Source organism: Leptonotus elevatus, chromosome 1 (assembly GCF_054856555.1).
Source record: "Leptonotus elevatus isolate MCC_2025b chromosome 1, RoL_Lele_1.0, whole genome shotgun sequence".
Lineage (NCBI taxonomy): Eukaryota > Metazoa > Chordata > Actinopteri > Syngnathiformes > Syngnathidae > Leptonotus > Leptonotus elevatus.
The window spans coordinates 54,387,880-54,459,968 of record NC_141239.1 but is presented as its reverse complement, the minus strand read 5'-3'; the positions used below and the strand labels follow the sequence as shown (position 1 = coordinate 54,459,968).

The 72,089-nt window shown below is 38.5% G+C and overlaps 4 protein-coding genes and 1 pseudogene across 8 annotated transcripts in view; 1 reads left to right on the top strand and 4 right to left on the bottom strand.

Annotated features, from left to right (window-relative positions):
* Nucleotides 1–7,714, bottom strand: part of rrn3 (RRN3 homolog, RNA polymerase I transcription factor) — a 13,875-nt gene extending 6,161 nt beyond the window's left edge. Inside the window, exons 1-6 of the mRNA XM_086081274.1 lie at nt 7,622–7,714; nt 1,073–1,232; nt 891–947; nt 718–807; nt 475–604; nt 254–313 (exon numbers count right to left, since the gene is read on the bottom strand). Of these exons, the coding sequence (XP_085937400.1) occupies nt 254–313; nt 475–604; nt 718–807; nt 891–947; nt 1,073–1,168 (433 nt within the window). The 5' untranslated portion in view covers nt 1,169–1,232; nt 7,622–7,714. The remainder of the gene's footprint in view (nt 1–253; nt 314–474; nt 605–717; nt 808–890; nt 948–1,072; nt 1,233–7,621) is intronic.
* LOC147184662 (uncharacterized) lies at nt 3,265–4,378 on the top strand (annotated as a pseudogene).
* Nucleotides 7,715–8,217: 503 nt separating the features above from the next.
* LOC147184660 (transmembrane protein 238) lies at nt 8,218–10,626 on the bottom strand. Its single transcript, XM_086081288.1, has 2 exons — nt 10,039–10,626; nt 8,218–8,337 (listed from the first exon to the last, which is right to left on the bottom strand). Exon 1 carries the CDS (start codon nt 10,592–10,594, stop codon nt 10,052–10,054), a length of 543 nt encoding a protein of 180 aa, XP_085937414.1. The 5' UTR covers nt 10,595–10,626; the 3' UTR covers nt 8,218–8,337; nt 10,039–10,051.
* A 3,984-nt stretch (nt 10,627–14,610) lies between these two features.
* gspt1l (G1 to S phase transition 1, like) lies at nt 14,611–31,877 on the bottom strand. Of its 4 annotated transcripts, XM_086070245.1 has the most exons (15): nt 31,428–31,877; nt 28,318–28,362; nt 27,601–27,852; nt 25,112–25,145; nt 24,932–25,009; nt 24,584–24,764; nt 22,455–22,609; nt 20,233–20,373; nt 20,044–20,137; nt 18,791–18,871; nt 18,515–18,688; nt 17,825–17,914; nt 16,621–16,789; nt 15,181–15,272; nt 14,611–15,091 (listed from the first exon to the last, which is right to left on the bottom strand). In XM_086070245.1, exons 1-14 carry the CDS (start codon nt 31,618–31,620, stop codon nt 15,220–15,222), a joined length of 1,740 nt encoding a protein of 579 aa, XP_085926371.1. In that variant the 5' UTR covers nt 31,621–31,877; the 3' UTR covers nt 14,611–15,091; nt 15,181–15,219. The 4 variants fall into 4 exon arrangements, with proteins under 4 accessions (XP_085926371.1, XP_085926362.1, XP_085926390.1 ...); XM_086070236.1 differs by having other exon boundaries at nt 14,611–15,272; XM_086070264.1 differs by lacking the exon at nt 31,428–31,877 and adding an exon at nt 31,121–31,347 and having other exon boundaries at nt 14,611–15,272.
* Nucleotides 31,878–34,140: 2,263 nt separating this feature from the next.
* On the bottom strand, nt 34,141–65,378 carry pdxdc1 (pyridoxal-dependent decarboxylase domain containing 1). 2 transcript variants are annotated; one of them, XM_086070218.1, is made up of 23 exons: nt 65,180–65,378; nt 63,708–63,815; nt 61,960–62,028; nt 60,788–60,871; nt 60,459–60,608; nt 60,011–60,200; nt 59,799–59,867; nt 59,645–59,723; nt 59,449–59,533; nt 59,230–59,278; nt 58,999–59,100; nt 58,379–58,504; nt 55,294–55,344; nt 46,317–46,377; nt 45,596–45,666; nt 43,690–43,795; nt 43,327–43,501; nt 42,355–42,473; nt 42,131–42,252; nt 40,111–40,203; nt 39,850–39,946; nt 38,275–38,373; nt 34,141–38,120 (listed from the first exon to the last, which is right to left on the bottom strand). In XM_086070218.1, exons 2-23 carry the CDS (start codon nt 63,779–63,781, stop codon nt 37,867–37,869), a joined length of 2,325 nt encoding a protein of 774 aa, XP_085926344.1. In that variant the 5' UTR covers nt 63,782–63,815; nt 65,180–65,378; the 3' UTR covers nt 34,141–37,866. The 2 variants fall into 2 exon arrangements, with proteins under 2 accessions (XP_085926344.1, XP_085926351.1); XM_086070225.1 differs by having other exon boundaries at nt 60,459–60,605.
* Nucleotides 65,379–72,089: the final 6,711 nt, after the last annotated feature.

Sequence of the window (72,089 nt, the reverse complement as noted above, 5' to 3'; positions counted from 1 at the left end):
AAAATAAAAGTAATAGATGCATTAATTATTAGAAAATCCTGTCCGGAAGCTGTGGCCTCTCAAATTGCATAATGCATATTAGAGATATCAGTGCCAGATGCTCTGGCCTCTTAAATCTGATTATCAGGGCACTGTCAACGCGCACACTACTACTCACACATTCACCTACACAACGGGTTTTTGTTTAAATCATCATTTTATACAACACTAAATGTATACATTTCAATGGAATTAAGGAAGGATGGGCACATACTTTCCTCGTCATCATCTGAATCTGAGATATCGACTCCTGCTTCACAGATGGCTACTCTTTCTGGAACAAACAAACAAACACACACACACACACACACACACACACACACACACACACACACACACACACACACACACACACACACACACACACACACACACACACATTATTCCTGAAAACACACTCCTTATATTGTGACATGGAAGAAAACTGTAACCTACTGGGCGTAAAGTGGGACACAACCATTTTGAGACATGCACACAGGAAGACAGTTTGTGCCGACACAAGGTTACTGAGGAAAGCCATGTACTCCTCAACCACTGCTTGGCTCCGACCCACCCAAGGAAGCCTCTGCAAAATCCACACAAACAGGACCAGTTACAACACACAAGCACAGACGTTTTATTGTTTAATCCGATATTAAGTCAATGACAATTAAATAAATGCAGTTGCACTATACTGACTAGGATAGTATAGATGAGTTGTTCATGGTCTTTGGTGAGCTGAGCGATACAATTTCGAAATTCTTGTAGCCATGTAATAATCTGTGCATCCTATGAGGACAGAGCACATAAAACAAATCACTGACAAGTTGCCATCACAGCAATGCTTCCAGTGCTTCTTGAATACGCTTTACCTTTATCTCAGGGTCAGACAGCTGATGCTTCAGCAGTTCATAGTCACTCAATTCTCCCTTCACACAACAAAAACAAAATGGATTCAGACCGATAGAATCAGAAATACAAGTAAATATTGACATTTCAAAAGCGCGTTTAATAGTTTCCGAACCCGCTAAGAAAACTTGAGATTACCACTCACCTGTTTATACTTGGCCAAAGTTTCCACAACACTTCCACCAAATCTGACCGTCTTTAAAGGAGGAGTGTTCAGAAAATCCCGATCTTCTATCTCCATGCTTTCACGATACACGAGCACTTGTTATTGCAGGGTTAGCTTCTCGAATGAAGTTTTACGACAGCTGGAGGAAATCATGGCATGGTTTCGTGAATAAATTTAAAATAAATGTCAGTTAGTCTGTGATTAACAATATTCATTGCTAATGGGAAATAATATACTACGTTTCGATGGTAAACGTCTTTCATGAAAGCAAACAACCACATGCGCAGATCCGCTTTAGCCCGAGGAAGCCTCTTCTTCTTCTAATACTTTTAGCGTTTCATAAGCGTAAATGCTGCTCATTTGGGTCATCTAGTGGTTGATAAAGAAAACTGGTTGTTTGATCGTTTGAATGTACTGTAAATATAATTTGGAAATCGGATGATTTAGTTTAAATGTGGATTTTTAAATTTACACCTAAATTAAATTTGTCATTGATTTGATATGATTTTAATTACAGGTTTACAACTACTGCTGTAGATGTGAAGTCTTACTTTCTTGACCCTTTCTACTAGTATTTAACATGTACATACTTTCACGTTCACTTCATTCCTTCATACATTTCTTTCAGCATTCAAACAGAAACAGCACTTCAACAAAAAAAAAACAGCATGTTCAAATCCCTTGTCTTCTTTAAACTTTGGGATACAGTACTGTAACCTATGTGGCTATGTGGATGGTGGCATGCAGCATTAAAACAGAGGGCACACAATAACAAATGTATTAGTGATATTTTATTTATGAAATAACACATTTTAATTCGTTTTTTTATAATGATCTTAAACTTCAGTCCAGTCCAAGGCGGTGGGAAGTGTTTTATTTATTTCTGGTCAAACCAAAATGCACACATTTGGTTAGAAGAGGCTACGTACAGTGGCCCCTTTTGTGCAAGGTGGCATTACACCCCCCACTCCCTGGGCGATTGAATTGACTTGCTGTTTAGTTTCCACTTTGATCAAGGAATGATTCTTATTTCTTGGGCCTGGGTTTAAAAAAAATCAAATAATCAATATCGAATCAATTTCCCTTTTCTAGCCTGATATTGATTCATAAACCCATGAATCATTTATTTTGATATCTCTTTTTCCCATAAATTCACAAGAAAATAGAAATTTAAAAAACTTTTTTTTTTTAAATAGATTTCTTGAAATTTTCTGTTCATATTAATTTAAGGGGCATAAGCCAGTGTTTTCTTGTGCCGGTCCCAAGCCCGGATAAATAGGGTTGTGTCAGCAAGGGCATCCGACGTAAAAACTTTGGCCAATCAAATATATGACTTCCATACCGGATCGGTCAACGACCGCCATCGGTGCTGTTGACCTACAGGGTGCCGGTGGAAACTGGACTACTGTTGGTCGAAGAAGGAGAGGAGGAAGGTGTGTTCGTTGGAAGAAATAGAAGAGGAACACCAAGAGTCTAGGCCTGAGAGTTGGGACTTTGACTGTTGGAACTATGACAGGAAAAGGTAGAGAGCTGGTTGACATGATGCAGAGGAGGAAGGTGGGCATACTGTGTGTTCAGGAGACCAGGTGGAAAGGCAGCCAAGCTGGAAGTTTCGGAGCACGGTTCAAGTTGTTCTATCATGGTGTAGATAGGAAGAGAAATGGAGTAGGAGTTATCGTGAAAGAGGAGTTTGTTAGGAACGTCCTAGAGGTAAAAAGAATGTCAGATAGAGTGATGAGCCTGAAGCTAGGAATCAAAGGTGTGATGATCAATGTTGTTAGTGGGTATGCGCCACAGGTAGGATGTGAGCTGGAGGAGAAGGAAAACTTTTGGTTGACCATGATGAAATGATGCAGAGCATCCCTAGAAGTAAGAGAGTTGTCATTGGTGCAGACTTCAATTGTGCAGGAAACAGAGGTGATGAGGAGGTGATGGGCAAGTTTGGTATCCAGGAGAGGAACGCAGAAGGACAGATGGTGGGTGACTTTGCAAAAGGAATGGAAATGGCTGTTGTGAATACTTTCTTCCAGAAGAGGCAGGAACATAGGGTGTCCTACAAGAGTGGAGGTAGGAGTACACAGGTAGACTACATCTTGTGTCGACGGTGTAATCTGAAGGAGATCAGCGACTGCAGAGTAGTGGTATGTGAGAGTGTAGCCAGACAGCATAGGATGGTAGTGTGTAGGATGACTCTGTCGGTGAGGAAGACAAAGACGGCAAAGGCAGAGTAGAGGACAGAATGGTGGAAACTAAAAAAGGAAGAGTGTTGTATGACTTTCAGGATGGAGTTGAGACAGGCTCTGGGTGGTCAGGAGGTGATCCAGATGACTGGACAACTACAGCAAATGTGATTAGGGAGACAGGTATGACAGTCCTTGGTGTGTCATCTGGAAGGAAAGGAGATAAGGATACTTGGTGGTGGAATGAGTAGGTGCAGAAATGGATCCAGAGAAAGCTGTTAGCTAAGAAGAAGTGGGACACTGAGAGGACTGAAGAAAATAGACAAGAGTACAGGGAAATGCAGCTGAAGGTGAAAGTAGAAGTGGCAAAGGCCAAACAAGGGGCTTACGATGACTTGCATGCGAGGTTGGACAGTAAGGAGGGAGAGACTGATCTATACAGGTTGGCAAGGCAAAGAGACAGAAATTGGAAGGGCGTGCAGCAGGTTAGGGTAATAAAGGATAGGGATGGAAGTGTGTTGACAGATGCCAGTAGTGTGATGGGAACATATAAAGAGCACTTTGAAGAGTTAATGAATGAGGAAGATGAAAGAGAACGAAGAGTAGAAGAGGTGACTGTTGTGGACCAGGAAGTAGCAAAGATTAGTATGAAGTGAGAAGGGCATTGAAGACGATGAAGTGTGGAAAGGCACTTGGTCCTGATGATATACCTGTGGAGGTATGGAAGTGTCAAGGAGAGGTAGCAGTAGAATTTCTGACTGGGTTGTTCAACAGGTGTGAGAAGATGCCTGAGGAATGGAGGAGAAGTGTGCTGGTGCCCATTTTTAAGACAAGGGAGACGTGCAAAGTTGTGGCAACTACAGAGGAATAAAGCTGATGAGCCACACAATGAAGCTATGGGAAAGAGTAGTTGAAGCTAGACTGAGGGCAGAGGTGAACATTTGTGAGCAGCAGTATGGTTTCATGCCAAACAAAGAGTGCCACAGATGCAGTATTTGCTTTGAGGATGTTGATAGAGAAGTACAGAGAAGGTCCGAAGGAGCTGCATTGTGTCTTTGTAGATCTGGAGAAAGCTTACGACAGGTTGCCCATAGAGGAACTGTGATTTTGTATGAGGAAGTCTGGAGTAGCAGAGAAGTATGTTCAAGTGGTGCAGGACATGTATTAGGACTGTAAGACAGTGGTGAGGTGTGCTGTCGGTGTGACGAAGGAGTTCAAAGTGGAAGTGGGACTACATCAAGGATCAGCTCTGAGCCCCTTCTTGTTCGCCATGGTAAAGGACAGGATGACAGACAAGGTTAGACAGGAATATCCATGGACTATGATGTTTGCAGATGACATTGTTATCTGTAGTGAGAGCAGGGAACAGATGGAGGAGAAGCTTGAGGTGTGGAGGTTTGCCCTGGAAAGGAGGGGAATGAAGGTTAGCCGTAGCATGCCGGAGTATCTGTATGTGAATGGGTAGGACCCAAGTGGAAAAGTGAGGTTACAGGGAGAAGAGACCAAGAAGGTGGAGGAGTTTAAGTATTTAGTGTCAACAGTCCAGAGCAATGCAGAGTGTGGAAAATAAGTGAAAAAGCATGTGCAGGCAGGCTGGAGCGGGTGGAGAAAAGTGTCAGGTGTGATGTGTGATAGAAGAGTTTCAGCTAAAATGAAAGGAAGGGTTTATAAAACTGTGGTGAGACCAGCAATGTTGTTTGGTGTGGAGACATTGTCACCGAGGAAAAGACAGGAGGCAGAGCTGGAGGTGGCAGAGATGAAGATGCTGAGGTTCTCTTTGGGAGTGACCAGGATGGATAGAATCAGGAATAAGTACATCAGAGGGATAGCACGTAAGAGGCCTTGGAGAAAAAGTCAGAGAAGTCAGACTGAGATGGTTTGGACATGTCCAGAGGAGAGATAGTGAGTATATTGGCAGAAGGGATGCTGAGTTTCCAAATGCCAGGCAGGAGGTCTCGAGGAAGACCAAAGAGGAGGTTTATGGATGTAGTTAAAGAGGACATGGAGGTCGTTGGTGTGAGAGCAGAGGATGCAGAGGACAGGGTGAGATGGAGGCAACTGATTCGCTGTGGCGACCCCTGAAGAGAAAAGCCAAAAGGAAAAGAAGAAGAAGACAAGATTTTTTTTTTTTTGCCAAAATGATCCAGAGCTCAGAATGAGCATGTTAGCCAATGCTGTTTCAGTCCAGAGAGAGGACTCAGTGTCTCAATTGATTGACCGCTCCTCATCTTGGAACAGCCTTTAGAGAGTGATGACTTGGGTCTTAAAATTCAAAGATGCACTTTTAAGCCTCTGGAAGACAAGGAAGAAAGTCAATGCACTGCTGTCACAATCAAACAAAGATGGAGAAAGGAGTACCTGCCACAACTTCAGGAGCACCAAAAATGGAACAGAATCAAACGCAATTTTGTTCCTGGAGACATTGTGCTTATTGTGTATGACTCTACACCCCTCAACACATGGATAAAGGGGAGAGTTGTCAAAGCTCTTCCAGATAATGAAGGACTTGTTCGACAAGTCGAGATCAAGACCAGGAAAAGCTATCTGGACAGGCCAGTCACAAAGATTTTTTCTGCTTCAGGAAGCTGAGGACACCTGATGGATGACTTGCTTTGACATGACTTTGACCTTGACATTTATGACAGACCACATTCTATCTAGGCTCCAAAAGTTAGCTAGAACCTCTGGCCTAGGGACACTAAGACACATGACGACACGTGGAAACCTCTTCATTCAAGGACATTCCAAAATAACTATTTTCATATTTGTAAAAAAATAAAAAGAAAAGAAAAAGAAAAAAGAAAAAAATATGCAAATTTTTTTTCATCTTGTTTGCGTGTATTCTATGTTGAATTGTTCCATGTAGCCGGTATGTAGAGGCCAGGGATATGTTGTCTTATATGCCACTAGGGGTCTGAGGTGTCTGTGTGTGGGCGGAGCTCTGTGTGTGGGTGTGTCACAAAGGTAGAGTGATTACTTAATCAATGTCACCTGTGTTCCTCAAAAGGTTTGTTTGATGGTACAGGGAGAGAGGAGGCAGGGTGCTGTTATTTTCTGTTGACCGCTCGATCAACCGCTAGATTTTACCTCTATATTGTCCTACTCTGCAAGTTTATATTCAGTAATTGTATATAGAAAGTATATATTATTGAAAGAGTCAAATAAACACCTACAAACTACAGTGAAGGCCTCAAGTTTCCATCTTGGAACCAGTGTGTCGGACGCAGCCCTGTCTTTCTATCTCAGTGACTGCATTTGGTTTGGATAGTCACAACACAATGTTTGTGTATCACTTAAGTGATTATAACACGTGTTACTTTCATGAATAAACTAAATCATTCTTACAGTATATTCATAGTTTCGTTGTTACTGTTATAAGACAAAAATGGCTGAGGGAGCTGACTGGATGACACAAGGAGCCGCGTTTACAAGCTCAGGTGAACAATCTAAAACTTACTTAACTTACTTAAGAAACAGACATAGACCAAAGTGACACGTGAAAAAATATGACAAGTTACCAAAATAGAACTAAAATCACACAAATCAAAACACAGATCAAAACATAACAGTTGCATCATTCAGCACTTCGGAAACCTGCTTGCATCTTAGGTTTATTATTGTGGTTGCCGTTTCCAGTTGCAATGTAGAAGTGCATCAGATTCGTAGTGAGAGCAGTTACTTGGAAGCAGCTCAATAGGGCAAACCCATTCCAAAGGTTACTCATTGATGTTTGTTATCACTCGGAGTGGGAACAAGGAAGCTGCTGCCAATTCGATATTTTCACTGCAGTATTCTATCCAGTACCTGTGTATCACCACCAGTGTATTTCAAGGATGGGAGTGTATAATTTGTCCAGTCTGTTGTCAGTTCTCATGCAAACAACTTGTAGTGATGCCTTGAGTGTTTGAGCAACTTGTACAGTGTAGCCATGACAGACTTGCAGGTTTCATTTCAGTAAAACACATTGTCACATGAACAGTGGACAGTAAAATCTGTTCTCTGCTTTTCACCCAACCAAAGGACACCTAGAAAGCTATGTGCTAAAAAGCAGCGCACCTTTTTTTAATAATTGCTTTTATTAGATAGATCTGGGGTGGCCAACTTAAATGCTGGAGGAGGCCACAATTTTTCATCAACACTACTGGGGGACCACATAATTCACACAATTCCTAAACAAATATATGACAAAAATGCTACTTTAAAATGGACAAAATAGTGCATATGTCTCTTTTTTTTATTGAACCAATGAACAGCATTTTAATGTATTCCATGTTTAATGCATATATAAAAGATCCAGCCTTCTATAATAAAGGCTTTGGACTAAGAAAAAACAAAACATATACAGTACCTGTATGCCTGTAAGATTTTCTCCCCAGTTGAAAAGGCCTTGTGCATAACAATTCCACACACACACACACACACAAAATAAAGACCCCATTTGTCAGTTACTTCCAAACCAAGCTTGCTTATCGTAAATTGTACAAAGGTCAGAATCAAATATCTAAAGATAAAGAGAAATGTTCGCCTGACCCTCCTTTTCGGTAGTGAAGCTTTGACCAAGAAAATGTAATATCAAATAAAGTTATATGATGATTTAATGGTATGAGATTACATGTGCAAATTTAATCTGTTAGTTAACTTTTACAAACTGACTTCATGTGTGCCAAAGCGGCCTGCAGCTTGTTTTCAGTCATTACTACTATAGTTGGTGTTGTGATGGGCATAATGTTTGCATATTTTACCTAATTCTGTAGATTGTGTAGAATGAATTGTTTTGTGAAGCAATTGAGGCAAAATTGAGTCCACTGTAGTACAGTACTTACAGTAAACTAATATTAACAACTACTACTAACTATACAATAACAGATGCACATTTTTATTAAACATGTAAATCATTCACCATCATTATGATTACAAATGCAAAACAATATCCATCAACCACATCTGCTTGCCAGTTTCTTGAATCAACATGGATATTGTAATAAAAAAATAAAAAAATAATAATGGAGTCAAGTTGAAGCATATGCAGACACTCCTCGGGTCAGCAATTAATTCACAGATTCTCTGCAAGTGAAACAAAAATAAAAAATATTGTGAGGGACTTGGAAAAGCCGTTTACACATGACTTTTGCACCAGAGTGTGTCTGATGACTATTGTAGGAAGTAGGTATCGGGTTTCTATTGTTTGAACTGGTGTGTTCTTTTAGTGGGTAAGGTTAATAATTAGCTAGTGATAATACTTAGTGGTTTGTGACTGAGAAACTACAAAGCATTTAGTTTTGCATTTGAGATCCTTTAAAATAGGGGGAAACTATACTCTGAAATATACTCTTGCAAGAAAAGGAAAAAATAAATGATTTGTAACAGATTGTAATACAGCCTTTACAATTATGTAATCTACTGTATTATTATTATTATTATTATTATTATTATTATTATTAATATTAATATTATTAAGACATTTAGAATGTAATACTTTGGTGTTGTCAAGAATCAATTAGTGATGCTGATGTATATAAACAAGAATGTTCCAGGAGCTTTCTTCACTTTATCGAGTGAGAGTAGCAACAAAGTTATTGGTGTTGTAAGCTCAAGACCAATCTTGGTCTCGAGACCACATTTTCAAGTTATTGGTCTTTTCTCGGACTCAACTCCTAAAAGTTTTGGTCATGTCTCTGTCTCTGACTGGCCGGACTCTGGATTTTCTACTGGTCGAGACCAGCATTGTTCTGCTGTTCATTGTTAAAAAAAATTACAAATTAAAAAAAAAAATTACAAATTTAAAAATTAAAAAATTTAAAATAACCTGTAACGGAATTTACTTTTTATTTTTTTCTGTATTTTAAAAATATCATTTCATTTACAAAAATAAACTGATTTTACATGTCAAATGTAAAATGAAATATGAAATCACTGTACCTGTATAAACACACAATATTTCTGTTATTTTTACAACAACAAAAACCTCCATTAGAAATACATATATTGATTGTTAAGATATGTTCACAAATACACAAATGTATTTAATGGGGGAAAAAAGTAAAGATTCAACTAAAAACCATAACAATTTTTTTTTTAACAGTTAACAATTAACAGTAAAAATTTGTAATTTTACCATAATTTCTTTGTGAAATTACTTCTTTTCTTTTTTTTTTTACAAAGTGAAAATAATTATAATTTCTCTAATGTCCTAGATGGTAGCATTCATTGATCTAATGAGATAAAGGGAAAGCTTGAGAGGGTGAACAATAGGGTTGCAATTTTAAACCCAATATCTAGTTTTTCAACAGTTATTGGCCCTGTTTTGAAAGATAAATCACATTATTTTTTGTCATATACTGTTATATTATATACAATCTTGTTAAAATTACAGTTATTACAATTATGAAGTAAAACATTTTTTTACAAGAAAGTAATTTTCTGTTATTTCACAGTATTTTTCTGGCGCCCCAGCTGCAGGAAAATTACCGTTTTTTATTAAGATTTTTTTTTTACAGTGTTGTCCTTCATTAATGTAATCATAAAGAGAAAGAGTGTTGGTTAAAAAGCAACAACAACAAAAAACACATTAAAAAACACAATAAATTATTGTGTCACTCGTCCCCCCCAACACAATGGCCGCCATCTTCGCAGTGTTGTGACTATATGACAATTTGGTGCAAGGGTCTATATATTGACATGATTTAATTAGCCTTATTTTTTTTATTTTTATATCTTATAGCCTCCTATGTGGAAATGTGTCGTTACCTGCAGCCTTGATCTCACCTGTGATCTTCCGTTATGTGGGTGAGGTCTCAGTTGCCGTGGCAGGCATCTCCGCATCATAGCACTCCACTGAAGAGACAGAAGTTCGTAAAGTTGGCTCATTTGGGGTCAGGGTTGCCATGGCAACGACCACCTGCTCCGAGAGCGGGCCCCCTGTCGAATTCGCAGTGGACCTCGGCGCGCCTCCATGCCGGCTGCCGCTGGGTGCCGCCGGGCCTCCGTTCCTGCGCAACGAATTCCTGATGCCGCTGGACACGCGGTTGGACAGCCGCCGGACCGCACCGCCGATGGCGCCTAAAGCGCCCTTGTCCTTCTTTGTTAGGCCCACGTCATCCTCAAGTTCCGCGGATAGCACCTCGATATTTCCCGAGTACCAAAACACCCACCACACGAGGCTGAGGAAGATGATTATGGCGCCGGCGTAGATGAGCAGGTCGTAGAAAAAAACGTTCACAAACACTCCAATGAGAAGGACGAGCAGTCCTAAGACGTCGAAGGCCACTGCCAACCAGAAACAACAAACACAGCGACCCAGACCCCGAAACGCTGGTTCCATGTCAGCGTCAGTGGGCCGTGCTCCGCAGGTGTCATGTGTCGATAGGCGGCTGTAAGGTGAGCTAGGTGAGAAGCATGGGGGCGAGGGCGGGGCTCAGTGGAGGAGGGCACGAAAGGACACCACCTGCAAGGTGTTCTATTTTTTAGTTCCTGCTATAAAACGTCAGTAACAGAGGTAAGCTTATTGCTTCCTCACGGGTCAAGCATGGTGACGAAGTACAAAAATAGGCTACTAGTATGGCCTATCTGTAACATAGCTATAGCCTACTACAATTTTTATTATTATTTTTTTTTACAGAGAGCATGAGTTAAGATAGGGCCTGATGATTGACGGTTGCAAAGGAATCAAATATGAATGAGCGAAGATAAAAGCGCAGCAAACTGCTCGAGCGCGAGTCTGCGTGGGAAGTGTCTGCGGGGCTCGTATGGAGGTAAATTTGGTGCAAAACTAACTTGTGCAAAAAATTTGTACCTGTAGAAAAAAGTCTAAATTTGTATCTGTAAAAGTCGTGATTTGTATCTGTAAAAAAAATGTGTGCCTGTAAAAAAAAAAATTGTGTCTGTAAAATAAATTTGTACCTGTAAAAAAAAAATGTGTATGTGTAAAACAAATTTGTATCTGTAAAAACAAATTTGTACCTGTAAAAGTCATGATTTGTATCTGTACAAAAAAAATTTGTACCTGTACAAAAAGTATAAATTTGTATCTGTAAAAGTTGCGATTTGTACCTGTAGAAATGACAACTTGTAGTCAAAGAAGTCGCCACTAGGAGTCACAAGTGGGTTTTCTGCTGCTGTTCTGTGACGTGAGTTTTGCCCCATTTGTTGCGGTACAAATGGAGCAAAACTAATTTGTACTTGTAGAGCGCCTGATTTGTACTTGTAAAGAAGGGGGCGGGCTCTGGTGTAATGAAGGGTTGTTTTGACCAATCAAGTGAGAAGGATTTGAGCGGATTGGAGCGCAACCTCATTGGTTTAGCGAACGACGGTGGCGGGACTCGCGGAAGGATACAAGCAGGACACATCGTCGCCAACCAACATACATATTAAGAATACTTCAGTCGACTGAAGTATTCTTCCTCAACATACATATTAAGAATACTGAAGTATTCTTCCTCAACATACATATTAAGAAGTATTCTTAATATGTATGTTGGTTGGCGACGATGTGTCCTGCTTGTATCCTTCCGCGAGTCCCGCCACCGTCGTTCGCTAAACCAATGAGGTTGCGCTCCAATCCGCTCAAATCCTTCTCACTTGATTGGTCAAAACAACCCTTCATTACACCAGAGCCCGCCCCCTTCTTTACAAGTACAAATCAGGCGCTCTACAAGTACAAATTAGTTTTGCTCCATTTGTACCGCAACAAATGGGGCAAAACTCACGTCACAGAACAGCAGCAGAAAACCCACTTGTGACTCCTAGTGGCGACTTCTTTGACTACAAGTTGTCATTTCTACAGGTACAAATCACAACTTTTACAGATACAAATTTATAGTTTTTGTACAGGTACAAATTTTTTTTTGTACAGATACAAATCATGACTTTTACAGGTACAAATTTGTTTTTACAGATACAAATTTGTTTTACACATACACATTTTTTTTTTACAGGTACAAATTTATTTTACAGACAAATTTTTTTTTTACAGGTACAAATTTATTTTACAGACACAAAAATTTTTTTTACAGGTACAAATTTATTTTACAGACACAAATTTGTTTTTTTACAGGTACACATTTCTTTTACAGACACAAATTTTTTTTTTACAGGCACACATTTTTTTTACAGATACAAATCACGACTTTTACAGATACAAATTTAGACTTTTTTCTACAGGTACACATTTTTTGCACAAGTTAGTTTTGCACCAAATTTACCTCCATAGCTCGGGTTGTAGCGGATAGCAGTTCTGGAAAGAATGGACATTCTGTTACCACTCGTGGGAATAAAGCGACTGAAGTGCATTGCATCAATGAAGTCCATTGTAAAATAATAACTTTATTCAATGGGGTGTGGGATCTAAGCAGTTAATTCATAATCTTTTCTTCCATATTATTGAACGCATGTGGTAATTGTAATCAAACCTGGGTTCTATTATTAAGCAACGGTATAATGTGGTTGTGAGATGCTCCCTGGACATTTCATTATGTGCACTTAAACACCTTAGCATCAGTTGGCAACAAGGTTATTTTAGTGAACGAAAACTAACAAAATAAAACAAAAATTAAAAAAAATATTTTCAAAATGCTATAAAAAAAAACTGAAGCTATATTAGAAGTTTACAAAACTGTAATTATAGCGAGAATGTCCTTCGTTTCCGTCTTTGGTAATTAGGCTAATTTAATATATACATGAGTGTTTGGGGTTGAACTTAAATGTGAGTTTAAGTAGGCTATTTTTTATTTTCGACATTAACCGGAAAAAGGACGTTTGAAAGTGTTGCACAGAGCGACATCATGCAGCAGTCAAATAGAAAATCACCTTCAGATGACGTCGCTCCTAGTCACAATTTTGCATTTTGCGAGTTTGAATTTTGGCTCCATATCTTGTTCACAATACACTTAAAAAAACAACTAATACTAAAACAAAAAAAACTAAACTAAGCATTAAAAAAAATAATAATCAAAACTAACAGAGCCACCAGCTGAAAACTAATGAAAATTAACCAAATTTAAAAACAACAAAACAAAATAAAAACTATAATGGAAATTCCAAAACTAGAGTCTAATAACCCTGGAACTTGGCAACATACTAACAAAATAATCACAATGAATGTTTATATTTTTATCATAAATTTAAGCATGCAAGTCTGGCAAAGATTTGTGTTTACAAATATTTTTTACTGCAGGAACCATGCTGGTCTAGCGGTAAGCAAGCAGTTTGATGTTTGACTCTCCGCACACTGGTGTGAGTTTGTAACTTTGCATGTTTTCCCATGGTTGCGAAGGTTTTCCCCGGAGACTCCAGCTTCCTCCAACATTACAAAAACAGAAGGTGGAGACAGTGAAAGCACAAAACAAAACCTCCAGGTTTCTGCTAGAACACGAAAAAGGCTACTAGGACAACTGAAATGTATTTTGGAGGCTGATCAAGGGCACTTTAAATGGTGGTCTGTGTTGACTCCCATTTAAGGCGAGTTTGAATGTGATTTGAACACAGCCACAGCCCAATTATGAGAGCGTGTGGGGACTGGGCAGTGAATACAGCATATTTACCTGCTCTTTTATCTCACAAAGGAGCAATGGTTCATCTTTCAGTTGGATAATGATAAGCTTTCAAAGGAGTGGCTTCAGGACAACCAAGAATGACCTTGAGTAGCCCAGCCAGAGCCTAGACTTGGTACCAAATTGTGCACAAACACTCCGTCTCTCAGCACATCTCCATCCTACTGCCATTGTAGGCCATATCCTGTAAGTGCACCTTTTTTTCTTTTTTTTTGCTACATAAAAAAAATAAAATCAATTCATTACTGGATGTGTGCAGAATTTTGATGGGAAAATTTTTTAACGTTTCACTTTGGAATATGGCTTTGATACAAACTGGGGGAAAGCATTAAGCGCTGATTCATTTCTAAATGAATTTATTACACCGGTAACTCTAGGATAACTGCAACCTATTTGTCAAAAAAAGAAAACATCTTTATTTTGGAGTGTGCAGAAGGAGTCGAGAGGAGAAATTCTTTGTCATGGTCCTCAGATCATGTATTGTCAGGCACACCCAAATGCGATTGAAGGGCATCGAAGAGGGTTAAAGTTCCATCTATCAGACATTACTCGTGCAGTAACTCAACACAGGCGCACTTATGCAAATATAAATACATTATAAATGTATTCCTTACCTTAACTGTGCTCAACATTAAACATTTCAGCATAGTATTATTATAAACCATGGCTCCAAGACCACTGATGTTGATAATCATTTGTCACAATGTTACCGCTGTCGTCGTATTTCTGCTGAATACTGTAAGCTCCACAAGAAAATAACAGCATGATAAATCGACTTTTAAAGGAGAAGCGTTTTTCCAAATATTTTATTGTCATAGTTGTTTGCTTTAATATTTGAGCACGCTCAAGCAGACAGCCAGAACGCCACACAAGAAACCAAGAACTGGGTAAAAGCAAAGGGAGTCATGAACACCCAAATAAACATTTTGGTTTTTCATTGTTGAAATTCTTTCAGACTATTTGTATTTGCAGCACTTTTTCTGAAATCACTTTACATTCCAAGCAAAAAATCTTGGTCCACATTTGTTCACAGATATAACTGTCATTTGTCATTTACGAAAGCAAGAAAATAAAATGGAATCGGGAGAGAGAGAAAAAAAAATCACTTTCCTGATGAATTGACCAGACAAGGGAGGTTGAGGTTGAGGTTGGGGGTGGGGGGGCTAACCCAGAAATGGCATAGCTGAGCTCTCAATATGAGAAAGCTGACTTGAGTGGAATTCATCTTGGAACCGGTATCTCTTGATCACCTTTTTTTTCTCCTTCTGAAACTGATCATCGACACACAGAAGGTAGGCAGGCGTCAGAGGGAGGTGTCTTTGCCGCTGACAACACTGGGCGGGTTATGACCGAGCTCCACCTGTTTCTTCCAAACTGGATTTTTCCAGCAGCCGCGTCTTCAGTCTCGCTCTGCAACCAGCTTCAGAACCTTACCAATAGCGATGGTTTTACCTGAGAAACACGCATAATAATTTGTCGGTTTCATTTTATTTGGCAAGTGTTGCTTTTGGCAGCCACTCAAGTTTTAGTCTTAGGCTTTTGGATGAAAATGCACAGTAGTTTAGTCATTTCTGTAGGAGATAGTTTTAGATGACGAAAACCCCCCAAATGTTTTAGTCTAAATCTTCATGCTACCGTATTTTGTTAGATTTGTGCCACAATTACAAGTATGCAAGAGGAAATTTGGAGGACAAATACATATTTTGAATGCCCAAAGACCATTTTGTGAACTTTGTCCGCCAAACCAGTTAAGAAGAGGTGCGCATAGGCACACTGAATGAAAGTGTGACTTAATTTTGTTCAAATAAATGACTAACACAATCAAACACCTTCAGATAGATATGTTGTGTAGAAGTAAAGGGCGTGATAGCTCCGGTGTTAGCCAAGGCTGTCTCTTGGCATCGCACTTCAAAGGCAAGTAAAAGAATAAATGTTATATGATAATAATGAGCCAGCTAAAAAGACAGTAGACCTAAGGCAGTCCATCAACTGGAATTCATGCATTCCAAAGGAGTATTAGTTTGTTACACTTGCAGTGTATAAACAACGAATTAAGGTTAATGTAGTTATCAACAATGAGATATAGCGTCTTCGGCAAATAAGCATTTACTGCTCAAGGAGAGTGGATGTCAACATTATACATGCAACGCATACAAGGTACATTCCTTGAAAATGGGCTTTTCTACCAGATGGTATGGTGTTTTTCCTTTTTATGTAATTTAATATTTGATCGATTTAACTGTTTTTCTAATTTTAAAATAGTTTTATATAGTATTGATAGTTTTTTTTTTTTTTAACCTGCCATAAAATAACATACCGTACATTGTGATTCGTCCAGCCCTTCTAAGCACATTATGGTTAAAAAGGTATTTATTTAATGTTTATATTGATCAGTTTAAGTTTTCATAGTTGTGTTGACCTCTTATTAAAAATATTAACTACAGGAGTTTTAAAATAAAATCACCTCAATTCAGCCTTTTTTCCCCGATGCATACTTATTAGAATTTTTAAAAAGAAAACATAAAAAAAACAAAAAACAATTTTCCATGTCTACAGATAATGAAATATTTATATCGTGAAACGATTTTCTGTCATATCGCCCAGCCCTACTATAAAATACAAGCTATTCATGCAATGTTTTGAAGGCATTGTGCAAACAAAAATAAAATGACACATGGACAATCTTCTTTATCTTACAAATACGTCATGAGAAACCTAAACTATACTGTTCTACTTAGTACTACTACGACAACTGACTAAATTGTGAGATGCTTTACTGGACTGTGCGGAGTTGCTTTACCTTCATCCCGTAAGGTAAACCGTCCCATCTGAGCAAAGTCTTTAAAGGTCTCGAGGCAAATTGTCCCTGTCGTGCGCAGGCGAGCAATGCAGACCTGGTCTTGTTTAACAAATCGTGGCCGTGTCTTACTCTTCTCACCTGACTTTTTGTCTACCAGACAGATTAAGGCCTGAAGAGGGAAGAGAAGCACACACAACATTGGTATTCATGGCATTACAAAGCAGAACTTTTATTTTTTTTAAATAAATCTGCATCCTTTTCTTTCTTTTTTTTTCCCCCACACAATTTTCTTCCATCAACTTTAATCTCATCGATCAGCTGACTAGTGACCAAAAAGGCTTGCTTAATTGAGACTCATCAGATACAAGTAATAATGCTATCAGGCATCAGTAAAACAGCTCCATCCTCTGAATCTGCTCAGCCACAACTTGTCTCTTAAAAGGGAAATCGAAATGTTAAGTTTTCCCTATATGATAGAACCACTTTCAGATTTATAAATAAAGTACATACTATCGAAATCTGTATACATTTCGGTAACTAACACTATATAGTCGCAGTTCGGCATTTGGAATTCCCCTCAACATTTTTTGGAACCTCCCCTCCCCTCTTTGCAAAACTCACCTATTCGCTGCACTCGTCAGTTTGAATAGTAGGGGATCCATGTAAAAGTAGTATGTACAATACAGTATAAGGATGTCTTTGTGCTGAGTTGGAAATGAAGTAAATACAAAAAAGAAATGATTGCTTCTTGAGCAACGCTGTGTGCGTCTGTTTTTTTCTTTTCTGTACATGGATGGAACCGAAATAAAAACTATTCATTCATACAAATCACACCAAACTTGGCTTGTTGGCGGTCAAATCTCGCTAGCTTCCACACAAACCCGGAAATGCAGCATGAATGAAATCCAGCGCGAGTGAGTGACGTCAGTACACTGGTGGTGCGTACACTGCTGCGTTCAAGTGCGCCATAGAAAATTACCAACACATCCACTCCTGCTCAGTCACAACTTAAGATGCGCTTTGGAATATGGCACCGTCTGATTTAACGTGAATCGTGCCGTCATCTGTACCGATTTTGCCCGGAGTTCAGTGATACACTGAATCTTTGGTCATCTATACCATTGGTGACCTATTTTGGTTTCAAATCTGCGATTTTCATGCCTGTAGTACTCTTATGAACTGTCCACAAACTTTTTGTACTTACCGTAATCTGCACCTCTTCAATGCATGTGTGAATGTGTAGGACAGCGTTATAACCGGGACAGATGATGGATTTGTGTTCAATGATGACAATCTAAAAGGAAAAGATGTACAGCTATGAGTTTGTTTATAGGTGCTTTTCCACCGCCGGAACTTTTGGAGAACTATTCAATTTACCTAGGTAAAATTCAGTTTGCGCGTTTTTCCACCAACAACAATTTCCTTGGTAATTAAATTCCCCAGGAGGCATCCGAACACTCTTTTGCGCTGACCAAGGCTGATTGGTTGTTTTTACATGGGCTGGGCTCCCGCCGTTTACTTGACTCGATACAGAAAATGGAACACAAACGCTATGATAAATGGACAGATGAAGAGGTGTAGGCTCTTTTGAGCATTTATGCGGAGGACTTCAAATCTGCCACACGAAATGACAGAGTTTGATCACCTTTTAAAGATGTCATTTCATTTAGTGCCGCCACTTGCTGGATAGGTGGGGTAATGTAGTTTGTTTTTCACTACCGCATACATCATCACTCATTTGAATTAATGACCGAGAACTACAAGACGCTATGGAAACACAAATCGCACATTCCCTGCGGAACTTTTACAACCAAGAACTCAAAGATCCTGGGCTTGTTGGTGGAAAAGCAGCATGTGTTTTTTGTTTGTTTATGGTTTGTTGTTCTTAACTGACCTGGGCATCAAAGGTGCGCCCAGAATGGCAGAGGTTCTCTGCATTACACAGGATGAAGCCAGGAAGGATCTCCTCCTCTTCAATGCCCTTCAGCCGCAACTTGAGATTTTCTCCAGGTCCTGCATCGTCTGTCTCCACGTCATCAGACAAGAGGCTCAGCACCTCCACCACATGCTGTTAAGACATTATAATGACATTCACATTACAAGAGGGGAGTAAAGGGGAATTCAAGTGTTGAACACTTTATTATCCGTATTAGAGAAACACAGGTCTTACCCTATTTGGCATCATAACAAGCTGTTGTGCTTTACTTATTGAGCCAGACTCAAGTTTGCCTAGAATCACAGTGCCCATGTCCTGTAGGAGAGACATCATTACAAGTAATGTTATTGCTTCCGTTTGAAATACAAGATCAAGCTTGAGACTTGAGGATTTTTTACAAAAAAATCATACAAGACCAAAATCTTGTTAGGATATCCCAACATTACTTTCACCAAGCAGAACAATCTTTCAATACCTGCCTTTCCATGACAGTTTTTCCACTAAATCTAAACGATATTTCTACTATTTTGATAAAATAAAATTTCGACTTGTAGGTGTTTCCATCGAAGAGTGTTTCGCTTCTGAGGCATTCTCATAATGTCCTGTCTTGCGAGATCTTGTAATTCTGTAGGAGGTGCTCATGTATATTTACGGAAGACGGACGCCCGGAACTGTTACGATTACTTTAATAACATCTCTTACAACTCGCGAATGCTTCGGAGGGATAGAAAATGGATTTTAACACGTCGTTTTCTATCCCTCCGAAGCATACCACAATAATAAATTGTCTGCATGCATGGAGTGGCGGTCTTGGCTCTATAGCTAAATTGATTTGTGCTTAAAAATACTTGCTATCACAAGCAAGTGACCTGTACTTCCTACTTCCTTTACTCCATGACCGGGCAAGGGTCACATGACCACAGGGAATGTGGGGAAAAAAAGTGACAAAAAATATCTTATGAGAGCGTAAAAACTTTTTTTGCTGTAGTTTTTTAAAAACCCTGTGTTTCCATTACCAGTTTGGTTTTGCGCAACTTGCATTTTGCACAAATCTGAGGGTAATGGAAACGCACCTAATGGCTGAAATCACGCAGCAAAGTTTGTTCAGACCAAGTCTTGTCACAATGACCGAGGACGCAGAGTCCATTCAGTAGGCAGTATAAATGATCTAAGTTCAGCCTATTGCACTGTACCCACAATAGCAATCAAGCATAGAGACCACAGATGGGAGTTGGTTCAAACCAAACAAAAAAAAAAGTGGCATGCCATTGAATTAAAAATGTTTTCATTTAAAAAGTCCAAACTAGTTGCAGATGGTCGGAAATTCATGAAAACAAGTTGCAGAACGCCACACATTTGCGATCATGTGACTCAACTGTTGGGTAGAGTTCGGCCACGAACGCATAGTGTGCCAGCTGCCTTTAATGGTAGGCTTCTGTTTCTTGAGGTGGGTATGAAATATAAGTGTGAAAAAAGTTTAATGTTACCTTGTATTTGTCTACAATGGGCAATCTGATAGGGCCATCACTTGATCTGTTAAAATTTGGCAAACTGTCCAGGTGTGGAATGAATGGTAAACCTCTGCAAAAAGAAAATATGGATACATGTTGGAGTTGGAGGAATGTGGGGGAAAAAGAAAAGAAAGGCTTTATATCTGATCATATTTAGGAACTTACGTGTACCAGGAGCACATATCAGTCGGCTCCTTCAGGTTCGCTCCTGTTAGCCCTGAACATGGCATGAAATGAATGTCTTTCTTTGGGTTGAAGCCCACCTTCTTCAAAAATGGCACTAGTTTCTCCTTACACTCTTCATACCTGAGCATTGAGACAGAAAGGGGGACGTGTAGAGTGTATGGAGGAAATAAAATAAAATACTGTGATACTGCGGTCAAGTGGAACCTTGGTTTACCAAGTTTATTCACTCCATGGGTCACGCTCCAATGACAGCTACTTGTGAGCAAACACAAAGATACAGAGCTGTGTGACAATTGTGTGCAAGAAAGCACAACACATTCCGCGTGGATGCGGTGACTGTTCACAACGTGACACTTACAGACCCATTCCACAAAAAAAAGACAATAACTTGGAAAAGTTTAATAATTTTCATAATTCCATTCAAAAAGTTAAACTTTCATTGATTGTTGATTCAGGGCCCACAATTTAAATTTAAAGTATTCATTTATTTATTTTTACCGCTACATAATTTGGGCTTCCAACTTGTAAAACCCACGAAAATAGGGTTTCAAAAAATTGTGCTGTGAAGAAATCACCATGTATACTTCTCAGTGCTTTGCAGGGGGTGGGGGTGGGGGGGAAAGAAGACAGAAATTAGAACCACATCAAATGAATGAAAATATTGTATTTTCAAAACGATATGTCAAGCTTCAGTACTTGATTTATTTGATGTGATCCTGCATGCAGATTTTATCTTCCAGCAGAACCTGGCCCCCGGCCCATACCGCCGGTAGCACCAAAACCTAGTTTGAAGCCCATGCTTTCACACAGTGCTTGAATGGCCAGCCTTCTCGACCGACCTAGACCCCATTGACAAACTATGGGGTAATATCAAGAGGAAAATGAAAGCCAAAACTATGTACAAATAAACAAAATAATACTTTAAATTGTTAAAATTGTCAGCCCTGAATCTATAAGCAACAAAAGTTTAACTTTTTGAACAGAATTATGAAAATGATTAAACTCATATTCTTTTTTTTTTTTTAATGGGTCTGTACTTGGTGAACCAAAGCAGTACGTCAGAATTTTTTTAAAAACATAAAACAATGTGTTTGTTAACAGGGACATTCGTGACCTGAAGTTCTGTAATGATCTTTAGTTTATGCTGTGCACTAAATCGTGAAATATTGACGTGATTCAAGGCAAGAGCAAACACTTTTCATTTATGAGCAAATCAATAATCAGACCTCTATCTTATAGATAAGACTCAAGCAGTACCATATCAACTTTTCAAAATAAAAATGGCGCAGCTTGATTTCTCAATTGTTGACCCTTGCACAAAGTCGGCACTGAGTCCTCAGTATTCAAAATACTCCAATTGATTCTCACTGATTTAATCCAGCCACCAACACAAAACTAAAAGGTATGTCATGCCCCACATATTAGAATGCCCAAGTGATGTACTGTAAATGGATTATGATGAAATATAACTAAAACCAACGCTATCAATAACTAATTTTAATTAAATATAATCCATCTATCCATAACATTTTGAAATCAACTGAAAATAAAGTTTTGTTCAAAGTAAAACTATTGTTTCTTGTGAAGAGTTGTGAAACATCACACCAAAAAACAGTAACTATTCACACACAATTTACTTGTGTGTGTGCTTATGCTTATTAAATGCTTATTTAATTATTGCAAAAAGTATGATCCGCGAAAAATTAAATGTCATTTGAAACTCATTTTACATTACCAGTAAAATATATCTGTTACAGATTCTGATGTTAAAAGATGCACCAAACGATAGATGTTAGTATCTCAACTGACTAATAATAACTTCAACATACTTCCTTGACACCACTACTTCCCTATCAGCCAGGGCTTTCCCAAAAAGGCAAACCACTAATGGGCAGAAGGGGGCTGTAATGCTTTTTTTTTTATATTTTTTTTTACAGAAAACACAAATATATCCACATTTGATTTAGAACACACCCCTAAAAACTTTCACTTGCTTTTATCCCATCACATATTTAATAAAATGAAAATGTGAGTCCAATGACTAAAAGTACAAATCTTAATTTTGTTCTTCGCTTGAGACAATTCTTTAAATGCGATTACAATTCAGCAAAGGAAGCCGTTTCTGTCATGTCCAAATGAGGCACAATATTGCAAGACTAACACTCCATTTACAGTGTGATCATTCAGATGCATCTACCCACCTTTCTAGGCTCCAGTTGACTGTAGGGTCATCCATTTTATTCACCAAAACAATCAGGTGCTTGACACCTGCTGTTTTAGCCAACATGGCATGCTCCCGTGTTTGTCCGCCCTTTTCAAAACCTGTTTCAAACTCGCCTTTCCTGGCAGAGATCACCTGGAGGACAACATTTGTTGTGTTACAATTTAACTGTAAATGACATGAAATATAACATAAGAGATGCAAGGAACATGTCACCAAGCATTTTGATTGACATACAGTGCTAAATCCAGACCATTATACTGCAGTTGAATTAACACAATTTGTAACTGACTGATCGGGTTATGATATACAATTTTCAATCTGAAACCGATTTTGCATTGTACGCAAACAGTATGCAGCACAATGTACCAGCATCCTTGGCCTTTTCTTCTCTTGCTGTCCATAGGCCTACATTTGGAATTCATGACTTTGGCCATCCTAATTTATCATCGCCGTAGGCACGCAGCTCAAATCTCAAGTTATATCTGTGCAATGATGTTATGAGCAATAATGAATGGTGTAATGCAGGGGTGGCCAAGTTCGGTCCTCGAGAGCCCTTATCCAGCCTGTTTTCCATGTTTCTTTCCACTAACACACCTGGTTCATGATCAGGATCGTTATCAGGCTTCTGCAAAGCTTGCTGATGAGCTGTTTATTAGATTCAGCTGTGCTGAAGGAGGGAGACATGGAAAACAGGCTGGATAGTGGCTCTCGAGGACCGAACTTGGCCACACCTGGTGTAATGAGTAGCATAGCGCAACGTGTGATTTATCATGGGAAAGCTGAGATCATTCTCTTTCTGATTAAGCCAAAACTTCATTTCGGAAATATGGGCCAATGACGTGACTGATTTTGCTGTGGTGGGTCACATATAGGGATGGGTACCTTTCACATTTGAACCGGTACTGTTCCAATACGCTGTACCTGGGAATCGATACCGGTACTCAACGGTACCAATTTTCGGTACTTTTGTACTCTCTCTTTTTTTATGTATTTATTTTTTTGTTAAATTTGATTTATTAATTTGTTTGGGCGGTAGCAAATGTTCATCATTGTTTATTTAATAGTAAAATCTTTTTAAAACTCAATTTAACTATTACCTTTCAATATATAAATAATATATTATATATAATAATAAAATTTCATTCAAATGAGCAAGAGAGGAATAGTAAAAATAAAGGTTTAACATTTTACAATTACTGAAGTATAATTAATAAACATAAGTTAATATTACAAAAACCAAAAACAAAGTGTGAATCTAAGTTCTGTGTAATGAACAGCAGTAAATATATAAATTTATAATAATTGATGCAGTTGTTTTTCAAGGATGTAAAGCCTGTCGCACGATAAGCTCGAGTTTGAACCCACGACTCAAATATTAAAAAATGACAGTTGGAAGAGGACATGACCTAAACAAAGAGAATAATTTGATTCAAATTAATTATTTGAATGTACCCGACATGGTCTGTAATGCTCGCTACATTTTGGCAGCAATCTTTTTCTATTTAACGATGGTGAAGCCGTGTACATTGATTGTGCTACACTTTATATACTTAATACTAGATTTGTTTTGGCTTGGCGGCGCAAAAATCTCGCTAGTTTCCAAACCCGGAAATGTAGGCGTCCCCACGCTGTTTGCGGCCGGGCCAAGACCAGGTTGCTTGGACGCTGCAGGGCAGACCGGGGCAGTGGCGGCTTCTCAGCCGAGCCGCCCGTCACCTCCGCCGGCCGGGCTCCCGCGAGCCCCGACCACGCCCTCGTTCTTCGCACGTGAAATCCTGTGCGAGTGGGTGACATCAGTGCGCTGGTGCACAGTGCGTTTAAGTGCGCCATGGAAAATCGTCAACTCTTCCACAACAACTTTTAAAAGACATGCTTCAGAACCGAAACATGGCACCGTTTGATTTTACGTGAATTGATGCTCGAAAGTACCCTAGTCACATATGACCCATACATGCAGACAGAATTGGTGTATGAAGATAAATGTATATAACTTGAAATTGGCTTAATGCATTACATCTAACACGGATAATATGCTTTCACCACTGCGAGTGTCTGATCACGTATGCAATTAATTTTGAAGAAACATGAGCCTTTTCCTCTACCCACCAGCACAGCCAAATCAGCTTGTGATGCACCTCCAATCATGTTCGGCACAAAGCTCTTGTGGCCTGGTGCATCTAAGATGGTAAAGTGCTTTTTGTCTGTCTCAAAGTATGCTCGGCCCACTTCCACCGTCTTGCCTTTGTCTCTCTCCTCTTGATTGGTGTCCAAGGCCCAAGACAGGTACCTGAGAGAGAGAATTGAGAGGAATCGTCCATATTTTTGAGGAACACCGGGGATTTATTTTTGTATTCTTTAGTTTCTTTTTAACAATAATTCATTTTAAATAGTTCACCAGTGAGCACATTTCCATTTTGTAGCTTGAAAAACAGACAGGACAATAAACCCACTTACCAGGTTTCTCGGTTCTTCTCCTTTGCCTCTCTCTCATACTTCTCTAAGGTTCTCTTATCTACCATGCCTGTAAGATACCTGATGTGAGGAAGTGAACAAGAGAACATATAAGATGAGTAATTGTGTAATTTCACCCACAGTATTTTTGGAGCTGACTAAAACAAAGACAGTGCAACTTACATGATTTGTCCGCCAATAGTGGATTTTCCAGCATCTAAAGAGGAAAGAAATGTTAGTGTTGCACAGTCACTTTATTCCTTTACATTAAGTAGACGCAAGGTGGGAAAACAACAAAAAGGAATTACTTGTTTCATCCAACTTTAACTATAAATGATTATCTTCATATCTGACATTTTTTAAAGTATAAAAATACTGTATTATTTGTTTGGTTCATCTTATTTGACAGTTGGTTAAACTCAGACAGTTAAATGCTGTTGTAAATTATTTCCTCTAATTTGTGTGATTATACATCCATCTGTATATGGCATTTTCAAAAAAAAGGTTTGTGTTTTAGAACAATATTTGACTAAAAATATGTTTTCTTCACAACTGCAAGACATATTGACGTATTCAAGTATTGCTGCTTGCTACCGCTCAGTACTCAAATTGAAGAACTTCATTCTGGGAAAGCGTAAAGACGAGTTAAGTGTCATGCTTGGGTTGCTTTTGCATATTTTCCCTCCACTCATACTTTCCTGTTTGTATATGACATCGTCAGCAAGGTGTATGCAGTATAGATGCTATTCACTGACGTCACAGGATGACATAATGTCACGAGTCAGCGACATATGGTGGCTAGTTTAAAGCACTCTCAGCCATGCTCCCATTGTGTGAACAGCAAATGTTATTTTGTAATAGATAATGTCCTCTTCAGCTTCCTCTAACGTTACTTGTGTAAAGATGACGTGCGGTACAAGTTGAAACGTTCTTGGATAAATGGAATCAATTGCATTATTTTGAGACCAAGTTAACTTTTCCCCCGACCGCACTAGCATGTTTACTACAACAACATTGTTGACTCATAACTTATTTTCATACATTTTGACTTTTAGGCTGCAGGAAAGGAAAACAGAGACCTTAAGGAGGGTATTTGGATAAATCGAAACTTTTTACCACTAATATCTATTTTTAGCCAGAGCGGGTCACATATATTACGATCACATTACATTACAGTAAAATGCATTTTAACTAGTGCTGTCAGGCGATTTAAAAATGTATCTAATTAATTACATGGTTAGTAATTAATCTAATTAATTTATTTTAATTTCATATCTGCTCACTGTCCCCAAATAAAGAATTTGAATTCTAAGAAATTACGGAAAATTATTTTTACACAGGGTACAAATCACTGCGTTCTTGTTAATAATCCCACCTTTGTTCTTAAAATTGCCATTCAAAGGTCCAAGTAAGCTTGCCTCGCTCTCCTGTGTCATACTCGCATCCATGTCTGTTGTCACCCTGCTTTTGACTATGCGCATGTAGCAAGTGACGCGCCACCGCAGCCTACGGGTCACTCAATGGGCCAAATTTCAAATGCTTGCGAAGATTTCACTTCACATTTATGGAACCTGACTAAATGAATCCACAGGCGTCATTAGCATCCATTAGGCAAGGGTCATTGTCGAGTTGGCCAAAAGGGCAGCCACCTGCAACCATTGGTATTGAAATTAGAAAAGCCAAATGTTAGCACTAATCACACCTGTGTTTCGATGTTAATCCAAAACTAACTAAATCACTAGGAGGAGTTATTGCCTGATTTGCAAATAAATGGTTAGACTAATCCAGCCACTGGGCTGCCGTTTGGGTATTCTATGTAGAAAAGCAAAATGACAATGCTCTGGGACTTCTAACATTAATTGCGTTTAATTTTTGTTACGCATTAATTTGCAGCGTAATTAATTAATCTAATTAATGCAATAAAATAACAGCCCTAATTTTAACTATTTTCGATTTATCCTTGCAATTCTTTTGGTGCCCTTTGTTAGTTCACATTCGACATTCCGTGCACCCGTTAACGGCACACAATGTGTGGCAAATGCCGTCATGTGAATACCATCTATACCAAGTATAATTTGCGATAGCCTGCTCAGATTTGTTCATGACATCATTATATGTTGCCTCAATATGAAAAGGGCTTCTAACCACAGAGCTCGAAGAGCTGCTACCATTTTTCTGTGCTATGTCAGGGATTTGTAATTAGTTTGGATATTAAAGGAAGTAGGACAATGACAGCATCTCTTTATTGTTCTAAGATCTCAGGTGGAGCCAAGTTTAGGCAGGCTTGTTTTGCTAAAGTGCCTAACATGCCGGGTGAGTATCGCTAGGTCGTTCATCGAACTGCGAATAGCTCAAACTTTGCCCATGATGACAAGAGAATTGTTTGATAAGGTCTCATAGAATGCTGGGTCGATACACATTTAAATACATATGCATGTTAGTTCGTAACAGAGTGCTGAATTTGAGTTTTATGGAGGTGCGTGAAGGGATTGCTTTTATAGAATGAAATAATTTGTTAGCCCATATCGCCCAGCACTGTCGTCAAGTGCATGTACGGACACTAACGTTGCATTGAATGAACAAGGCAATGTATTGAAGACTCATGTTTTTACAAACAACTGCATTCAGTACATTTGTCACAATTTATGAGCCATACATTTATTTGCACTGACCTACATGTCCGATGAACACGACATTGATGTGTTCCTTCTTGGGTGCGTCTGGTTGAGTAGGGGGAACCTTGGGTGCAGCCATTTCCTCTTCCTCTTCAACCATCTCTGACCCCGTCTCCTCAGTTGTTGCTACTGTCATTGGTCCACGGTCACCACAGCACCCACCTCCTGGCTCTTCCTCATTTGGTTCAGCTTCTTTCTGGTCCCATGGTTCCTCTGGGGTCATTTCCGTGTCACCATTCTCCCTTGGAACTGCAAAAATATTTCAGATTGACTTTCTTCAAATAACCATTTTAGAAAAGTATATATAGTTACTTGTCAAAAAAAGAATGCAGAGTTCAACAGCCAATCAAGCACATGCTCGACCGCTTACAGTCTTAGTTTTTTCAGTATCTCAGTAACACATATTGTTATATGTTATCTATGACCAAAACAATTCCAAGTTATTGAGGAATTGCTTTTTTGAAAGTGACTGGGTATACGAGTGTGAAATAATCTCCAAGAAGCTCACGCTCACCTACAATTTACGGCAAGAACACATTTAAAGAGAGGGGCCATTCACATAAAATTGAAATTTCTTTAAGAGCATTACAGTAATTTGTTACAAGACTTGCTGTAACACTCTCTGTACAGTACAGGACAACAAATGTCAAGAAAATAGATCTCACTGATGAAATGCTCGCTGACACACACCTAAGACATTGAAGCCATACATACCAGCACTTTCCGTCACCTCCATGGTGGCTGTTTTTTCAACAGCAACTGAAAAACAACATATCTGTTATGCAAAATGATGACTGTCAAGCATTATTTCATGTCCAGTAATGAAACATTATTAGTATGCTATATGCACAACTATTTGGTTCCCAATCAGAGGGGTTAGTTGCAAGTTATTTTTTGATCAAAGAGGCACACAATAAATAGCAATTTGATTTTGGTTCAGGTTTGTTGAAATGCAGTGATGTACGCTTTGTTATCATTAGATTTAGTAAAATATGTAAAATCTCCATAAAGTCCCATGAATAATACTCCCCCTCAAAATCATAAAAAGCAGGGGGGGGGGGGGGTCTCTGTATTTGTACAATCCCTCAATTTGCTGGTATCATTTATTAACAGAGTGAATAATATAAATCAATAAAAGATTCAAAACATCCCATTTCGATAAAGTGCAGATGCTTTTAAATCCAGGTTTAAAAAAATAAGCTATTTTCCCATACCTATGATTAAGGTGTTTCAAAGTTGTTGTTTTTTAAATATTTTCCAAAGATCTTGTTCATGCACTGTGCACTAAATTTTTTATAAAACAATGTTTTATTTTACTTCACATTTAAATCTAACTGCTTTTAAATGTTGCATTTTTAGTATGTGAAGCATATTTAAGAGCTACATTATGTATGAAATGCACCATGAATCACTGATTTCGTTTTATTCTTTTTTACAACCCCTAACTACTGCCTAATAAACAATGTGAATACCCCGATCAATTTGGGATCTTTTGATTTTTTGGGGCAGTCGATATTTTCCTGGCAACTCTCCTGCTAGCACTATTTTGCCATTAACGGTCTGATTGGCCAATTGCCGGGCCGAGTCATGAACTGGGCGTGGTTGCTGCTCGTTTCACCTTCTGTGTTTTTTTAATGTCAGTTTAATTTTGTTTTGCCATCAAAGATAGGCTGCCATCAGCATTACCAGGCTAACAATTACAGAGCATTGGCTTTTTTCAGCATTAATTGCCTAACCCAACCTATAACACTCAGAGCATATAGGCCAGGGTGCAAACTCGATCCAAAGTATGGTGGTGATTATTAATTTAAAATTGTTAGACAAAGGGAGATCTTCTCAGGTGATTAGCATACTAAATAAAAAGAACATACCTGATGCTATGAAAGACATAAGATGGCTGATGGCAGTAGGTTAGCGTCCCACAAGGGCAACAGTAATGATACTGAGGAGCTGCTATGTAAAAACGAAAGAATGTCCCATGATAGATTGCTCAAAAGATGAGACAAGAACGCTAGAATCCAGCAAGTCTGGGCTGAGATGAAAAATATTGGACAGATTGTTGATGTTAGTTATACTACTATTATGTATGGCTTGATAGAAAATAATATCTTCTTAAGAAAAATAACAACTTTCAAACTATTATAATGGTTGGTTGTATGAAACTGGAATACCAGGTGTGTAACGAGTACGACATTTTTTGTCGTGGATACAACACTGTGGTTAGGCAGATCCTATGCCATTTGAGAAAAGAAAAAAATAAGGACAAAAAGAACATGTACCCTTGGCACATCTTACAATTGTAAAATTTTGGGACTTTTAGATATTTGTATGGTTCTAAATGACTGTAACACCTTTCTTGTAAAACTGTCTTTGCTTGTTCCTTTTATTGGTACTTTGTATTTTGTTTGTATTTTTTATGTGTAAGCAAATAAAGTTCTGTAAAACCCGCAAAATTATTTTATTTCGTTAACCACAATTGCTTGATAACAGCCTTATATCAGGGGTGGGCAAACACTGTCCTCAAGGGCCGGAGTCCTGCAGGTTTTGGATGTTTCCCTGCTCAAACGCAGCTCATTCCAATCAACAGGTCCCTTATCAGGCTTATGCAGAGCATGCTGATGAGCTGATCATATATCAGCTGTGTTGGAGAAAGGAAACATCCCAAGCCTGAAGGATTCCGGCCCTTGAGGACAGAGTTTGCCCACCCCTGATATAAGGCTGTTATCAAGCAATTGTGGTTAAAGAAATAAAATAATTTTAAAAAATGTATTAAGCAGGATTTCAATTTATGACCCAGCGCTTACAAGGTGACCGCCTTAACTGTTATGCCACGAGCTAGTACAAATTCACTGGTGCAGAATTTGTATTTCTGGAACAATTCACAGCAACATAGCAATAAGTAGCAAGTTGCCGGTCACAGCAAAATATCCACCTCTTTTTCTTTTCAAGGAGTTTTTTCTTTTTTTGTGTGTTATTCACGGGACTTTACAGTAGAGTGCATTATATTTTTAAGCTTGGGCCCAATGCAACACATGCCTAATTTGGTTCTTGTGCTCACAGTTTATGAAACCCTGTTCAACATATTTGCTAATAAAAATTACAACAATAATAATAGCAGTAACAACAACAAAACATTATTATTATTGTTTGTCCTCCTAAATAAAAACAGTGACATGTAGCTTTCCTTTACGTCACCAGTTTTGTCCACCATTGCGTAATTAGCGCTTTCACACTTATTTACGTCTGGAAACTGTCCCTTAACGAATAACTCAATGAATCTTCATGCGTCACAGTATCCACGTCACACCATACTAAGGTCAACACGTAACAGAGTCCAAAAAGGTTAGCTTTACCCGAGTGATTCACTGAGCTCGTATATGTTAAACATGACAACTGTTCCAAGTTTCATTCAATTTCCTCTACCACTGACGTGTACCGTTAGGCGAAGTAACGGTTGGCACGCCACGAAACAAACAGGGCGGAGAGTTCAGCACTATCATGAAACCACACCAGTTACCTTAGCACTCGCAGCTAACAGGCTAATGCCGGTTGGATCCACTAGATAATGAACACATCTAAAACCTAATAAAAAGTGATACCATTCCACAACAGGTGTATACAAACGCAACATGAACAAAACACTTAGCGCTGTTTTAATTACAGTGCACCACACGTCAAATCATAATTAAAGTAGACCGCACAGTTGTTACAATATACGAACGCGTGTCTGTAGAGTAGCTCGAGGGTTAGCACCTGCACAGTCGTGCTCATGTTAACGACTAGCTTGTTGCTAACGTTGCTACCCAACGTGACAGTCGGCTTACCCATTGAATCGAGATTTTCCGAGTGTGCTTTCATGGCAAATGTCGGGACAAATTCGGCGGCGTTCACATTGGGAACAAATGGTTTAGCATTCACATTAAAGCTCGTAAAAGCAGATTCAAGCTGTCCGTCGATTGTGGCCTCCACATCGTCCTCTTGTTCCCAAGAATCAGGGGCAGTGTCTCTCGGGTCCATTGTGGGTTTTCAATTTTCACTAGTGAGATTTGAGCTACGCAATACTTAGGCTACGTCAAATGTCCACCCAAATCCCGGTGTCCAGACCACACCTTTGATTGAAATAAAGCGTCCCAACTCGAGGAGGAATGTTTTCAACCCGACCTAGGTGGAAAATAGCGGCCGGTTTCTATCGGTTGAGACGCCAAAGAGGATATTCGACTCAGCACTCCCAGACACAGTCCGCGTGAGCTCATGCGTCCCTTCAACTGGACGTACTGCCCGCAATGACACATGGGATATGAAGTCTGGAAATGTAGGGGAAAAAACTCGCATTTCACGACTCGTGAAACTTAAAAGACTACATCTCCCATTTACTCCGGTGATTCTTCTCACAAGAAATTGCGCCTGTCCTTTAAATAACCAGTCTTTCTATTCTTTTGAGCTTAAAATTGTTTGAAATGTTGTAAAATATTTTCTAAATGTAAAATGTAGTAACTGTGTTTGAAACACCGTAATGTAAATTAATATACAGTACCATTTTTAACAAAGTATAAAATATTTTTCTAAGTAACATTTTGGAATACATTATGCATACACAATATTTGACTTTGATTTTCAAATGCGTCTATGATTAATAACGTAACCTTTTATTTGCTTGCTTACTTCATATCTGTCATGTGGTTGGACACTAGATGAAAAGTTTTATTGCGAAGAAACCACGACAAGTTATGTTTCATTTTGGTATTTGGTACTCCTCAACAAAGCTCTATCCAAAGTAAGACGCTACTCACACTGGACCACGGACTTCCTAACCAGATGCATAACAAAACAATATTTTTGTATGGACAAAATATGGGCTCTTAATACTATTCCTTTTTTTTCTTAATAGATAACTCAATGCTTGTATAAAAGTACCATTATCCTTGCCCACAACAATGGGCTTGAAGGAAACAACAAAATCACCACATAAGTGTGATCCCCCCCCCCCCCCCCCCCAGTGCAAAGGATTCTCTTGCATAAAAATTATCATTCAAGGACAGCATAAAACTACTGCACAGCAATCCGGCATTTAAAGTTAAAAGTACCACTGACTGTCACACCCACCTAAGTGGGGAAAAATTATTTCTCTGCATTTGACCCATCACCTGTGGGAGCGGCGAGCAGCAGCAGGAGCCGTTTAAAAAAAACGAAAATTAACTGAAACTACATTTTATGTTTAGAAAACTAACTAAAACTAACTAGTTATAGGAAAAACGTCCTTCGTTTTAGTCTTTGGTAATCAACTTAATGCATGAGCCTTTGGGGATGATTTATTTTAATTTTAACCGGAATAAGGACATTTGATAGTGTGTCACACGAAAGTGACGTCATCTAGCAGCAGCCAATAGAAAAGCACCTTCAGATGACGTTGCTCCCATGGTGTTTTTTAAATATTGCGCACAAGTAATACACACTTAAAAAAATAACAAACTAACACTGAAACTAACTAAAACTAAGCATTTATGAAATAACAAAAACTAATAAAACTAACAGAACCACCCTGAAAACGAATTAAAACTAACTAAATTTAAAAAACAAAACTCAAAACAAAATAAAAACTAACTAAAATGAAACATTTCAACACGACAATAACCCTGCCTCCCAGTCTCAGGGAGGACACTCTACCACTAGGCTACTGAGCTCATTATTTAATGCAACAACTAATTTTGAGCATTTTCCATAAAAAAAAAATCACAAATTATTATTATTGAGGTACTATATGTGTCCCACATATCACTCCAAATATGCAAAAAAAAAAAAGTTAGGCCTACTCATTGGAAATCTAATACCTGTCAAATTTCCTAACCTTCATGTCACATTTTCTTTAACCATTGTTGGATTAAGTCAGTGGGTCAAGGAGAGATGAAAAGGTGCTTCCTTTATGAAAGGACAGCACTGGTGCAAATTAATTTGACTCAATTTTTCCTCGTGATATGGCCAGTATTGCTGACGTTTAAGTCCCTAGTTTACGGACTTTACCTCCAAAATGCTGGCTTATTAATAAAATGAAAAATACATACACAATAATTTTTTGTGAAGGGTCACTGATTGTGTTTACCATTATTTTTTGGAATTGTCCATTCTCTAATGAAATAATGGAAAGATGTTTATCATTTTATTTCTGTTTGTGCGGACCGACACTTTTCATTTTGTTTTGATTGTATTTTTTCTTGGCCTCATTGAATATCTATTTGTTATATATGTAAAAAAAAAAGTTTAAATATTATTTTAAATTAGTTGAGCTTGATCATTAATCAATGGGCCACTCACAGTGTGGTTATTGGCAACCCGCCAGTTGCCCATCCCTGGTTTATACTTTACAGTAGTTCAACAGTAGGGATATTTTACATTTGTATCATTGCATCCAATGCAAGTGGGCTGCACACTAGGACATTTCAACAAAATGTGCATACAAATAAAATGTACAATACTGTAAGAAGCATTTGAGAAGGGGAATTTTCATTTACATAATATGCAATAAGACAACATAACAACAGATTGGTCTACAAGAGATTTCATTAAATCAAGGTTGAAAGCTTGGAAGGTTACAAAGTTAGTGACAGAACTTTACATTATCATCATCATCTGACATGTAATCATTAAGCGTGAAATTAATGTACATCATGTAAGAAAGTATTTACAAATGGAATTAAGGTGAATTGTTTATTAATCCATTTTCATTCTCACCACAATAACTTAATTCACCAACTCTGTGCCTTTCTATCCACTATTGTACTTCAATACCATATCTAAATATCCCAAAAGGACTAGGCTCAAAGTAATTAAATAAGGGTTGATTACTTCTAACTATCACCTGGTTCAAGTGGTAATGACATTGTCAGTGCTCAATGACCAATTTAAACAAGTTTACCTTGCAACTGCACAAAATTGCCTTCCCCCCCATTGAAACTATTGCTATAAAATAAACATGTAAAAAAAAAAAAAGATTACAAAAAGGTAAGAATTCTTGCGACCAGCTTCCCTACCCCCAATTGGTTTAATTTGCAAATGTACACTACATAAAAATGTTTTGGCTCATCGTCTGCCATATGAGAGAATACAAAGGTTGTCACAAATGTTCCAGGACTGGTGTCACAACAAATGTTATGTTTCAAACCCAAATGACAAGTTCCCTTCAACGTTGGCCAGAAGATCAACCAGCACATCTACAAAGAGATCTTGTAGCGTTGGCTTTGTTCAGTGTACGAGAAGAGGTGAGAGGTGTGGCAGGACAACTTGTGGCTACTTTCACCATGACAACTCACAGTTCCAAGCTGAGAAGACACATCGCTGTGCTGAAGTAACCAACCTACTAAGAATTGAGAATTCCAGATTTTATTTCATGAGATTCAAATCCAGATGTGTTAAACAACTCAAGAAAGAGCACCTTTTGTTTGTGCCCAGTTTTCAATTGAGCAAAAGTACATGTGACTGAAGTGTGTTTCTAGTTGTTCTGGTGTTAGCTTTTAGATCGATTGCTTTAACATTAGAAATTAAATTAAACATTAAAGAGGGAAAATCAGAGCTAATGCACAAACAATACAACAATTTCAAACTTTTAAACTAATGTACTGAGCAACAGACATCGAACATGTTATCCAAAGGTATTAACAGGAGTTGATGACAAAAAATTTGAGATCTGTGAAGAAACAAAGACAACAGGAAGTGACCTCACTGCTAACCTCCACAGGGCAGAGGTGGAGGTATCACAATCTAATCTTCAATCGAATTCCAAGAATACTTTGAGAGAATATACAGGCCACACCAAAAGCTGCAAACCACCCATCATCAACAACAAAAATCGAAAAGGCCAGATTGGATTTTGCAAAGTACAGCGAAACACAAAAGCTTTGGAACAAAGTTTTATAGAAAAACTGAAGAGACCAAGAGTATCCTCTACCAAAGTGATGGGCGCATGGGGAAAGGATCTGCTTATGATCCAAAACACACAAACTCATTTGTAAAGCATGGTGGAAGTAATGTCAGTGTTCGGCCTTACATGCCTTTATTGACTATCTACAAGACCAATTTGTTTGGCTGGCAATTTACAGGAAAATGCATCCAAAGTAATCGGGAGAAGCTTCATCATGTAACAAGACAATGACCCCAAATAAAAATGTGCTCTGTCTGTATTTGTTTAAAATTCTGAACTTTTATCTCAGTCATCTTTTGGATCTGAAACCCAAATGTCTTCAATATACAACAAAAACAAAGTAATGGACCTTGCTGTTCCAATACTTTTGCAAGGGAATGTATTTACAATTCTCTGCTATTCTTATGAGTCTCTGTAGAATTGGCTCACACCCCACATTTTGACATTAGTCGGGTTTTTAAATGCAAATGTTTGAACAAATTGTCATGTGTCAATCATATATTTTTTTCCCAGGTAACACTTTTTTCCTTCTAACGATCGGTCAACCATTCCACTGTAATTGCTACATCATTGCATGTGGTTTCCCTTATGGAGACTATAGTATATTCGCATTTCTACTAACGTCCTGGAACTTTTAACGCACCTTATTTTAGTTCCAATATCATAAGCCATAACAATGGCACTTGGAAAATGTCATAAATGATATTTCTCAAAGTAACTACTTTGAGCCAGGTCAAGTGGGATATTTTTGGCAACCAAAAAACTGTAAATGCAAAGAATTTATTCACTCTGTGACAGAAGGCCGTGATGAACACAAAATAAAGTTTTTAGTGTCCATGTACTAATTTAAAGGTTAGTTTCAATGTGGCTATGGCTTCAATGTGGTCCAATATTGTATATTTTATATAAGTCATCTTCGCGAAATAACTTAATCCTACTTTACAATTACAATTAAGGACCCAAGGAAGACTAGCAACCACTTTGTGGAAGCTAATGGGGATCTTAAAAAAGAATAATAAAGAATACTCTTCCCCAAATACCGTGTTCAGGTAAAATTACAAAATACACATAATTTTTAGAGTTTTCTATCCTTGTACATTTGCAGCTGTAGCATTATCATTTATTTCAATTTGCATAGATCAAGTAAAGGTAGATTATTTTAAATGTCTTACGTGGATAACATTTCCACAATGTTGTGCAATCAAATGTGTCCAAAATCATTCTGTATGCTTTCAGGCTTTTCTGCATTACAATCACAGCTATGCAGAGATGTTCTAATACGCCATTCCCCAATTATATAGCAATTTCTTCATGAAAATTATTTAGCATCCCTCCCTCTCCAAAGCCTTTATGGCCCTTGAATCTTCCACAGAGCTCAAAGAACAGGCATCTAACAAGGGAGGGCTTTCAAGGGGCATTAAGCAGTGTAACACTTCATCAATGCTTATCGAATGCACTTTAAAACATTTGCATTTGTTATCGCTAATGAATAAATGGTTACTTGTGTGATTCTAGTGCAATTAATGCTTATTCTAATCATCCCAAAATAAGCAACTATCATTCAACCAGTTGTATCCACAACAGCACGTTTTACCAGCATGTGTTTTTGTGCATGCCACTATATGCTTGAATATAATGCAAGCTGTCTGTCTCGTCACTGAGGGTGTCAAGTTTCAATTAAGACAGTACCCATTGAGTGATGGTTTAAATCTAAGTGTGATTAGTTATTTTGCTTATAATAGTTCTTTGTTGTATGTATCTTGTGATTCACTTATGACCAGTCCAGAATCCAAGTTGCCTTTCGCCCAAAGTTGGCGGGGACATTTCTTTTGTAGCGTCCCACCAGGGTTGGAATCCAAGTCTAGAAAGTATAAACCCTGAAGCACTTTGGCTTTAGCCACATGTGCTTCTACCCAATAACTGGAGACAAGCTTGTTTACTTGCCAGTTGAATAGAAACACTTGTGGCTAAAAGCCAAACTGTGGCAGGGTTTTTACTTTATGGACCTGAATTCTCCCCTAACCTGCTCCCCACATCCCTGAACAGGATACACGGAATGGATGTATGAATGGATGTATGGACGGACAGACGGACATCTTGGTCCATCCTGATAGGTTAACCAAAACTGTGTTTTAATCAAATGCAAACTTCAGCCATTGGTAAAAGTGAAAGTGATTAGAAAAGAGCATCACAGTGTTACAATATCCGCTGATCACCTTTCCGACCTTGTTGGACAGAGACTCTTGAGAGAGACAATTACACCAAACTAATTCAGCTACTTTACTCTTTCATAGCAGTTAAATGCATGATTTACGTATAAAACGTCTTGTGAATCAGTTAGGCTGGTACCATTATGGTGATGTCTGGCCCTCTTGGCCTTCAAGCTTCCTCTCCTCCAACAATGTGCTGTCCTCCACCTGATCATGCTGTTTCTGCTGACAAGAATCCGGAATTTCTTCGGGAATGCATTGACATGCAGTGTCCTCCTCTGGTATACATATAGAGGTGGATGATTGAATGCCGGTTGGCCCCTCGGCTTGTCCAACTGAGCTGGATTCACTGCAGGAGTCAGAACCTGCACCTGAGCGACGAAACAACTTCTGACCTGTGATGGAAAATCAAGAGCACAAGGGGGCTGAGATGCATTGGGAAGAACAAAACCTATCAAACACCTGCTCATGAAGCAAGTGTTGTTCTCCTTCCTCAAACATATCACTAAGCAGTGTCTGTCAACAGTAGTCACACTCATACAGTGCTACCTTGCAGTCTCTCTGGTGACAGGGTGTAAGAGTCTTTCAAGGGAGGTCTGCCTGACTGGGCCTTGGTAGAGTATGTCACCTCTGTGGAGTCCAAGGAACCTAAGTCATACAATAAATATAAATAATATATTATACTATATTAAGGATACATCAACTAATTTAAACTTGCATTTCCTTTTCGAGTAATCAATGTGAATAAAAAAAAAAATTCAGTTAACACACGAGACATGGCGACAGTTAATTTTGACCCACTCCCAGTGACCAAACTGCTCTTGCTGTTTCAGGTTTGAGGAGCGCCAGACTGCATGCAGGACTTCATTATGCCCTGCTGAGATTCAAGACACCTTGAGCTGGATGCAGAAAAGTGTTGTTGCGTTCTCTCATCTGGCCAAAGGACATTCAATACAGAAGCGATGAGGCTTGTCAATATAGATTTTGCAAAAGTCCTTCTTTCCATTCTATTTTTATTATCATTGTGCGTTTTTCTTTCTTTACCGAAGGCTAACAATTTTTCCCCCCTGTGTTGTATGTAAACAAATACTTCATATGTGCCTATTTATTGGTAATGTAAGGCAGGACCGACCCAAGGCATAAGCGGAACTAAGCGGATGCTTTGGGCCCCATGACCATCAAGGGGCCCCGAGAGCGCCAGAGATAGAGAGTGAGAGTGAGAGATAGAGAGAGGAAGACAGACAGAGAGACACGGATCTTCATACTGTCTAATGCTTGTTTCTGTAGAATTTTTTTTTTACAGTGTAGTTTCCTATTGCCGCACTCGTGTGTATATATAAATGTATTCAATTGCTGTGGATTGTTCAGATTTACCCATTTTAATTTAAGCTTTTGTACATTTTTTATATACATAATTTCTGACAGAATTATTCATTTTTTTACTCAACTATTTTATTTATATAACATTATTTTCTTGTTTCAGGTATTTCTGTTCATTAACATATTTTAGGATGTGTTTGATATTTCTTTATGCATTTTATTTAATACTGTCTTTTTTTTTGCTGTTGTATTTCATTCGAAACAAAAATAATAAATCAAATAATGTTTACAGTAAATGACTGGTTTATGTTGGTACTTACGGTCGGCCTGGATGTCCCACTTAGTACTGTATCAATGTAAATCAGTCCCAGGCTGATCGTGTTGCTGAATTTGCTAACATTTCAGATTAAAACATGACAGGCTTTTCTTTGTGGCCAGTAGGGGGATTTGCTGAACTTGCCAAATATTGCAGTAATTCAAAGATTTGCCTGCAAATTTGCAAAACATTTGTCTACTTTGATGGCCTTAATCATTGTGGGTTGCTATCTAACAAGTCTCACATATAGCTTTACAAGGGTATTAATAATGAAAGAGTGGAACATGTAATCACTTCATAGCAGTATGAATGAACAATAATTACTATTATTGGCGGTGATAGGTGGCCCCAAAATCAAATTTTGCTTTGGGCCCCTTGGAGGCTTGGGCCCGCACTGTTGTAAGGAGGTTGTTTTCAGTATATGAGGACTTAAAAAAACTTACAAGAACAAAAATAAAGAAATAAATAATACGCATGCACAGACAAACCTGCCGTCAGGTTGAAGGTCCTCCCTTTAATCGAAGTTTGAACGGGAGAAAGCCAGTTTAAAACAGAGCCAACCAAAGGAAGTTGTCTCAGCATGCCCTAAAAAAAAAGACAATTGTTTTTCATCACACCAGTAAGTGATTATAATTTCCCACAAACGTATTTACCAACACTATACTCATCTTGGTTCTTAAGTCAATAAAAGTTCTGGTTGTCAGGATGAGGTTCGGTCAACAGGACATCATGCAGCACAACTCACTTACCTCTTCCATGAGTTTCTCATCATTGGCTTTTAGAAGCTCCAGTTCTGCCTCCTGAATGCCTTTCCTCACCACCTCCGTCATGTTCTCCAGTAGCTACATTGGAAACAAATCCATTTTACAAAGGTAACGGTTCAACAACAACAACAACAACAACAACAGATAGACATGTTGAATCTCTTACAATTTAAAGATGTTATAACCTGCAATATTGAAGATTATTAGACTAAATAGCACATTAATATACTTTTGTATTAATATACCTTAGTTTAACTTACTTACTTTTCAACATTTTACAATACCACATTCACTAGGTTTCATTGTAACAACCTATTTCAGCAATATCGTAATTCAGTAAAATCATAAGGACTTCAATGTTACATTTATTCAGTATTTAATACAACTTAATTGTATTTACTTAATTGAGGATCAACATGAGTTTAGCTAAAGTTTGTATAGCAAATGCCATCATTCCAAATTTTAAATTATGACGACACCATTTTAATACACAATGTTCCAAAAGGAGTCAATCATTATATCATTGTTAATGGACTGATTGTTGATGGGTTTGCAGACTGGGAACCTACAAATGAATTGCCCCTAGTGGGATAAATACAATTGTCTGAATCTGACTCTGAATTGTATTCTCAAGCTATTTTTGACTTGCATGACAATCTGATTTATGTTTAAAAATGATTTAAGAACTTCAAATGTTAACCTCTGAACTTTCCTGTAACAATATTCATCCATTTCTAACGTGGGTCAGGAATTTAAACTGCACAGAGCAAAGCTGGCGGTTTAAGTTGAGTTTTTTTCCCGCTAATATAGAAGCAAAAAGTATGTGAACCATTTGGAATTCCTTAAATTTCTGTATAAATTGGTCATAAAATTTAGCCTGATAATTTATCAAAATCACAATAATATAGTTTGATTAAACCAATACCACACAATTATGTTTTCATATTTTATATATGTAAACTTTCATAGAAAAGGAGGAAAAATAATAGAATCATTGTGTTTTGTGTGTGTTCTTTTGGCAACAATAACCTTAAGCAAACATTTCCTGTCGTTGCAGATCAGATGTGCAAAACCATCAGGGTCATTATTGGACACTCTTCCTTAACAGATTTCTGGGATGACTGGTGTGAATAGCCACAGCTTCTCAATTGGGATGATGTCAAGGTCAGGATTTTGACTGTGTTGCTCAAGAACATGCATTTAAACTTAACTTGGGTTTCATTTTGCTAACTTCACAAATGTGTTTATTTTTTTGTTTTTTAGACAGCAGCAGTTTCCTCCTTGGTATTATCACACAAACCCCAGTCTTGTTTAATGTTTTATGTATGGTAGCTTTATCAACAGATGTTGGCCAGTGTTTTCTACAAGTTTTCAGCTACTGACACGCTAGTATTCTTTTTTGCCTCATTGTCCATTTATAGAACATTTGTTTAACCGTGGACTGGTAAACATCAAGACTTTGAGATACATTTGTAACTTTTCCAGCTTTAAACAAGTTTCCATACAAAGTTCCGAAATCAAACCTGATCAAGATGCTGCAGCAGATGCTAAGAGAGCTATTCACGCCACACATCTACGGGATTTTGCTGATCTGCAACAGTTTTGTAAAGATAAAATTCATCCAGATCATTGTGGACATCTAATATACAACTAAAATAAACATTTATAATTAAAGTTATTGCTGCCAAAGAAGGGTCAACCAGTTATTGAATCCAAGGGTTCCCTTACTTTTTCCTCAGGTTATTTTCACCAAAAAGAAAACCTAAGAAACATACTTTTCCCTTTCCACTAATACTATAAAATGCACATTATGCATTACTAATATCAATATAGAATTTTTTTTAAGGGAATTGTGTAATTTGGAGTGCAAGTGTAACCGCCCTGTTTCTTCAGTTCCAAAAGATGAATTTCAAGATCCAGAAAATTCTAATTATCTCATTAAAAATCTAATTCTATTCACATGACAGAAAGAACAGATGAGGACAAATAATGGAATGCAGATTACTCTTCCATTCTCTTCAATGTCACGGCCCAGTGTCACTATTGTTTCCACAAGCTCCGAAACATCAACGTCATCAGCTACCATACTTATAAAGATGCAGTCCTCCTCTTTGGCAAACTCTGGGCCTAGGAATTAGAAGATATATGTATTTCATACATATATTATATAGGAAAACAATGACTATTTTTATTACACTGAGGATTCCAAAAAAGTAAAGATGTACACACCAGTGGAGAAAATGATGTCAGTGTCTAGCTCTTGCAGTTTATTCAGCAGCTCAGCGTTTATTTTCTTGATTTCCATTGTCCTCCTGCTATCATCAATTCCCTCCACCTGAGGCTCATATCTGAGTAGTATGGGCAAAAAAACAATAGGTGTTGTCACGAAAAAAGATGAGAAGCAAAACACTTTAACCACTCGGCCATTGGTGAGTACATTTTAGTCATTAAACGTAATTGAAAGTGTTTAAAAAAAAAAAAAAAAAGGCAAACTGTGTTAAAATGCAGATTCTCAACTATAAACAAGATGACTTATCACATCACGTAGTTCAAGTCAATGTCAAGTCAAGGCTCTTGGATATCAAGTTGCAGTCAGGTTGTTCCTAAATTTTTGGGTAAGTAATCCTAAAAAATGGCAACTGTTCCCAATCTCTGCCAGGAATTATCTCAATACTAATACGTTTTTTTTGTGTTCTTCGTCCTTGATATCATCCTCCTGTGAGTTGATCTAAATCTTACACCTAACTCTGTGACGCTTCCCTTCATATTCCCCTCAAAACCTTAGCAACATTCCAGGCATCAAAGCTGTTAAAATCACAAACATTACACAAACGGACAACATTATCAATTGATACTGTACACCAATGTAATTTTCTGAGCCAATCAGAATCGAGTACTGCATTTACAAAGACCATGGTAAAATACACTATGTGTTCTCACACAAACATTGTAGCTGGGCTTCCAAGTGCCTAAAAAAATATGGATAATCTATATATAGTTTTTTTAATAGATTGATATTTTTAGTTTTGTTTAAAAAAAACAAAACTGTTGTAAAAGTCTTGGAAACATGAATATTATGCCTTACAGTAGCTTCCATTCTCCATACCGGGAAGATGCACATAAAAACATGAGCAAATGAAAAGCATACATGTTGTCAGCAGAGAATGTTAACAGGGATCCTTGTCCTGCATTATGTCTTACCGGACAGCTCCAAGGCCTGGCCAGCTAAGATCTTCTATGTATCTGAGGTAGGGTGAGCGTTGGTGAGTCTCCTCTATGAAGTCCTGTCTAAAGGACATTGTGGCAGTCATCATAGGCACCAGCTCCAACAACTTCTTAACCAAATTGTCAACATCTTCAGGTTGAGTCCCTAAATCTGTACAAGAGCAAGAATTACATAATTCGCACAATACATTTATTTTTGTAAATATAAAATAAACATTTGAGTGACGATGCGTAAAACACCCTGTTAATATGGTATTTTATAGCCTTACTAGAAATACTGCAACGCTTGACATATAACACATCTAGTCTTGCAGGTGTGCATGTGGGCAATACTGTTACCTGCAGCCGTCAGGAGTGGGCTGAACCGAACACAGGCGCCTTCATCTTCAAGTTCCACAACATCGACCCCGCTGGCAGGAACCAACTGGGCGAGTTGCTTGCCAAGCTAGAATTTCAAAAATACTAATATAATAAACTATAAGCGACAAACTAACAGAAAAAAATTACATCAAACATTTATATTTATGATACAATTTATATATTTAACAAAAAAACTTAGGGGGAGAATGTGTTACTACCGCTGTCTTGGAAGCCAAAAATAGTCCATACATCATGTTTCACTAATCTGCGCACCTGCTTCCAGTGTGTTGCAAGTGTTGATTAATTTACCATACAGGCACTTAATTTCTAAAACTATCACTGACAACATTCACAACACTACAACATTCACTCCAGGCCATACTCTCTCCCATGTGCGCAAGAGGGGGAAAGATGCAAAGCTATGGGGAGAGATTTGTTTTTATTATTTATGCAAATGTAACCACAATTTTCACGTTTTCAGATCAACAAATAACTGATTTTAACGTGTTTTTGAGATATGCAAATATGCGCACTATTTACACGTATTTCAGATTCACAAGTATATCAAAGCATAGTGTTTGTTAATGTTGTGTGTGCATTTCTCAGGATGACTTATTTGTATGTGTGTTTGAGGATCAAGAGAATAATTGGGATCAGTACCATCATTTTTGTCCAGACCTGTATCATGAGTTTGTTTACAGTAAAGTATGGTCTGTTTAACCATACAGTGGTACCTCGGAGTTTGAACATAATTCGTTCCTGCGAAGTGTTCAAAGTCCGAATTGTTCAACCTCCGAAAAAAAAATTCCCCTACGAAATAATGTAAATGCAATTAATCCGTTCCCAAGCCCCAAAAAAAGAAAATTCATATTTTAATTTCTATTTATGTTTTTTACATTTACACTCTGTACAGTATTTAAACAATAAAAAATACCGTACCTTTTTGTTGTGGTGTGATGGCATCAGTGGATGATAAATGCTATGTTAAGGCTTGCTTTAGTTCAGTGCTGAGTTTGTGTATTTTACATTGTGCATATTGTTAGACTACTAAGCGGTCCTTGCGTGCGTTGTTTAAAGTCAGGCACGTTGTTGAACAGCTAAGAGGGGTCCTCGATTTTTGGGTTGAAGTCCAATTTGTACGAGTTCCGAGACGTTCAAACTCCGAGATTCCACTGTATTTAAAAGGCAATGTCAGAATTCCATTGATTGATTTTCTTTACATTCTTATTTATTATCACTATTATTTTTTTTCTCTTTTATTATTACTTCTCTTTCATTATCAAGAGTGTACCAACTATGGTAGCCATGTGTGTACATTCATCGTAATGGTGAGTTTCATATTTGTTCATTTGCTTTTGTTTCTACAAATTTACTAGGTTTACTTTGAGTTCAGAACATATTCCATCTCATACCTGACATCATAAATAATCAAAAGCAAAAAAAAACAAAAAAAAACGTTTGAACATTTGTCTGAAATGTTTTTCAGTAGAGGCTGTATAATAACGGGGAAAAAAAGAATCAAATTTAGTTGCTTGCCCTTTGACCTCGGCAACCTTGGTTAACTTGAGTTGAAAAGCTGGGTTTTGGCTCTTGGGTTCAGGAATCGGAAAGGCACTCCCTGCTTGAGTGGAGTGATACTATTTTGTGCTAGACAGTTTATCTGTAATAACCACCATGTTCAAGGACAAGGGTGTACGTGGAACCAAGACATCCTTTGTATTCAGGATTTACAATACATCTCTATGGACGCAGCAAAAACCGTGGCATAAATCTTAATTTACACATATTATACAATTGCATTGACTAGACTATTATTCAATGATTTAAAAAAAATACATTAAACTATTAATGAATGACAATTTAAAAAATACATCAAATCACATACCCATCTATTGAACGCCTCAAGTACCTCCTTCTCCCCAGCACAGTAAGCATCCACCGAACCATTGCTGGAAGCTTACAAATAAAACAGAGGGAATTAAATTTGTTTACCATACCATACCAACGGCCTCCCAAAAAATGTAACTTAACTTTATAAGAGATGTTTCTGACACAAGCATCTCCCTACGCTTTTTGTTTTAAATAAAAAAAATAAGTAAAAAAATAATAATTAATAAATACAAATGAACACTTCGGTTATGTTGAAATTGAAATCGACTGACAAAAAAACCTAACAAAAAAACAAATTTAAGGGAGGTTTTTTAATTTAGATGATCATTTAACAGAAAACATGCTCATAACCCTGGAAGCTCCCTGCAATTTTCGTTAGAACTTTAAATTAAAGTTGTCTATTGTCTATCATGTAAAACTTAAAAAGAAAAAACATTCAGCAAGTTTAACAAACTTAATTGCATTTCAAATAAGAATTAGACTTGCTTTTATGTTTTATATTTTTCCTTTTACTACAAATAAATATCAGCTCCTTATATTGGGTATCACCCTCCTTGACTACTAATAGGCAGTATCGGCCCTGGAAAAAAAAAAAGTACATCTGGTCTAATACCATTTTTTTTCTTCTTCAACTATAAGTATGCTGTTCTGTGTCTTTTGATTGAAAAAGTTATATGTTCTAAATTATGTTTGTGGACATTGTGAACATCCCTTACCTGCACTCGTTTCCAGAGAAAACTTGAGCAGCACGACAGGAGAGTTGAGTTCATCCTCCACCTGTTAAAGCAAAAAACACAGATGGTCATCTGAGATCTGGTAATAACCGTGGTCATATTTAAATTCTGGAAACTGCATGGTAAGCAAAAAGGTAATCAGAATACAGGGTGGGATGGAATTTGGGAGTTTTTTTTATATGGATGTATAGTCTCTCCATTGTAGCGTAAAGGCAGCAGCCCAACAACACAGCAACTTCGGCTTGGAAGAAATCACAGGACAGATGAATCGGTAATGTATTATATACTTTCCCCAAAAAATGGGCATTGATCATTTCTATGACTCCATTAATCGGCATTGTCATGTTTTAAAATGAACTTTTGAAGCATGCAACCAGGTGTCTGATACAGTCAGTACCTTTTTTTTTTTTATAATGTTTTTTTAGAGATACAGTCACTACCAACACACACGAATACCCACGCTGTGTGTTTCTGTATGACAACGCCAATAGGAAAAGTTTCACTTCTTCAGAAATAAATTAAACAACATATCTTTCCTACATTGCCATCTTCAGACCCCGCTGATTTTCCAAGTGAAGGGTTGAAGCAAGCATCATGCTTGAGTTGGGCGGCACTCAACAGAGGTGTAGATGGGGTGCATGTCATTAGGGTCATGAATAATTGGTTGATTATGTGTGATGTCTTCAGGTTGCATACATTATTATAACAAATATTTAGACTGAATGAAAGCCTCCTTAAATATTGTACTGGATGGTGAAAAGCTTAGTTTGATTTGAAGGAAGTCATTTGTGGCAAGTGTGTATGCATGGCTTTTCATTTTACTTCTATTTTGAAAGAAACTCAGCAAATAGAAGTAAGACATAAGGATCCCAATAGACTCAAACAGGAGAATTAGTTTTCTGCCAAACTGCATTTGTGGTTTTATACAGATAGTGACAGGTGTTGACCATTAGCCCACAGAACAGAAATCCCAATACCACCTTATTTTATTTCAAGTCCCAGTAACGTGACACAAAAAAGTCTTGCAAATTCGGCACACCACAGAGAAGTGTGTTCTTAACTAGTGTGCCAAATTCCTATGAATTACAGACTCTCGGGACCTGAAGCAGGAGACCAACATGCCTCCACCCTGAAAAAGAATGTACTTCCTACGACTGGCGAGGAAGCGCTATAGGTGCTCGTCAAAAAATTTGAATATCCTCGAAAAGTTGAAGAATTGTCAATTCCATTCAAAAAGTAAAACTTTCATAGATGATAAATTCAGGGCCCACAATTTAAGTGATTTCAAGTATTAATTTGTTTATCTTTACATTATTTGGGCTTCCAGCTCATAAAACCCACAAAAATACATCTTTATTTAGTAGAGAAACTGCAAGCATACAAGTGTGTGACGTGTGGTCATGTACAGACCATACAACATGGTGATTTTGATTCATTGAGTTTTGTATTTTAGGAGCAACATTTTTGCCATGACAAGGACACAAAACAGAAAAGTATGATGCTTTGGCCGTTGTCAACAGAAAGGAGAACTACATCCTCATGACTAAATGTACTTGAATGGCAGGGTGAGTAACGTAGCCAACTTGTATGCTAGTTTGTTATGTATACAGGGAGTGCAGAATTATTAGGCAAATGTGTATTTTGACCACAATATCCTCCTTATGCATGTTGTCCTACTCCAAGCGGTATAGGCTTGAAAGCCTACTACCAATTAAGCATATCAGTGATGTGCATCTCTGTAATGAGAAGGGGTGTGGTCTAATGACATCAACCCCCTATATCAGGAGTGCGCAATTATTAGGCAACTTCCTTTCCTTTAGCAAAATGGGTCAGAAAAGAGATTTGACGGACTCAGAAGAGTCAAAAATAGTGAGATGTCTTGCAGAGGGAAGCAGCACTTTTAAAATTGCCAAGCTTTTGAGGCTTGATCATCGAACAATCAAGGGTTTCATTAAAAATAGTCAACAGGGTCGCAAGAAGCGTGTTGAAAAAACAAGGCACACAATAACTGCCTGTGAACTGAGGAAAATCAAGCGTGAAGCTGACAAGATGCCACTTACCACCAGTTTTGCCATGTTTCAGAGCTGCAACATCACTGGAGTGCCAAAAAGCACAAGGTGTGCAATACTTAGGGACATGGCCAAGGTAAAGAAGGCTGAAAAATGACCACCACTGAACAAGACACACAAGATAAAACGTCAAGACTGGGCCAAGAAATATCATAAGACCTTTTTTTCTGAGGTTTTATGGACTGATGAAATGCGAGTCTTGATGGGCCAGATGGATGGGCCCGTGGCTGGATCAGTAAAGGGCAGAGAGCTCCACTCCGACTCAGACGCTAACAAGGTAGAGGCGGGGTACTGGTATGGGCTGGTATCATCAAAGATGAGCTTGTGGGACCTTTTCAGGTTGAGGATGGAGTCAAGCTCAACTCCCAGTCCTACTGCCAGTTTCTGGAAGACACCTTCTTCAAGCAGTGCTACTTGAAGAAGTCAGCATCGTTCAAGAAAAACCTGATTTTCAAGCAGGACAATGCTCCATCACACGCATCCAAGTACGCCACTGTGTGGCTGGCCCAAAAAGGTCTAAAAGAAGAAAAAATAATGACATGGCCTCCTTGTTCACCTGATCTGAACCCCATAGAGAATCTGTGGTCCCTCATCAAATGTGAGATCTACAGAGAGGGAAAACAGTACACCTCTCTGAACAGCGTCTGGGAGGCTGTGGTTGCTGGTGCACGCAATGTTGATCATGAAAAGATCAAGAAACTGACAGAATCTATGGATGACAGGCTTTTGAGTGTCCTTGCAAAGAAAGGTGGCTATATTGGTCACTGATTTGTTTTTGTATGCCAGAAATATACATATTTGTAAATTTTGAGTTGTTATATTGGTTTCCCTGGTGAAAATAAATAAGTGAAATGGGTACATATTTGTTTTTTGTTAAGTTGCCTAATAATTATGCAGTTAATAGTCACCTGCACACACAGATATGTATATATTATTTATATATAAGATAAAACCAAAACTAAAAAAGCCCCACTCCAACTTCCAAAAATATTCAGCTTTGATATTGTTGTTCTTCAAGAATAAAATTAATCTTCATAAATACAACTTGCCTAATAATTTTGCACACCCTGTATATGAAAGGGAACTAAGAATCACATCAAATTGTGATGACGATCTTGGACATTATATTTAGCCCTACAATATGGTCGGCATTGTAGGGCTAAATAAAATGCTTACTCAACATTTCAAGGCAAAATGGCCACGATAACTTACTCGATATGAAATAAGCAAATGAGCGGGCATTCCTGATTATGTTCTCGGTCCAGTCTGTGCGTTTTATAGATTGCAGCCAGAGGCTCCGGTGTATCCGAAATGACCGGTTTCCTCTTGGAATTGAAAAAAATGAACTCCTTTCTACACCTGTACACCCAGTTAGGCATGTTGATATTGTTAGAACCTATTCAAAAAGTATAACAACTCCATGCTAAAAAAATAATAATTATAAAGCCACACACTAATATCTCCCGTTGTTTTGAGTCAGTGATGCGCACGCAACCTTTGATGACGTAGACTGTAAAGGGGTCTGTCTATACTATACACAGGCTTGGGGAGTAACGGAATACATGTACCGCCGTTACGTAATCAGATTGCAAAAAAAATTAACTATTACATTAGAGTTACAGGAAAAAACATGTAATCAGATTACAGGTACATTTATTAAAAATGGGGATTACTTCAAGGGATTACAATTTCTACTATGAGAGAGAGTGCGAAAGAGGGAGAGAGAGTGCGAAAGAGGGAGAGAGAGTGCGAGAGAGAGAGCGAGAGAGAGAGCGAGAGAGAGAGCGCATGCACGCCTGCGCGAGTGGGACCGTTGCTACATGTCGGGGAGGTGGGACCGAACGAACTGACTAGTCGTGTCCTCCACACGCGGGCAGTTTGAAAAAGCTTCACGGATGGGAGGAGGAAATGGCGACCGGTATTCACTGGAACTTACTCGGAGCGAAAGTTTGAGCTAAGAGTCCAGCGGCATGCTACGCTCTGTAGCTTCTTGCTAGCTAGCCCGCTAGCCTACAACCATAATGTGAGTTACACCTTCCAAACAAATCTTCCTCCCACCAATTCACTATTTAAACATCATACACAAACGGCTTAACTTGTGACTGGGATAAAAGTTCATTTTGCAGTTGATGTCACAAATTGTCATCCTCATTGGATGACTATCTATCTATGAGGTGTGGTTGCTTTCAGTGACAGTTCGAAAACAGCATATGGCTTTCAATCAATCAATCAATAGCCTACATGCTTTTTAACTACACTAGGATTTTTGCTATTTGTAGGCTGCCCGGGTCCCTATCACCCGCAAATAGCAGGGGTACATTGTATAGAATATATATTGTGGTGATATTTATTTTTATTTTGTCTTCATGAGCATACTCAATATTGGAGTAATCCAAAAGTAATCCAGTTACATTACTTTAATATTATGGTACTTGGATTACGTTACTAACTACATTTTTTAGCGGGTAACTTGTAACTGTATATGGATTACATTTTAAAAGTAACCCTCCCAACCCTGACTATACAGCTAGCTGGCTATGACAGATATAGATTCTATGTAGAATTTATTATGAAGAAAAGCAAACTCCTGAAAGATGAGCATGAGGCAAATGTTGGCCAAAAGCAATAGCATTTTCTTGATAAAGTATTTTCTTGATAAAGTATAAACGAGACCTCAGTTAACTTTGGTGATTGGGTGTAACACTGTTACAAAACACACACACACCTCCCCACCAGTCCAGTACTCAAGAGGGGCTGCACTGTTTCCTCTTACCTACCTGTCATCTGGTTCTTTCTGTGGTGTGTAATATAAATATATAATATATATTTATAAAATAACAACATTTAAGTCAATTATTCATGACCCTTGAATTTCTTCCAAAGGCAACAGAAACAATGAGTGTAGAGAGGCATTCCTTGAAGTACCTCAAAGACCATGCCTGTGTTGTCCACATCCTATACAATTAGGAAGAAGTGAACAGTCCATCAGCCAATGGAGACTCAAATATTGCTGAGCTAATGTAGGTGGAAAATGGTTAAGAGTGAGAGATAGAAAAGCAAGAGAAAGGGGCAAATGGCAAATAGAAGAGTGAGGGAGACAGGCAGAGACTTGGCTACAGAGAGGAGACTCCCACCTACAATAGAGAGCATAAGAGAGCCCAGAACATCTCGCAGAGAAGCCCCAGAGATGGGCGGGATCGGTGGCACGACAGCCTGCAACCAAGGTAACCCGCACTTGCTATTACACAATAACCACAGCAAAAAAACTCAAATATATAGTGACTTGAAAAGTATTCATACCCCTTTACATTTTTCACATTTTGTAGGACCTAAAACATTTTGTTGAGATTTTATTAAATAAACCAACAAAAAGTAGCACATACATATTAAGTAGAATTAAAATAATAGTTTTTTTTTTTTAAAGCAAATATGAATCTGCAAAGTGTGCTGTACATTTCTTTTCAGCCACCCATACTCTTGGTACATCTACAGTAAATACAATTCAGAGCATTATATACAATCCAGAGCAATCAATTGCCTTCAGGAATCACCTCATTAGTAGAGTCCAACTGGATGTAATTTACTCATCGAGTATAAATACACTTTTTCTGTGAAGGCCTCAGTGGTTTGTTTGAAAATACTATTGAACAACCTGCATCCTTAAGACAAGGGAACTCTAGACAGGTCAAGGGTGAAGTTGTGGAGACATTTAAAGCAGGATTTAGTTCTTAAAAAAACAACAACAAAAAACTAAAATTACAAGCTTTAAAACATCAAGGCACACTGTTCAATCCATCATCCAAAAATAGAAAATGTATAGCACAACTGGAAATCTACCAGGACAGACTGGCAGAGCAAGCAAGAAGAATACTGGTCAAAAGCAGCCAACAGGCCCATGGTCGGTCTACCCTCTGGAGGGGCTGCTGAAAACCACTGGTGACAACTAAATAGTGCATTTCACAAATCTGGCCTCTATGGAAGAATGGCAAGAAGGCCATTGTTGAAAGAAATGCATAAGAAGTCCTGTTTGCAACTTGCCACAAACCATGTAGGGGACACAGCAAACATTTTGAAGGTGCTTTTGGTCAGATGATGAAATCCCTATGTGTGGTGGGAAACTAAAAATCACCCTACAAGCGGCCCTTCCATGAAGCATGGTGGTGATAATCATGATGCTGTGGGGATGCTTTTCTTAAACAGCGACAGGGAAGATGGTCAGAGAGGATGCGCTAATGGATAGAGCTAAATTCAGGGCAATCCTGGAAGAAAGCCTGCTGGAGGCCGCAAAGACTTGAGATTGGGTAAGTGACCATAAACGGGCATAATACAAATGCACACCACATTTTTTACATCTCTATTTGCTTAAAATTTTGAAAACTGTATTTAATCATGTGAGCACATTATAAAATCTTAATAAAAATATATATATGTTTTTGGTTGTTAGGTGGCAAATAGTGAAAAAGTTCAAGCAGTATAAATACATTTTCAAGGCACTGTACACATTCTCACACATATTTTACCAACACAACACATCTTTGTAACTTGGATAACCAGGAATAGCCAAGCCACTATGAGTTGAATAACCAGTCAGGGCTCCAGACAAACTTTTTTTTTTATTATTATTATTTTTTTTAACTCGAAGCATAGTCAACTAACTTATGTTTTTAGGGATGCAAGCACAATGTTAAGTGGCACATGCTGCAAAAAGTAAAAATTCACATTTTGTCTAATTTATTACCTGTATAGTACGCATACTTGCGGTTCGGCACCTGCAAATTTGCATAATGAATTAATATCAGCATAATTTTTTGGGGGTGGTGGTTAAAAAATATTGAGTTTTTTTTTTTTAGCAAGTTAAGACTGTCATGTGGCATGATACACTGAAAACCACTTTTTGATGGGTAACTTAGAGATAGAGAGCTAATGCCGTTCTAATGTTTAAACTTCCAGATGCTCTCTTATTATGAAGCGACACGACTGGAGGTAGTGTGTTGGTGATTCTCCAAAAGTAGAATGCAACACAAGTAATTATTAAATTAAAGTAGTTTCATTTCCCTTTCTGCACTTGAACATTTAATTCTTAGGAATTGTTTATTTTTACTCAAATAAAAAATTAAAATAAGTTTATAAATCAGAGTGACGCTATAAAGTGATACACTGTCACTTCACAAATAAAACATTTGAGGTTAACTTCCGAATACAAATGGCACATTACTTTACAGAACAACTATCAATGTGTCATATTCAGATGAATAAGTTTATCACAACAGCTGCACTCACAATCGAAATGGGTTTGTGTCAGTATGTGGCTATATAACTGTTTTTACAATGTTTCAACAGGTAATTCTTAACGTTTAGCGCAATTAACTGGGATTACAAATTACTGGGATCCTTGGCATAAGTAAACAAAGGATGTGAACTAATTATGCTCATGTTTGTTTCTTAGCGGGAGTTGTTGCTCCCATGTCACACACAGAACATTTGCTGCAGATAATTTAGGATAATTTACAGTGGACTGTTTGTTGCTCACTGTCCGACATTGCAAACCCTAACGGTCTAAAATTTTAGGGGCGATAATTGTGATTCACTCCAGGGAGTTCTCCATAATAACAATCTGAGACCGCTCCAATGTGATTTTCTCGGGAAAGGTGGTACATTCAGTACAATACTTGAAGCTGATTGGGCAATGCGCAACTAGAGCACGTCTATCAAATTTTTGTTTTGACCAATCAAGGCAATGGATGAAAATGTCATCGTTGTCGTAGGTTGAAAAGAAGCACTAACATCTACACCACTTAAAAATGCACAAAGCGTCGCTCACTATTCTTCATTCAACAAGGATACTGTGAGTAATGTTAGGTTTATTTATTTCACACAGCTTCAGCGCTTCTTGTTTCATCACAGCCGCATATCCCACCACCAAACACAATACTCCTTATGATTAGTCCGTACAAAAAGTGTATGGTGAAAATCAGCAGGCTCGGTACAAGATGGATTCTTGCAATTTCTCGGGGGTTCGTGAACTCACAAATCCCGCAAGAATTCAGCTTACAGCGCAAGGGTAGCAGTCTGGAGCCCTGAGTATATTATTGATATCACCAGAAAATTGCTATTTCATTGTTCACTGTATCTGTAATTTAATAGAAAATTTTGCAACTTCATGAAATCAGAGCCTCTCAAAAAGGATTAATATGTTCACTTCATTGCACCCACACATAATTTAGATTTAGTGGATTCCAGTGAACAAGCTTCCAAGTGTGAAACCTAGGAGGGTACTTCAATATTTAAAATAAAAATGTTTTTACCATGGTCAAAGCATCAATGAGGGATATCTCAATTCTCTAACACATTCTACAGAGGTTTATCTTCAAAATAATATGCATTTCTTTTGATCAACCACATTTACAAATACTGTATCAGTGTGTAGTGTGCGTAACATAGTATAATTTCATGTGTAATAAAATCATAAGCACAACTCAAATAAGAAAGAATATTAATAGTTCTGAATGTGGTATCATTATTTTACTGGCAGTCTAACTTCCATTTCAGACCAAACACGTGGAAAAACATCGAATAGAGTTCTGTAATGACATTTTCTTAATCCATTAAAGTTGCGATTAAGTGCTCACACAAATGTACGTTTCAAGAATTTGACAATATTCAAAGGCCCGTCAATCACTGGAAATGCCATAAACAACAAATTCTCCTCTTTACAGATACACTCATCATCACAGAGAGTTGGGTTAAAATATATCGTACTCCAGACAAAAGGGTAATAACAGTGAATGTACTGGGCACTACATCTCTTGATGCTGTCAGGACTTGACTCAAAGCTACCCAATGTTTCAGTTATTTTAGATTTGATTTCACAAGATCAATGTATTACCTACCGATGTTTTGATGGAGCTCACAGATTTGAGGTGCTGTAGCAATTGTTGACTCTGTCGGTGAGAAACAAAAATAATATGATTGCTCATCAAAGAGGAAAAATTGTACTACAAAAAACTACAGCAGAGCTACTAACACCTTATCTTTTATAATGTTAGTAACAGTTTATGCTAGAAACTGGACTTTAAACGTAGAAAAAAACCCACAAACGACTTCAACGTGGACAAAATTTTGGTCTGTTAATGAAACCCAGTGGTCACTGAATTTCCTTGAAACTTACAAAAGTAACAATAAATCTAATTGGTTTAACATAATTATTAAAAATATAAAAATAATAATGAAATGAGCCTGGACAAAAATAATGGTACCCATAACATAGCTTGGCTTGTTGCATAACTTCTTGAGGCAATCACTGCTATCAAACCATTTCTCTAACTGTCCATAAAACTTTGGCACCTGTCAACAGGTATTTCGGCCACTCCTCGTTGGCAAACTGCTCCAGCTGCTTCAGGTTTTGAGGGTGTCTTCTCCAGATGGCATGTTTCAACTCCTACAGATGTCCAATGGGATATAGATCAGGGCTCATTGAAGGCCACTTCAGAATAGTCCAATGCTTTCTCTTAGCCATTCTTGTTGTTTTTGGCTGTGTTTTGGGTCGTTAGCTTGTGCATGACCTGCGACTGAGACTTTTGTGACACTTGGCAGCACATTTCTCGGCAGAATGCCTTGATAGCCTTGAGAATTCTTTGTACCTTGCCAAGATTCAAGAAGCCCTGTGCTGGACGCAGCAAAACAGCCCCAGAACATAGACAAGCCTGCTCCATGTTTCACAGTAGGGAAGCATTTTCTTGGTATGCTTTATTTTTGTATATATTGAACATACAGTTGATACGCCTCACCAAAAAGCTCCAGTTTTGTCTCATCTGTCCAAAGGACATTCTCCCCAAAGCTTTGTGGCTTGTCAATATACATTTTTGCAAATTCCAGTCTCACTTTTTTATGATTTGCTTTCAACAGAGGTGTCCTCCTTGGTCGCCTTCCATGAACTCCACTCTGACTCAAATGATGACGAATGGTGCTATTTGGCACTGATGAAACTTGACCTTGGAGTTCACCTTTAATTTCTTTGGAGGTTGTTCTGGGCTCTTAGCATTCGAAATATCCACCTCTTTGATTTATCTTCAATTTTCCTTTTGAGAACCTGTGGGATCAGTTGAGTCGCCTTGTAAAGGCTGAAAACTCTGCACCACAGAACATCAATGACCTGAAGGCTGCCCTTTAAGAAGAAAGGGACACCATGCCTCAGCAGACAATGAGTGGACTTGTATGAGATGTCGCCAAGCTGTAATTGATGCTCAAGGGCACATGGCCAGTTATTGAGACGTTGAAATTTTTTGTTGTGGTGTACCCACCAATGTTGTTAACTTTTCTTTCAATTGATTGTTTGGGATGAGGAAAACACCAGTGCATCCTTCTTCTTAAATGTCCTACTTTCATGATCTGATATCACTGTAGCGTCAACTTTTTAAATTTTTCATAAATTTCACCTGAAAGCTAAATATCCCTAACTTTTTGTGAGTAGTGTATGCACCACTGTTGTCACAGGAACATCAAACTGCTTGGAGCTGATCTTGTACCCTTTACCTCTAACATGCTTGTCTGTAATTTTCTTTCTATTCTCCTGAGTCAACTTTCTCCTTCGCTTTTTGTCATCCATGTTTGTTTGTTTTTAAATGGAATCCAAAACTATTCTTCCTGGGGTCCTTCACAGAAATTTGAAATAATACTGCGTTCTTTATAAAATCAAAAACAACATAAGTTCCATCCCTCAACTAAACATTCCAAAGCATATAAATTAGAAATAAACAAAAATAGAGCCTGCAACTAACATCCTACTATTCACACTATACTCTGTATTAAAAAAAATTCTAGATCCATTCAAATTAATGTTCAGTGTAGTACACACCATGTCCTCTCTTTAAATAGTCGGAATGACTGAGTTTGAAGACACCTGTGAAGCCAATTAAAATACACACCTGAGTTGAACATGCCCCTCTGGTCAAATTATGTTCAATCTTTTGTAGAGGTAACATCATTTTTGTCCATACCTGTCTCATTGTCTTTCATAATCCTATTGAATGACAATTCAAATCTAAATGCTGATTTTGATTGTCTAATTTGCAATACATTTTCTATCTACTACCATGTTTAATATTCAATAAAAACATTTACCAACTGTTACTTTTGTAAGTTTCAAGTGATTTCATCAGTGACCATTATGGGCTTTTCTTTAGTTAACATATGGGTACCAACACTTTAGTCCATGTGTGTAGATCCTGATATGCCCGATCAGTGTGTCCAACTTTTTCTTCCAAGGGGAGCACACAGAATAATAAAGGTTGCAAGGCCACTGTCACCTTGAATTCATTTAATACACTACAACCACGCCATCAGCGTAGGTTAAGAGAACAGACCACACCGAAAATTGCCATTGGTGTTAACATCAGCAAATGATGATCAAATCAATTCACATTTTGCTCTTTTCAAAAACTCCAACAGATGAAAAATCCAATTTGATAAAAATGTTTAAACTAGAAATAGTAAATGGACTACACGTACAGTACAGGCCAAAAGTTTGGACACAACTTTTCATTCAATATATTTGCTTTATTTTCATAACTATGTACATTGCATGCATTACTGAAGGCATCAAAACTATGACGACAACTATGATAACTAAAAAACAGATTTGGAGTTATGTACTTAACAAAAAAAAGGTGAAAAAAAGAAAATACATAAATAAATAGCCACCCCTCTCTCTGATGACTTTTTTGCACATTCTTGGCATTCTCTCGATGAGCTTCAAAAGATAGTCACATGAAGGGGTTTCCCAACAGTCTTTAAGGAGTTCCCAGAGTTAAGAATGCCAAGTAAATAACTCCACATGTGTACATACATAGTTTTGATGCCTTCAGTGAGAATCTACAAAGTAACCAGTTCATGAGAATAAAGCAAATGCATTGAATAAGAAAATGTGTCTAAATTTTGGGCCTGTACTGTATATAGTGATATAGATATACTCCTCACCAGCATGGCGGCATGTCTTATCTTTTGTATGATTCCACTGTGACCAAGATACTGCAGAGACAACCAAAGAGGTAATGCTCGCAGCTTCTCTACAGGCTGGCTGGAGGTCAAACCGGCAGCCAGAGACTACAAAACAAACAAACAAACAAACAAAAACAGAACAAGTCAGAAGTAAGTCATTATAGAAATGTATTTACAAATTAAGAGGAACAGATTTTTTTACCAAACCTAAATACAAAACAAAACAAAAAGAACGATGTATTTCTGGATTATAAAACTAAATGATCTCAGTCTATTTGTTGTTGTTTTTTTAAATGTATAAAAGCACAATTATTGGAAAAGTATATATACAGCACAAGGTCATGCTGTTGAATTATTTTGTTTAATTGTAACATTGAAAGCATCTTGACTGCTTGCTGACATTCATTTTGTGTTTATAATTTTTTTGGTGTTGATCAGGGGCAGATATAAGTTTTACTGTCCCCTTTCATTCCTTTTTTCAAAAGAAAGAAATAACATTTTTGAATTGGAATTGAATTGACTATACTGGTAAATTGTCTTGATTAGATGTCTTCATAGATCAAATGTTGGAAAAATGTGTTAAGCAGTGCGCAGCCTACCAGTGCTGGGTCTTCGTGTCTGTAGAGAGTGACGGCAGTAACGGCGGGCAGTCCCAGCCACGGACCTGGTGTAAGTGTCATACTGTCACTTCTGGTTGCTGCCTGGATGGGGAAAAAGATAAGCACAAAACAATGCTGAGTACACGTCCATGTAAATATGACTGAACAGTACTAGTTGCATTTGTACATGGAGTGCAAATTGATGAGAAAATGAGTTAATTTTAAGATTACCATAACAGCAGAGGTGGCCTCATCCAGCACCAGTGTCGCCAGGTTGACCCTGATGACGAAACAGATAGAAGCTTAAAATGGCACAACAACGTGCAGTAGTGAACAGCAAATTATTCTCAGCACAAGTACGGTAAGATATAATTATGATAACCATCACTTTTGCCTGAGATATATTTGTTTAAATGAAATTATGATGTCAGATCATATTTAATGTCTCACCCCTCCACATGGAGCCACATGTTGTACTGATCACACAGGTCTCTAAGGCGCCCCAACTTATCAGTGTGACCTGCCCCAGGGGTACCTAGGAAAACAATTTAGAACCAAGAAATTTAACACATGCATTATTATTACATCAAAACGTATTTCAATCACTGTAAGTAAAAGATACAGTGTGAATAGTGTTTTTATTTACCTGCATTGGCAATTAACAACAAAGGCAACTTTCCACTTTCCATGTCCTCTTTGATTAATTTGTCCAATAGTGCAATATCCTAAGTGTAAAAAGAGGAGATTTGTATCTAATTGCCGAATGGTTTTCATTTCTACAATTATGTTTAATCTCTTACCATTTGATGTTGTGATCCAAAGAGGGTGTTGCATGGGACGGTGCATAAACTGGAGAGGGGCAGGGCAAGCTAATGACACAGAGACTGACATTAAAATAAGCCATGAGTGCACACTATTGTAATGTTCCTACAACAATGCACGTGAAGAAGGTCACAATGTGAAAAGGAAAACTCAGAACTTTGAACATAAACAATGATTGTTTTGCACCTACCTGGTTGCACAGATGCTGTCCCAGGCCAGGTCTGCTTGATGCGCTCTGGTAAATGACTGGCTGCTTTGAGTTGAGGACAGCATAGCCCTCAGAGGCGTAATCTTCATAGCAAATATTGATGACCAGCCGACATACTTTGACCAAGCCTTCTCGGTCATCTTCGTGGAAGTAAGCTGAACCATCCTCATATCTAAATGTCAGAATAGACAAGTTGTACAGTACATGAAAAGCCAAATCGGAAAGCTACTGAAAAGAGAAATGTTATGTAGAAAAAAAAGACAGATGACAACAAATTACCACACCATTTCAGACTAAATTATTTTTGATTCAAATTACATTTGCAATGTGACCTGACTGAAGACTGTTTAGCTGACATGTCTAGCGTCTCTCTCTCTGTAACTGTAACCTACCATGTTGCTAACACAATCATGAGTTTTGAGAAAACTACCTGAACAGTCTACAGAGCCATTGTGTGGTGTCAGACAAGATCCGAGTTGTCAACTTCCGCAGTCGCTCTCTGTCCAGCACTGAGATGTAGGCTGCCAGGCTATGGCCCAGCAGGGCCATGTGACCCTGCTCGCCCACATTCTGCATCCTACTAAACACACAAACAGGTTTAAAATTTAAAAGTGACTGATGTCATTCACTCCATTACATACCATTCTTCAAATTAAATAGAAATATGTCCTTGTTTATAAAAAGTTATCTTACAGAAAAGTATTTCCTTTGCACTGCCAAGGGGGCAGTGATCATTCTGCTGAATAGTTTGTCACTTACTGTGGGTTTGGCTCATCTTTTCCCTCCTCCTCTTCATGGATGAGGCTGTGAACAAGGTGTAGTATGGTGGCAACATCCTGACCACTGCACAATAAATTTTCACATGAATTCCACATTAAACTTTGACTTTTATTGAATGCTCATGTAAATATACAGGTGTTCATCAAAATGTTTTAATAATTTTCATAATTCCCTTCAAAAAGTCAAACTTTCATAGATTGTAGATTCAGGGCCCACAACTTAAGTGATTTCAAGTATTTATTGTTTTTGTTTTTGTTTTTTTACTTCCAGCTCATAAACCCATGAAAACAGGATGTCGAAAAATTTGAATAATGTGAAGAAATAACCATGCATACTTCCCAGTGTTTTGCATGGGGTGTGTGTGGGGGGGGTGTCAACGGATGGATGGTACTTTCAAAATTATATGTCAATCTTCAATAGTTGGTTGGATTCCCTTTGCCTTAACCACTGCCTCGATGCGCCGTGGCATTGCCTGGGGGTCCTGGAAGCCCAGGCTTTCTTGATGCTTTCTATCAGCTCTTTGTTTTTGGCTCTGGTGGCCCTCATTTTCCTCTTCATAGTACTGTATTACAAGAGGAGAACGAGGGCCACAATTCAGTATTATCAAGAGGAAAATGAGGGCCACCAGACCCAAAAACGAAGAGCGGGCAGCAAGCATAAAAAAAGCATGGGTTTTCAGGATCCCCAGGCTATGCCATGGTGCATCAAGGCAGTGGTTAAGGCAAAGGGAATCCAACCAACTATTGAAGATTGACATATCTTTTTGAAAATACCATCCATCCATCTCTTTTTTTCCCATGCAAAACACTGGGAAGTATGCATGGCGATTTCTTCACATTATTCAAATTTTTTGACATCCTGTTTTAGTGGGTTTTATGAGCTGGAAGCCCAAATAATGCAAAAAAACAAAACAAATAAATACTTGAAATCACTTAAATTGTGGGCCCTGAATCTTTAATCTATGAAAGTTTGACTTTTTCAATGGAATTACGGAAATTATTAAATTTTTTGAGGATATTCTAAGTTTTTGACAAGCACCTGTACTTCAGAAAATCTGAACATTTAATAAAATATTAATCTGAATGACAATTTTTGCCAAGGCATTGCATGTCAACATGCGTACTGTATATGTGTACATGTATGCATCTTACGCTGCCTGCAGGGGGCCAGGTATGCTGGTTCTCGTGAAGATTGAACCCTCTGTTCTTTCCTCCAGACCGCTAATTGATAGAACACCACAAACATACATGTTTAAATGCACACATTAATCAGGTTACTGCCAGTTAGTTTTAACTTCTGATAAGACAAAGTTTGTATGTACTTGGTATAATTCAATTGCTGGCCACAAATTATGTGTGCCTCGTTATGCTAGGTATCAATGATGCTCCTTTTGGCTTGTTCAGCAATAGGGATTCAACAAGGTTGATGCTTCTTGCTAGTTGCTCACTGGAATAAGCAAACTTTAATTTGTTTATTGTACAAAGAAGATCTGCCTTGGCTCATATGGTGGTGCATTTTGATTAAGCTTCTTGAAGAACTGAAGCTTTCCAGACAGAACGGGTTCCTTTCTTGAGGCACCTCATGTACGTTGAACTATTATAATCAGCAACAATAAAAATTCTCATAAGTGAGTAGGGTGTGCTGAGGTACTCGAGGACCTAACTAAAACACACTTTTAATGAGTCCATAAAGGAGAAAGTTTGCTCTGTTGTTTCATCATAAAGAAGTTGAATGCTTTTCAATCTGGTTAATGTTTCACAAAATGTGTCCCCATTAAAAAAAAAGAAAAAAGAAGTAATAATAATAGTAAAATCAAATGACACAATATCCAACATCTCCTAACCATCAAAAAATTATAACAGGGTGTTGGATCGTCTGAGCATGTTAAGGTTACATGCTTCACCAAATTTCATCCATCTTCATAACCGCTTGTCCTCATTCCTCACAAGGGTCGCGAGGGGCGCTGGAGCCTATCCCAGCTGGCTTCTGGCAGTAGGCGGGGTACACCCTGAACTGGTTGCCAACCAATCGCAGGGCACACAGAGACAAAAAAACATCCACACTCACAATCACACATATGGACAATTTGGAGTGTTCAATTAACCTGCCATTCAGGTCTTTGGAATGTGGGAGGAAACCGGAGTACCCGGAGAAAACCCACGCAAGCACGGAGAGAACATGCAAACTCCACCCAGGAAGGCCGAAGCCCGGACTCGATCTCACATCCTCTGCACTGGGAGGCGGATGTGCTAACCAGTCAGCCACTGTGCCATCGGCGCTTATCCGCCATCCGCATCTCGTTTGCGGGGACAATTCTTTTAGCACGGAGGGCGCTGCACCATCGTGTTTGATAATTTTGGTGCTCAGACAATATCAGCCATAGGTGTGCAGGGCACAAGTGCCAACCACACTGCTATTATCCACGCCACATGCAGTCTTCATACACTAAATACGGTGGTACACCCTGTGAGTACATTTCGGAGGTTCTCCTGGAGGATTTTCACAGGAAGCAGCCCTCAGTTGTATTCTTTTTCGGCATAGCAGCAAAAGACACAATGTCTCTTCGGCTATAAGATCGCTTGACGTTTCCTGTCTTTGATGTGCTAACTCCGGTGTTTGTTAGTTTTTGTTTACCAGATATATAGACCACATATTTTGAATCTTTAACCCATGTAATACTTTTATTTTTATTTGGTAAAAAAAAAAAAGATATGTATATCAAGTTATCAACTAAATCAACTAATACATAATACAAAAAATACACACTCAAAATACTGTATATTTTAACTCAATGAAAATTGTTGTTTTGAAAGTTACCAATTCGAAGATTGACTAACATCATGTACCAGATTGTGGAAACGTTGATGCAACTTTACACTCCAACAAACTCAAGACTCACCTTTGTCCATCTCCCAAGATCCTCATGGCTTCAGTCAAATTCTTGCCAACTTGAGTCAGTGTGGTGTCCACCATTTCCAAATATGTATGTCTGCCAACTACGTGTGTGCTGGGAAATAATAAAATATAGTAAAATATCTCATATAAATGCATATAGAATTAGAGTATACACTTTTATCTTTATTCACAATACACAAACACAACAAACAGTTGGGCACACTTTCAGAGCAATGAGGCAATTATTCAAAACACAAATATAAATGAGTGTGTTTATATTTACTCCAAATTCATTTAAATTAAAATAAACAGTTTCCGAATAATTTTAAATGGTTGCCCGTAGTAGTAGTGGTAGTAGTAGTATGTCTGTCACAACAACCCTCTGTATTGTATATTAAGGTACATTGGTGGACCAGCCTGGGCTCAAATCATGTTTTATTGTTAAAATGGCTCGCGCGATACAGTTAAAGTCCAACTTGTAGACATTTGAGTCATGTAGTGTTTCACTATATTTTGATTTATGACTAATATTGTATTGTTTTACAGACCATACAATCAAAGGGTGAAATCAAACCAAGAAATGTATTTTGAGTTGCATGTTACTCATGCCAGGAAGAAAAAAACAACAACCCAAAGGTATCTTCTCCTTTGCCTTTTTTGTAGATGACATATTAGGAATGTGTGACTTTATATAACAGAATACTACTGCTGGTTAGTCGTCAATGTTTACTAACCTAACCCAAACATACAACAAAAGGATTGTATGCCAGACCTAAAGGGTTGAATTCAATACAGCAGTTAAATGGGTGTGGCGCTTGTAATGTATGACAATGACATCATTTATTTTAGACCACAGGTTCTGTTTATTTAGGGCTTAGCAGCAGTTATGCCTTGAAGTACTACGTTCCGTAAGATTATAATTGAAATGAATAGATAGTTTTTCAAAGTCCACTATCAAGTAAAATAAAACTACATATGGCAAATAGAGGTATTTTAATGATTTAAATAGGGAGCTCACAAAAGAACCTAAGAGCATATTACAGTACTGACATACCAAAATTTACACGCTGGCTTTGACTGTCCGTAAGATTATAATTTAAATGAATACAGATAGTTTTTCAAAGTCCACTATCAAGTAAAATAAAACTACATATGGCAAATAGAGGTATTTTAATGATTTAAATAGGGAGCTCACAAAAGCACCTAAGAGCATATTACAGTACTGACATACCAAAATGTACACGCTGGCTTTGACAGGTGCACTGCTGCTGCGGTACAGTCCTTCCCCAAAGTCAGACGCTGCCATTGCTTTGTTTTTGTTTTTTGTGTGTGTGTTTTTACGGTGATTATTGGCGATGTAAAGGTGACGTGTATACCGGTCTAAACTCGTGATGTAATGTGTTAGAATGCAGTACGCCGTTTGACATGCGAATGACAGGCGGCTAGCTAGCAACACGCATCAAGCCTAGTCTTTACCTTCCCCGACTTCACTGAAAGCGTTCCACTGTCTGCGATGGAGGGACAAGCCTATGGCAAAGAAATCCCAACAAGTCCCGTCATGGAGCTTGCTTGAAGAAAGTCTGTAATGGTGACTTTGAAGTGTTTCCTGGTCTTTCTGTGGCGTCAAACCTGACCCACTGCTGCTAATGCAGTTTACTTCCTGGTTTGCTGCGAGACGTGCTTTCCACGCTGGCAGTGCTGACGTCACGTGTGTAACAGGCCAGTCAGGTGGTGACTGATCACCAAGATACATTTTGTTAAGTATGCACTATGCAGGCACAGTAAATAAAAATATAGCACAGCAAACGTTAATTTTGTGAGATAAAAGTACAGCACTATATTGTTGGATATGTGTCAAATGAATGTACAATAAAATCGGCACCCGCGGATTCACGTATTCCCGGATTTTCCCTATATTTTTTCCATTTTATTTTATTTACTTATTTATGAGTTTATTTATTTTGGAAAGTGTGGGGCGTTTTTTTGTAGGCTACTTAGAATTATTTGGGTTTGTATAATAAAAAACAAATCACCAATGTATTATGTAGTCCTATTTCAGTGGCTGGCAATTGGATTTCCACTGTTGGTGGGCTCAAAATATGTACAGTACTGTATATGCAAATCACATTTGCACAATCACAAAAATACACAATTCGGATTGTAATAGGGATTTAAAAGAATATGTCACTTGTTTTTAATGTTTTTGAGGGTTGTTTGTCAACTGTAAATTTCAGGAAATGCTGTCTGAGATTTGCAGTGTGCGTACCGTGTACATGGTCCATTCAAAACTTTTGAAATTGCTGTACTGTAAACTAGGAATTGGTGTTCTACATCATTGTTATAGTTGGTAAGGAAAATAACGCAATCACAGTGAAACAACACAGGTGAATGTTTGATTATTCAACTATAATTTTTCCTAAACTAAGTTTATAGGTCAGTTTTTATTGGATTGCAGATTGATATGATAAAATTGCACAGTATGCAGTTTTATTGATTGTGAAGCAACCACAAATTTGTTTGATCTTGGAAATTGTGTTCCTTATCATTATCCTGGATTATTGACAGAACGTTTGTGACAATGAGAGAGTCAGTGTTTGTTCTAGTTGTTTGCGACCTACATGCTGTACAGGGACAATGCAACAATGATGTGACTACACTACAGTTTTGTTAACTATTAAAGCAAAACTCCAGGACTGAATCAAACTCCACCCCTTGGGCAGGATTGTTTTACCTGATCAACTTGTTAATCCAGTTGGTGTCAGATGCTTTCAGCCGAAAGCTGAGTTAGGACACCAATAGCTGCTGCTTTATACCACAAATATTTGCTAAAATCTGAAGCCTTTTCTCATTAGGCAATGCAACCACCGTGCATGACCTTGGTTCAGTTACAGATTATATACAATTGAAATTTACACATCCTTGCTTTTTTAATATGTAATACTTTGAGTTTGTTCACTTGTATTGATTAAGCCATTCCAATCAGGAATTGCATAATTTTTTTGTACATTTTGAGGTTAATTCCTTCCCATAAGGAATGGGTTGAACAAGATTCAAGATAAAAGAAAGAAAAAATAAATATCAGATTCTGGGTATGTCTACAGCCAGCTAATTCAACTTGTACTATTTACTTCTTCTTCTTTTCAGAAAATACATAATGTAGAAGATTCGTATAGATTCATGGCTGCTATATTAGGTATCTGTATTTTAAAGGTGCATTGTGCCGTTTAAAAAGGTAATGTTAAAGCTTTTTCTACATCATGCATGCTCCACCAATGCCTAGATGAGTACAAAGAGACTGTTTTACTCTGACTGCGCCTATCAGCTTGTATCTTCCCTTTATAGTAGACGTGCGGAGCCTGCACACTCCACAGTTTCTTTGGGGAGGGGAGGAGCGGTGTTTTAGTTTTGTTTTTACCTAACTTGAAGTCATGTCTGTGTTTGTCAACTGTGGCTGTCGCTTTAAGATTGTGCAAATACTCGCACGCGTACCATGAACGAGCCTGACAAAGATGCTGAAGTTACACTTTGGGCCAGAGGTGGCAGTTGCGAGTAAATAAGTGACAAACTGCACAAAGATCCTTTAAATTATATAGTTATTTCAGAATTATTTTGAGGTGCAAACTCTTTACTCTAGTTAGTTTAGTTCGACTCGTACCATGCAACATGCAGATGCTTATATTTAAATATTTGTGTTTGTTACGTGCTGGGCATGACTGATGTTAGCCGACCGGGTACAATATGGAGCAGGAAAGTGGAGAAGAATGCCGTGGCAATGGCATTCTGATGGGTTTTTGGTAGACAATTAGACAAACAGGTGGACATGAAACAGGGCAACAACAGGGGCAGGACACTCACAAACTGATTGAATTTCTCAATCGATTTTCATGAAGCTTACTTTCTTGTCAACGCCAATGCGTGTATGGCTGGAAGGACAGTTTTAGTGACATCCACCAACATGTAACGCAACAACACTTTGCCTGTTCGAGCTTCCACGTTGCCTTCACCGGCATCATATCCATTTCAGAGCACAACCACCAGGCTGAAGAAAAGCTTCTTTCCGGAAACCGTTACACTGTTAAACACTCCATCGAAGGATGTTTGCCGATCCGAGAAATCCCTGTCGGCTCATGAACCGGTCCGCAGCTGCAAAAAAGTTGAGGACCACTGTCCTAGTGTGATGATTTGACTTGGATTAGTTACTTACTTTATTTGTCATGTGCTGTTGCGATGGATCACAAACAAACCAGTAGTGATGTTTATACTTCTCATCCAACCTCAAAATTACTCTATCCTAGTCTGATGTATCTGGATAGTTTTGTTGCATGTGGTTTTGATCAATGAAAAGCTGAAATGAAAACAACACAAAATAGAACCAGGCTTTTTATTTTTAAGTGTATGGTGTAGAAAAGTGCAGATATTTTGTGAAAATGTAAGGAGTAGAACTAAAAAATAGAGTGAAGAAGTACTGTAAGTAAGAACTTGAAGTATTTTTAATTTGTCATTTGACTGTAAATGGCAAATTTTTAATGTCTTGTTCCTTTTATGTGTGTAAAGAACGCATACCAAAAAAGGTGCGCAAAAAAAAACATGTCTCTTAATCATGGTCTTGAAAATAAATGTAAACTAATCAATACTCGATATATGAAATTATATGATGGACAAATTGATATGGTAAACTGTTGCATACCATACAGGTCATCAAATCATTTATATATTACTTTCAGATATTATCGTCTTCCTGCAGGTAAAGCAACAAAGCAAAAAAAAAAAAATGCAGAAGTTGTTACACTGATAATTATAATTTCTGTATGTGTGTTAAACAATTTGCGATGTAAAAGCTGTTGACTGCAATAAAAAAAACTAATACAGGACATAAACTGTAAGAATGTAATTCTTTATTAGTTCCACAGAGTGCAAATCAAAATGTTATTTTTGTATTCTGACATGTTTGTTGGAGTGAAGCCAAATTACATGGGCTTTATATTGGGTGTTGAAATTAAAACATTTTTGCAAGGAGCTTAATAAAATGTAATTTTTGCACACATTTTTACATGCTCCTGAGTAAACAATAATAATGCAGCTGCAAAATGAGTTGTGAAAATACATTTTTAAATTTGATGTTGTTGCTGCATTGATGGGAACGAGCCCAGTTATACAGTACAACCAAATTTCCATCATGAAGGCAGTTAAAGTGCACATGCATGTTCAGTCAATATTGATGTTATCAAAACTACTGTATGTTATACAGCGGAATCTCAAAAGTCAAACATTCAAGTCACTACACTGACTGCTTCACATATGTTTCGTTGGTGATGTGCAAAAATGTGAGGAGTGAGATTAATTTAGACTTCATTGGTACCAATAAAACACCTCTGAGTGACAGTATTGCTCTGCAAGAACCTTCATTCCCGACTATGTTTGTTCTAAACCATTTCAATGTGTGAGTACCGGTTGTTTTACTTAATTTTAGTTTTATTCAAAGGTAGGTAATTTTCTATTTATAGTTTTAGAACGCTTCAACACAAGAATGTTAAATGACAAAACATTGTAGTTTTATTTTATTAAATCACTTTACTTTATATGTAATGGAACTAGTGAGTTGTGTTCAACTTTTGAGGTTCTATTGTATAGTAGTTGTATCTCCATTATAAACAAACAACCCTAAATAAATAAATACACAAACTTGTCTTTTGTATATACAGTATAATGCATGGAATAAATAATCCACCCGAACCTAAACTATCTAATTCAACAACTATAACATGTATTCATGCTTTACACATATGCCATTCGCGAAAGGCTCCATTGCAGACAAGCATTCATCATTTCAAGTCGCCTTTTGTAACAGAAAATAACAATAACAGTAATGCAGAAAATGTTGCAGGTGTTACGTAACAAATTCAGCGAATTTTTTTTGCCTTTGGGGATGTATCAGCACACCTGATACATGCATCTGCATCAAATGATCGGAACCATCCATCCATCCATCCATTTACTACCGCTTATCTGGGGTCGAATCACAGGGGCAGCAGCTATAGGAGGGGAAACCCAGACTTCCCTCTCCCCAGCCACTTCAACCAGCTCTTCCGGCGGCATCCCAAGGCGCAGATGAAAAATAGCCTTTTGGCTAATTCTGGCATATTTACTGAAATGTTTATTAATATGTACTGACCTGATACAAATCAATCAAATCAATCAATCAATCCAAGGCCAGCCGAGAGACATAGTCTCGCCGGCGTGTCCTGGGTCGTCCCCAGGGCCTCCCACCGGTGGGACATGCCTGGAACCCCTCTCCAAGGAGAACCAGATGCCCGAGCCACCTCAACTAACTCCCCACAACGTGGAGGAGTAGCGGCTCGACACTGAGTCCCTCCCGGATGACCGAGCTTCTCACCCTATCTCTAAAGGAGAGCCCAGACACCCTGCGGAGGAAACTCATTTCGGCCACTTGTATCCGGGATCTTGTTCTTTCAGTCACGACCCACAGCCCGTGACCATAGGTGAGGGTAGGAACGTAGATCGGCCGGGAAATCGAGAGCTTTGCCGATACAGAGTCCGCATCACTGCAGACGCTGCACCGATCCGCCTGTCGATCTCCCGCTCCATCCTGCCCTCACTCGTGAACAAGACCCCAAGATACTTGAACTTGGGGTAGGATCTCATCCCCGACCCGGAGAGGGCACGCACCCTTTTTTGACTGAGGACAATGGTCTCAGATTTGGAGGTTCTGATCTTCATCCCAACCCCTTCGCACACGGCTTCAAACCGCTCCAGTGAGAGTTGGAGATCACGGCTTGATGAAGCCAACAGCACCATATCATCTGCAAAAAGCAGAGATGCAATACTGAGGCCACCAAACCGGAACCCCTCAACGCTTCGGCCGCGCCTAGAAATTCTGTCAATAAAAGTTCCTTCCTATGGGCTCACCACCTGTAGGAGGGGCTAAAGGAGTCGGGTGCATAGCGAGCTGGGTGGCGGCCTAAGGCGGGAACTTCGGCGGTCCGATCCCCGGCTACAGAAGCTCGCTCTTGGGACATGGAATGTTACCTCTCTGGCGGGGAAGGAGCCCGAGCTGGTGTGTGAAGCAGAGAAATTCAGACTAAATATAGTTGGACTCTTGTCCACAAACAGCTTGGGCTCTGGTACCAATCCTCGCGAGAGGGGTTGGACTCTCTTCCACTCTGGAGTTGTCCACGGTGAGAGGCGCAGAGCAGGTGTGGGCATACTTATTGCCCCCGGCGTCTGTCTGTTGGGGTTCACCCCGGTAGACGAGAGGGTAGCCTCCCTCCGCCTTCGGGTCATTTGTGCATATGCACCAAACAGCAGTTCGGAGTACCCACCCTTTTTGGAGTCCTTGGAGGGTATGCTGAAGAGCGCTCCCTCTATGGACTCCCTCATTCTTCTGGAGGACTTCAACGCTCACGTGGGCAATGACAGTGAGACCTGGAGGGGGTGATTGGGAGGGTACCCTCCTGATCTGAACCCGAGTGGTGTTCTGTTATTGGACTTCTGTGCTCGTCACGGACTGTCCATAACGAACACCATGTTCAAACATAGGCGTGTCCATATGTGCACCAGGACACCCTAGGCCTCAGTTCGATGAGCGACTTTGTAGTCCTGTCATCGGATTTGCGGCCGCATGTTTTGGACACTCGGGTGCAGAGAGGGGTGGAGCTGTAAACTGGTCACCACCTGGTGTTGTGTTGGCTACGATGGTGGGGGAAGATGCCGGTCAGACCTGGTAAACCCCAACATATTGTGAGGGTTTGCTGGGAACGTCTGGCAGAATCCCCTGTCAGCAAGAGTTTCAACGCCCACCTCTGGCAGAACTTCTCCCTTGTCCTGGGAGAGGTCAGAGTGGACCATGTTCCGCGCCTCTATTGTTGAGGTGGCCGATCGGAGCTGTGGCAGTAAGGTGGTTGATGCCTATCGTGGCAGCAATCCTCTAACCCGCTGGTAGACACCAGGAGTCCTATCAGGCCTTTTTGGCGCCTGTGGGACTCCGGAGGCAGCTGACAGGTACTGGCTGGCCAAGCCGAATGCAGCTTCAGGGGTCGCTGAGGCAAAAATTCGGACACGGGAGGAATTCGGTGAGGCCATGGAAAACGACTCCTGGACAGCTTCGAAGAAATTCTGGCCCACCATCTGGCGTCTCAGGAGAGGAAAGCAGTGCACCATTACCACTGTGTATAGTGGAGATGAGGTACTGCTGACCTCGACTCGGGACGTCGAGAGTCGGTGGGGAGAATACTTTGAAGACCTCCTCAATTCCACCGATACGCCTTCCTTTGAGGAAGCAGAGTCTGGGGACTCTGAGGTGGGCTTTCCTATCTCTGGGGTCGAAGTCACTGAGGTGGTTGTAAAAGCTCCGCGGTGGCAAGGCCCC

What these genes read in the sequence shown, in the direction of transcription:
- LOC147184660 (XM_086081288.1), bottom strand. Translation starts at nt 10,594, where the DNA reads ATGGAACCAGCGTTTCGGGGTCTGGGTCGCTGTGTTTGTTGTTTCTGG.
- gspt1l (XM_086070236.1), bottom strand. Translation starts at nt 31,620, where the DNA reads ATGGACCCGAGAGACACTGCCCCTGATTCTTGGGAACAAGAGGACGAT. An exon ending in AAGCTGATTTGGCTGTGCTG is followed by an intron (nt 22,610 to 24,583) that starts GTGGGTAGAGGA and finishes GTTGTCCTCCAG; the next exon opens with GTGATCTCTGCCAGGAAAGG. An exon ending in GGCGCACCTTTGATGCCCAG is followed by an intron (nt 17,915 to 18,514) that starts GTCAGTTAAGAA and finishes TTTTCCTTTTAG; the next exon opens with ATTGTCATCATTGAACACAA.
- pdxdc1 (XM_086070218.1), bottom strand. Translation starts at nt 63,781, where the DNA reads ATGGTGGACACCACACTGACTCAAGTTGGCAAGAATTTGACTGAAGCC. An exon ending in ACATTGAAGAGAATGGAAGA is followed by an intron (nt 40,204 to 42,130) that starts GTAATCTGCATT and finishes TTTCCAATGTAG; the next exon opens with CTACTGGAGAACATGACGGA. An exon ending in GACCTTCAACCTGACGGCAG is followed by an intron (nt 38,374 to 39,849) that starts GTTTGTCTGTGC and finishes TGTATGACTTAG; the next exon opens with GTTCCTTGGACTCCACAGAG.